Source organism: Thermobia domestica, unplaced genomic scaffold (assembly GCF_964235325.1).
Source record: "Thermobia domestica unplaced genomic scaffold, izTheDome1.hap1.1 HAP1_SCAFFOLD_243, whole genome shotgun sequence".
NCBI lineage: Eukaryota > Metazoa > Arthropoda > Insecta > Zygentoma > Lepismatidae > Thermobia > Thermobia domestica.
The window spans coordinates 195,220-267,308 of record NW_027655962.1 but is presented as its reverse complement, the minus strand read 5'-3'; the positions used below and the strand labels follow the sequence as shown (position 1 = coordinate 267,308).

Here is a 72,089-nt window from a genome sequence, read left to right as displayed (position 1 = left end):
AAGAAAAAAAGTTCTCTTGAACTTTCGGCTATCGGACATAGTTTCAGATCTATAAGGTGCCGAAAGCGTGGGAAAATGACTTTCGGACGCCAATAGTTCGGAAACTATCCAACGTAAAGAGGGCGGGTAAAAAATTCACTGAAGAAGTCATACCTGCTGTATTGAATTTTGCATGTTTCACAATCCTACCATGCACGCGCAAGGGATTCCCCAAAGGAACGTAGGGAGTCCCGGATAATGTGCTAAATGAAAGTTGGTCTAAATGGATATGAATTGATGGGGTTTCTACCAGGTAACAATAATTCGTTTGTATTAAGTCGATATCTGGAACAAATACAAAATGGCGGACACTTTCATGCTCGTTATGTGTGGTTGCATAATCGACAGGTACGGATGCTGGTCAACAATGAAGTTCGGGGTATTAAGTGTTGCGAATTTGTACTCAAATGCTCTAGAAAGACATCTGGAGTGTCGGTAGAGCACAACAGATGGAACAGGGTGATTCACATGTGTGGAACACGTAACGAAAAATGGCCAGAAATGCACTCATACTCAGTAAACGTGAGTTCAAAGCGTCGGAAATGTAAGGATTAGCGTCAAGAACATGAAAACCAATTCACCAATAATATTCCCTCAAACCGACGCAATAAGGATGCAACAACTGAGGCCAAGTTGAAATTGTGCAAGGGGGCTCACTAAGAAACTGGGTAAACTAAATGAATGTCTCTAGTGTGATCGCATGATCAGTATTGAAATGTGGGCAATGTGTGTGTTGATACCGACATGTAGCTAATGGACAAATGTCTACATGTGCCACTACTGCTGGACACTGTCTCACATGCGAAAACTAGGAAAATAACGTTGTACATTCTGCTATTACATCTGGTGCATTTTTTGGTAGAACTAACTAGAACAAGATTGTATCAATTTCCCACTTTGTTTGGGACATTGTCCCACAGTCGACGCATATGGAAAGAAATCTCTTAATCCATGGTTCAAATTGTGATAGAGCGTGAAAATAACAAACTTGTATCATGTCTCACGTCTTCTGGGACATATGACGTACTCGATATCAAAATACCTCCAGAAATATGTATCTTACACACAGTACACATGCCAAGAGAAAGACGAAAATGAACCAATTTGGCACATGTAACACTACAGCTGGAACACCATACACATGGAAAATAAAACGACATGAGAAATAGGAAGAAATGTCTTAAAGCTCTGATTGTTTACAACTGTGCAATAGGAGAAGCAAAATGTAACACACAAGCATGTCGGGAGGCTGTACAAGAGCGCTTACCAAACAAAGTGGGTACTCCTCAAACAAATGTATACAGAGAAAGTCAGGCTCCCTCGAGCCTCAGGGCTAGAGCGCTCGCTTTCGCTAGCGTGGTCGCAGTTTCCAATCCTACTGGGAGCCCACGGCCTCATATTCAAGACCCGAGTAGTTATTTTCCTATTTATCCCACGTGGGACAGTGTCCCAGCAGTAGTGGCACATGTTGACATTTCTCCACTAGCTACATATCGATATCAACACACAAATTGTCCGCATTTCAATATCGATTATGTGATCCCACTAGAGACATTCATTTAGTTTACCCAGTTTCTTAGTGAGTCCAATTGCACAATTTCAAATTATCCTCAGTTGTTGCATCCTTATTGGTATGCAACCGTGCACATCATATTGCGTCGGTTTGAGGGAATATTATTGGTGAACTGACTTTCATGTTCTTGACGCTAATCCTTACATTTCCGACGCTTTGAACTCACGTTTACTGAGTATGAGTGCATTTCTGGCCTTTTTTCGTTACGTGTTCCACACATGTGAATCACCCTGTTCCATCTGTTGTGCTCTACCGACACTCCAGATGTCTTTCTAGAGCATTTGAGTACAAATTCGCAACACTTAATACCCCGAACTTCATTGTTGACCAGCATCCGTACCTGTCGATTATGCAACCACACACAACGAGCATGAAAGTGTCCGCCATTTTGTATTTGTTCCAGATATCGACTTAATACAAACGAATTATTGTTACCTGGTAGAAACCCCATCAATTCATATCCATTTAGACCAACTTTCATTTAGCACATTATCCGGGACTCCCTACGTTTTATTGGGGAATCCCTTGCGCGTGCATGGTAGGATTGTGAAACATGCAAAATTCAATACAGCAGGTATGACTTCTTCAGTGAATTTTTTACCCGCCCTCTTTACGTTGGATAGTTTCCGAACTATTGGCGTCCGAAAGTCATTTTCCCACGCTTTCGGCACCTTATAGATCTGAAACTATGTTCGATAGCCGAAAGTTCAAGAGAACTTTTTTTCTTGTCTCAGTGGCAGGATTCACCTCCCAAGAGTTGTAACACTTATTTTGCAACACCCGATATATATATATACAATAAAATATATATATCAATTTAAAGAAAATTTTCATGCAGAATGCAATGGTAGTTACAGAAGCTACGTATATCTGCAACAATAGGTGATACTTTACAAAGTTCGAATCACAAATCAGCTTTTCCGAATGTTCATGTTTGACTCAGTCTAGCTTACTGTGAAATCCGTGATCGACTGTTTAATCAAACTCTCAACCGTGCAATACCATTTTTCTGTCCATTCTCATAGTGCATGTGTTCAGAATTATCAAGATTGAGTGTTAAGTCGACAAACGTGTAGTGAAACTAGTTTCCAGTTCTGACATTCAACTTTAGACCCTAAAAATTCAACTGTTCTTTCATAAATGCTTGTACTGAGTACATTTTAGAAGACAATTCATCTACATCGGACATAGAATAGGGAAAAGGTGTGACATAACACACAGACAAAAGCCAGTAAAATTCAAAGATTAAGTGGGTGTGGCAAAATCAATTGTGAAATTGCGCGGATTGTAGAAGTGGGTGGGTAGATGGGTAAGATTCGGGAAGTGGACTCCATACCAAGCGGAAGAATTGGCAGATGTGGTCGAAAAGTGAAATCCTCTCCTAGACGGAAAAGTACATTGCTGCGGTTGTGTTTTGCAGACAAATTCCAGTCATAACAAGCTCTTACAGCGAGTTGGCGGGAAATATCTGGTGTAAATGTTTATTCACGTACAGTGAGAAACAAGTTCAAATTCATGGGTTGGCGTTCACACAAGGCTATCAAGAAAACATGCCTTACAAACAATACAATGCATGTGCAGTGGGTCAAGGTTCACAAGGATTGAAATAATGGTGCAAAGTACTGTTCAGTGATAAGACAAAAATAGGACATTTTTGGAAATGATTCACGTGCTATGTTGTATCGCATGTCTGGTGAAGCACTTAGTTCTGAGAGTACTGTTAAAACATCAAAGTCATGATTTAGAGATGTTCTTCTTCCAATGGAGTCGGCAGAATCCATATTTGTGATGGTTGTGTTAATGCACAAACATACAAACTGATTCTTCAGATTAATATGATACCTTCAGGAAAGGATTTATCAAACGGTGAACCCTTTATATTTTCAAGATGATTTCACCCCTTGCCTCCGTGCCAGAGTTATAAAAGGTTATATCCTGTCCTCATGGCCATGCTACATCACTTGCTTGGCCCGGTATTTAGCCAGACTTAAACCGTATTGAAAACTTATGGTGTGATTTGAACAAGAAATCAGTTAATTGAAGCAATTAATGACGTCTGGCAACATTGCATTCAAGTAAGGAGACTGCAATATTTAGTTAACTCCATCCCAAAACGGTGCAATCTAGTTATCAAATCGCGTGGACCTCCAATTAAGTATTAGCAAATCTAAGTCATTTTTGTACAAACTTAATTTCCGTTAACATTCGCTGTCACATTTTGTCAAGTATCACACATTGTTGCAGATATAGGTAACTTCTGTAACTTAATTTGCATTCTGCATATTATTTTCTTTAAGTAGATGTACATTTCATTGTATGTTTATACTTACTTATGTAGAAACGTCTTATTGAATATTGTAAACGCATAAAAGTATATGGCGTTTCTTATAATGTATACCTATTCAATATAAATCGCTTTAATAAATTTATCTCGTTTAACTTTTATTTCTACGTTAATTTAAAATAGAAAAAAGTATCACAGGTTAAACAATTACCTATGCCATTTAGACGTTGTTTTATATATGTTTCGTAAAACCGCTACAGCCACTATAACGGCTTTAGTCGTATATAAAGAAGTACTAAGTTTTCGGCTTAGGCATCGAAACTGAGACTTCCACTGTCCAAATGCTCTTTCTATGATGTTTCTAGTGGATTTATGTTCCTGGTTATACCGTACCTGTGGTAAGGTGGCTGGATTTCGTACCGGGGTAAGGAGACGGGGTTCACATGGATATCCATTATCCCCTAACAGAAAACCTCTCCGTATCTCACCTCTATCTAATCTGGCTTTAATTCTAGATTCACTCCATATGCGAGCATCATGGACACTTCCTTTCCATCGGGCCACAATATCAATTATAGTACAAGCAGCATCACATACAACCTTCAAGGAAACAAAAAAAAAAAAGAAAGAAAGAACGAGATAAAATTTAATTTCACATTATGAAGCTAAGGTAAACTCCCAAAATAAAGAATTCCAATATTCTAACCAGACGTGGTAGACTTATCGATTCTGGTTTCCACACGCAGGCAAGGACGAAATGGAACCTACTCTTGAGATGCTAAATTTATATGAAAAGGTAATTTGCTTACTACCTCTTACAAGTCCTGATCCATGAAAATCCAATATTAAAACAGAAAGGAACATTTCTACAACTTTGATTTCAATAAAGGGATTAGTCTAGATTCAACCTACTCTTGATAAACTAAATCCATGTCTGTCTTACTGTTCTTCTTATATAGGGACCACAATTCACACCGGAAATGGTAGATCATTTCCGGTTGAAACATAAGAATGTAGATTAAATCTATTCTTGGAAAAGAAAATTCGTTTACAAAACAAAGGTTTCTCGCTATTTGTTACGGCTTTTAGTCTTTTAAATTTTTAACATCTCAGTTTATACAACCCAGGCTAACATAGACAGAGATGATGAGATAGATAACAACGGTGGAATCAAGAATGTGGGAAGAAACGGGAGAACCCCGAGGAAACCCACGCGCTTTCCCCTTTTGTTTTGTGACAATAAATATTAAATCAAAGTTGCAGTGGATTTCAAACTTCTAGTTTTATTAGTGGTAAGTGCAGAGAAAGGGGCTTATTCTTGGGATGACGTATCCATATTGAAAAAAGTTTGTCGTCACTTCTAACCGATTCGCGTTTTTTCGTACCGTCTTTACAGTGATACCCAATATAGCTATTCTATAGAATTTCCACAATTTATGCACACCGAATTTTTGTAATACGTGTACTCCATCAGCTTAATGTATACCTAGGGGGAAAAAAACTGCTAATAGGATGCGAGCTCTTAGGCATTCCATTATTTTCTTTCTCTCTCTCTCCATATATATATATATATATATATATATACAGTGAAACTTGTATAAAGCGGAAAGCGACGGGTCCAAATTTTGTTTCCGTTTTGGACAGATTTCCGTTTTATACAAATCTGAAAATAAATGGCTACAAAAATAAGATAGATGGAAATGGTTTTATAGTTTACCTTTATATTAGCTCTGGAACTCCAAAATGCAGTCTTTCATACTCTGCACACACACACACACACACGCGCGCGAAAAATATTCTGTATTTTTGTAGTTTTCAGGACACACAACACTTAGTATTCTCACAGCACTAAAACACTTCAAATGATGTGAACACTTCAAATACAGTAAGTGCAAGAAAATCTACTGAAACTCAAGATGCAGTTTACAAAGTTACACAAAATATTTTTAGTTGCAGTTTACCAACATCATTTTTCCTCCTATGGTTATTCACATTTTTTCCACATTTCTTTCAAGATAAGTTGTTTTGTTCTTTGTGACAAGACTTTTTTTGTAACACTTCCCTGGCAGAATAGAATGGTTCTAGAAGGTCTAAATAATTTGAGTCAGCAGCAAATTCAATAAGGTCTTCAACATAATGAAGAGCTTCTCTTAAAGAACCAATTTTAGGTTCCCTGATTTCTTTAACTTCGGTGACATCGTCGTCTTTTTCTTCTTCAGTGTCAGGTCCATGCAAGAGATCCGCAGCCGATTCAATCGTAGAATAAGTTGCTACATCTTGATCACTTGAAATGTAAGCTGTTCCGTCATCCGGTTGTCCATTTTGTTCACACAAGAATTTAACGGCTTCAGCAGTCTGTGTTATTTCTGGTATGTCAGAACTTTCAGAAGAAGAATTTTCAGTAAACCCAGCTTTTATAAAACATTTAGCTATGGTTTCCTTTCTAATTCTTTCAGCAGAAACAGCAATCCAATTTACAGCATCAAGTACAGACACCGATTTCATTAACTGCCTTGCAGAATTGCTTGATGACATGTAACTTACTAGAGATTCCAGCACCAATCGCCTGTAGTGAATTTTAAGATGAAAATTACACCTTGGTCCATAGGTTGTGACACACTTGTAGTATTCGCAGGAAACCCAGCTATAGTAACGTTGGACAATTTTATATAGGGATGGCATGGGGCATTGTCCAAGAATAACAGAACATTACGATTTTCTTCCTTCATCTTTGCATTGAAAGAATTTAACCATTCTTCCATAATGGCACTTGTCATCCAAGCACTGTTGTTGTTTCGCCACACAACTGGCAGACATTTAACATTTAAATTTTTAAATCAACGAGGTTTTGCAGATTTCCCAATCACAAGAGGTTTTTCCATTTCTCCTGTCATGTTCGCACATAAAAACACAGTGAGTCTTTCTTTCGACATTTTCCCCCCTGTACATTTCTCCCCACGCAATGCCAACGACTTGCTCGGAAGTGCCCGAAAGAATAGACCATTTTCATCACCATTAAAAATGTCTTTTGGTTCATAGTTTTGTGTCAGTTTACGCACCTTGGGGATCCACTCTTCAATTGCTTTCGGATCGACATCTTTGGCTCACCACAAACTTCTCTCCACACAACATTATGCCTAGACTTAAAACTGTCCAACCACCCCGACGATGCTTTAAAATCAAGTTTCCCCAAAGATTTGGCAATTGAAAGAGCTTGAGCTTGTAAGATAGTACCAGAAATTGTCAAGTTTTTCGATCTGGCACTTTCAAACCACTCCCATACCAGTTCGTTTATTTTCTCGTTGCCCGTTACTTTTCCTACCCGCTTCGCGTTGCCATTCCCTTCCATCCAGCACTTCAGAATTTTGTCCTTGTTTTTAAGTGTATCATAAATTTGTGTTTTTCCGCACTTAAAACGGCACATTATTTCTCTCACCGAAATTTTGTCCTTTTCCTTGGATTCAATGATTTGTACTTTTATCATCCAAAGTGAGAGTCACGTGTCTTTTAGCCATTGTGTGTACGGCTAAAATAAAAACACTATAAAAAACAACTTGTTTTAACCATAGAAGAAAAAACACGATACTGAACACAAACTCAGCACACTGTAGAAATGTACTTGTCTCTCGCTCCACTTCCCCTCTAGTTCTGTTTTTGATGACAACTTTCTGTCATTATGCTCGAAATACATTTGCTTAGGGCAAATTTAGTGAACCGTGAACAAAGCACCAGCTGTAAATGAAGATTCTCAGATTTTGGAGAGCCGGTAACACAAAGACTTGTGGACTCCAGCATTATTTTAAGACCAGGTGAAGTTCACAGGTAGAGGATTGAAAGCAAATTCAGATAGAAAAAATGGTACATGAACAATAACCTGTCAATCATCTGCTTCAGTGCTTCCGAATAGCAAAAGATCATCATAGGAAAACGAAGTCAAATCTCTAGTGGTATTTTGTGATGCATTATTTAAAGGCAAGAACTAATGAAGGAGGGTTCTCTTGTTCTATTAAGTGGCATTCCATATTGATCTCTTCATCTCCAAATAAGACACACACAAAAGAGATGAAAGGTAACCTGTTGCAGCCTTCCACTGCAAAAAGAGATTCCGTTTTATGCAAGCTTCAAAGGTTCCCTGGGACTATTTATGCTTTCCGTTTCCGCGTTACGGAAGATTCCGTTTTACAGAAACTATTTGTAAAGGAATTCCCATAAGAGCTGCCGGGACTTTGAAAAATGTCCGCTATAGACAGATTTCCGTCTTATTCAAGTTCCGGTTTAAGCAAGTTTCACTGTATATATATATATATATATATATATATATATATATATATATATATATATATATGTGTGTGTGTGTGTGTGTGTGTGTGTGCGCGCGTACGACTCCTACTCTTTCCACGTCGATGTTCGACGCACTTAAATGACATCGGAGGAATAACTATTCATTTCTGTGGCCTAGAAAACTACGGATTGGACACTGAAATTAACCATCATCAATTTTTACATGCCATCATTCGCAAAAACACTTTCACCCTTTTATTTCCCGTTGTGAAAATGTGATAAAATGAGTTAGGCCAAGAGTCTATTAACGAACCAAAACTCACCGACATCGATGCTGCGATGCAGTCGGAGCTATTCGTGTAATATCGTTACATTCATTTCTAATTAGATACATATATCTAAAGTGGTTACTTTAAACTTCACCTGGACCTATGTCTACTTACAGTATGAAGAATTGTTTCCCCACCATCCTCTCCGCCATAGGGCCAAGTAATTGTTCACAACGCCTTTCTTGCAAACTAGGAGATTCCGTATCTTCGTTATTAGTATTATTGGTAACTTCTATTACAAGAATGGTAACATGACATGTTAGCTATCAACAACGTATCCTTTCCACTATATAAGAAGGAATCAATTATACACATAAAAGAATATAGCGTCTCTACGTATGCATAGTTTTCCATTTTCACGAACACTCATCATCGCAAACATGCTTCTTAATACGGACTTGAGAATTCTCCAGTTTTTCCCTGCTGTAAACCGTACTGCACGTAAAACTAGCTTGTAAGGACTACCCTGTACAAACTGATCCAATGGTCACATCAAATCATGTCAGACATTAACAAACGAGAACTGGTAAAGACAAGTCTACACATTTTTTAAATATCTAACAATTAACTTAAATAAACCTTAAAGAAGCTTACTAATCAATGCAAACCCAACAGAACCTAATCGATTCTAATCTAGTAATTCTAGTACAATTTACGCTTAGGTACGGTATGCTACTTTCACCTAGTATACACGGTGAAACTTTACCCTATTATACGCTGCTTTTCCTTACTCCACTCTAGTGTTTCTAATTCTACCTTATATTAAGCTATTGTATGCTACTATAAACCATATTTTACACTGCCGTATTCTGTTATTCGACTTTATTCTCAACTCCTTATATGCAGCATATAGATACTACTTTTGTGTACACTACACTAATCATTCTTCAATAATCTACTGTACTCTATGCTATTGTCAGCCTATTCTATTGTACGTTACGTCTACTATAAAATTTATAATTGTTCAGGAAAGTCTTTTTAATTCTTAAAAACGTTTCAGACTGCTTAACTACTCTTAATATGCACGCCTTTCAGTACGGTACATAGATAAAGTTACAACATTAAAATTAACTCACGGTTTTCCGTTGAGTTGTCAAAAGAAACCTGATCATTTTGTACAACCTTCCTTTCTATAGGATTACACAATTAAGCTAACGGAGAGGCTAATTTGAAATACATACTTTTAATTCTTATAAACAGGTTTACTTCTCGTTGAAAAGTACCCCTTCGTATATATTCTTCTGTTATTACCGCACTTCCTATTAATATCAAGTAATTAGCGGAATTACAAACCAAAAGTTAAGAGCTATTTTATCATACCCCATATGTATCACTAGTGCACACTATTAATTTCTGCAAACAGTAAGATAGTTCAATACGACCCAAAAAAACTTTACTTTCCTTCTTTAAATAATACCCTATAACATTCTGCATTCTTATTTTCTCGACACATACCCAAAATACTGGGTACAAATTGCAAATATGGTGCAAATTGATGTGCTATAAAATTAATGGCCATGCAAAAAATACACATCACCCTTATTTTTGTTCAGTATATACAAGCAAATTGACTATATGCCTAAGTGTAGACTGATGTTTTAAAACGAATCTGAGCTACATTGCAATATTTATAATTTCTGTGTTTACTTCGCGTCAGAGAGGGTAAGCTGATGGACTATCGCAGATGTATCCGAAAGGGAGCAGACGCGAAGCGACAGTGAGTATACGCAAAAACGATTATTCATTAAGCAAACACCGATTATTCATGCCAAAAATACGCACCAATCAGTGTTAGCTGGCCACTACGACCAGAAGTTCGATCGTGCTTAAACATGTAGACACAGAAAATAAATCTCCTGACAGGAATGTCTGCTGTAAACATTGTAAGTATTGAGAATTATCTACAGTTTTACCATTTCCTATAGCACAACTAATGGATCTATCCCTTCTCTTGCAAACATAAAATAAAGGTTTTCTACACTGTGAAGAAATACTGTGCCGGTGGAAATTAATATCTAATACAATCTTCTTTCAGATGCATTCAATCACTTAAATTGTAGAATTCGGACTATTACAAACCAGCACCCAATGAACTACTTACTGCTTTAAACCTTATACAACAAATTCTTCCTTCCCATGTTAGGATAGATGTAGTAAAATGTAAACAATCACATGGTGATCATCCGTCAAATTTTACTATGCAACACCAAACATTACCGGGAATGAAAACTAGATCTGGTGCAAGGCGTGATAAGATTCTTGAATAGATAAATAACTAAACGTAACATACCCTCTATGAAAAGTTACTCTCAATTTGCATCAAAGTCTAGTTTAGCAACTAAATCGACTGTTGGTTTTCTCAGTAGGGCCTACATGTAAACTGTGACAACTGGATTATTAGTGTTCGAAGAAAGAAAAACGGAAGTGGTAGTCTCGCCTTTCAATCTCATACTTACATGTGCTATGTTTTTCATTGCTTGTATGAAATTTTCTAATATTGACATACTGGATACAGGTATCAGACTGATATTACATACTGGAGCGCGCACGTTAAATATAGACATACCACTCGAAGTAATTGTTGAAACGTTGTAATAATTTCAAACATTTCCTATTATTGTCTTCCATAAGATTTGCGCTGGGCGACATAATATATATCACTTATTAGATGAAGGGGCCGACAGAAGTGACTTAAAACAGTATTTATTCCGAAGTTGGTTGTCCGCACGGTTTTCAACTTGTGTAATAAAAGGTGCGAAAGTTTTAAAATCATCAATTTTTACACTGGACGTATACCTTAAAAACTACAGTAGATAAAACACGAACCAATTTGTGCTAGGCTGTCATTAAAGAGCATAAATGCCATCTAACCGATTCAAGGTAGAAGTGCAGCAGGGGGAGCCGAGTGACAATGAGGAGGTGCGTCCGTAGGGTAGGCATGTTAGCGCCGCTGGGTGGGCACTCCTTCAGAATATAAATGCTCGTTACTTTCGTACAATACAACCATGCCGTTATCTTGAGCCAAGTAGTTCCCTCCGCTTGCTAAATATTTCCATTTCTATAATCACTTATAAGAATAATAAACACAAGTTCCACTCTATATATTATGAAGCACAAACAAATTGTACGTTCCTTCCCGGTAATTTTTTTAGATTTTTGCTAGAAAGCACGACCAACTTTGGAATTTAAACCGTTCAACATTACAATTATTACACGATTTGCATATACAGCTTCCGGACGTAGGCCATAAAAACACTCACGGGTACGGTGATCGTACTACGCTCGCGGAAAAGCGCTGGGGTGCATTTGTGAGGAGGCGCGACAGCGATGGTGGGTATGTGTGCAAGCAACGATAGTGAAAACACCTGGGTTTTCTCAATTCTTGAAATTTCTACGCCACTTCTAATGGTTCAACATAATAACGCTCACTTGCTAAATAAAAATCCGTCTTTTGTATACTGTGCAGAAATACTATACCGTCAGAAAATATCTACTTCAGTTCTTTTTATGTACTTACTTATTATAACCGTCCTATAGCACTTGCGATGATTTTACACCAGTAATGCTACATTTATAATAAATACATAAACTACAGCTGTGTTACTATTTAAATCAGTTGCCTGTAGAAATTGTTACTTAAAACATGTCTTTCCGTTCAGTGTTGAATTTAACACGTAAATTTTGCAAAATGTGGTGTACCTACACATTGGCGTCTCTGGCATGTAAAATTTGGGGGGGGGACATCAAAGGAAATGATCTAACTGCTAGTATCTCAGTGGAATTTTAGATTATGTCACTTCAAAATATTGGGGGGGACACGTCCCCCCCGTCCCCCCCGCCAGAGACGCCCATGTACCTACACCTAATTTCTAAATTTTGCTACATGTGTTGTGCCTAATTTGATCACTACCTACTGGAGTACACTGTCTACCACTCCCAACAACCTCCGCAACTATTTCACAATACGGGCAATTTCACAAACTTACCTGTACATTCAAAGAATGAAATCCTTTCCTGTTAATGTATTGTTCTCCTATTTCACCTCCAGGATTTTTGATAGGGTAATTGTTAAGAACAGCTACTTCTTATCTCCCATGCACGAGGATACTTCTTACTATTGCACTAGCTACAAAATTGATTCTATTTGATGTACAAGTGGTAATGCAACACATAAGAAACCCAAATCATGTTGTATTCACACTCCAATATGAAGTGAGAATGCAACGTGATCTGGGTTTCTTATGTGTTATATTACCACTTGTACATCAAATAAAATCAATTTTATAACTAGTGCAACACTAAGAAGTATCCACGTGCACGAAATATGCGATATGCGTTCAATTGCCCCCACACATACTCATACATTAAGTACAAGGGCACTACACATATATATATTAAGTACAAGGGCACTACACAAACATATATATTAAGTACAAGGGCAACATTTAAAAATGCAACGAAAAGGAGAATAACGACCAGGAAGCATTCATTTTCACACACCTCAAATGGTAAAAGGATTACAAGGGCACTACAGGGATAAACATTTAAGTACAAGGGCCAAATTAAGAAATGCAACGAAAAAGAGAAAAAGTGCAAAGAAGAATTCATTTTCACATACCTCAAATGCTTAAAGGATTATAAGGGCACTACAGGGATACACATATAAGTACAAGGGCCAAATTAAGAATTACAACGAAAAAGAGAAAAAGGGCCACGAAGCATTCATTTTCATATACCTCGTATGGTTCAAGGATACAACCGAGCGAGTTCAAACTATCTTCTTTCCCTTCGAGGTAATTCTTATTTCAACAACATCTACTCAATAATATTCCATGAGTCACACACTCACATAACTATAATCACTGCTAATCACTCCCCCCGACATTTTTTTCTTACCGTGTTCGCAACACATTCCACGTGCACGTCTTCGCCATATTACTCTGCCTCCTCCTCCACTCAGCTGCCGCCTATATCAAACTGCGCAGACGCACTTCCATGATTCAATGACGTCACATACAACATTTGAAAAGCGCAAAACGCCTATGTAAACACAGAACGTTGACAACACAACGAGAGCGGAATACACACACGTCTTCTTTAATTTCAAATCACTCATTAACTAATTAAAATTGGGTATATTACCAACTTTTTAAGTAGGTAGATATTCAATGAATAATTCCTGAAAGTATGGCGTTTCTCGTCCTTCCCTAAATGGGAAGTACGGCTCCTTAACTATAACCTTTGATAGGTATATGCGTACAATCAATAACGCCTATAACAGATGGGAAACCTGAAATTGCCCTGAATTCGTTCATCGTGTTAAGGATTTCTTGGTCTGATTCGGGAAAACGCACATATATATTACGCTTTGCCGCCAGCGCGATTGATACATTTTTAATAATTCTGGAGGCACTGGATTGCGAAAATCCGTGAAAATCTCCTATTTCGCTCTGGTCGGCACATCTTGCATAAAAACGAAGTGCAGCTAGCACTTGCAGTTCTGCCGGGATAGGCTTCCCTCTGTTATTTATGTGCTCTAAGTCTCGCCCTATCATTTCAATTATATCCATGGCTCCTCGTTTTGTGAACCTGTAGTTCATTTTGAAATCCCTGTCATTATACAGCTGAAAGGGATTTCGTCTTACCTCATAAACACGAAGCAATGGATAGTATAATCGTATCTCTTGAGCTTCCGCTATTTCACACAGCACTTCGTAACCCGCCATTTTCGATACAATAAACCACGCTAAACTGTAGCTAAACTAGGGTTCAGGCAGCTCTAAATTAATTAGTCCCAGGTGATTAATTTCGTCTACTACTACGTCCTAATCAGAGACTCTGAATACACTTTTACTATCCACCCTTTAGTCAAACCCGTAGTATGGTCTTAATCAGACGTCAAAACAACTCTGCATAAGGCCCAATGTACCCCTGCTAAACTGTGGCTAGATTAGGGTCCTGGCTGCTCTAAATTAATTAGTAACGAGTGACTAACTGAGTCCTCTACTATGTGCTAATCAGAGACTCTGAATACACTTTTGATTAAAATACCTTAGTCAAACACTTAGTATTGAGCTAATCATTGTTGAAAATGACTCTGCATACGGCCCTCCGTTATTATTGTCTTAATAATCTTGTAGTTGTGTATTTAAAGGTTAACAAAAACTCTTCCGTTACAATGCTAGAAATAAAGTTTAGTTTTATTTCATTTCGACTTATTGCAAAGCATTATGTTTAAAAAGAATACTGGTTGCTGTAGATTTCAATTGAACAAAGTTAACTCCTTTTCATCAAGTTTTACCCCATATGTGAGTATTGGATTTTCATTGCTACTTAGGTTTTTTCTCTTCAGGAAAAATGAATGTGATAATAACCCGAGCAGGGTTACCACAAACCTGAAAAATCTGAAAAAGGCAGTGAATTCAGCTTACTCGCAAAATGTCTGGATGATTACATGCTCGCTATATACGTACACTTGTATAATAGATGGGGCTCCTTGGTCGGGAAGAACGTGGTTATTTTTTTTTACATTATATACAGACTTGTAAATTTGTAAATAGTGACTCGGTAAATTCGGAAAATCAACAAAGTTTTGCTCGCCAAATAAGTGGGAACTCTGAATCGTTGGAGTGGTCTAAGGTTTCAGCCGTGATAGTTGAAGGTCCTGCCTTACTTCCGAAAATCATGATGAGTTGTTTGAGGTTGGAATAGCTTTTAAAGAGTACTCCGACAATTCTTACGGCCTTACTTACCCTTCTGTGGAGCTAGTTAAGACTGTGGGACTTGGAACCGCTACAGTAGAAACTGTCCTTCCAGAAATAAGCAGAGGCGAAGAAACATTACTAATATTATGTAGTAATTCTGTATCTATATACTTAATACCTACGACAGAGTTAGAAATAAGATCGATTAATAAAAAAATGAAGACGAAAAGGTCTTCTGGGCCCAACGATATTCCTTATTAATTGTTTAAAATGTGTGCTGAATATTTTCTTATACAGTTGACAGATATATGCAATTCCTCCCTTGAAACGGGAACATTTCCAGAAGATCTTAAACTTGCAAAAATAAGACCTATACACAAAAAAGGATCAACTACTGACCCAGGAAATTATCGTCCTATCTCTATTCTATCTGTTTTCTCCAAAATTTTAGGAAAATGTATAACAGACTGGTGTCCTTTTTGGAAAAGAACAATATCTTCACGAAGAGCCAATTCGGGTTTAGGAAGTGCAAATCAATTAACAATGCTGTAGTTGCTTTTCTGAGTGATATATATAAAGCGGGAGTGAGAAGAAATAAAATATATGGAATTTTTCTGGATATCACAAAAGATTTTGACCTTGTTAATCACAAAATTTTATTGAATAAATTGCGTAGTTATGGCATTAGAGGTCATGCTAATTTATGGTTCCAATCCTATCCCAGATAGCACGTAAGCTTAAATCAAGGGTCGCTTTACCTTGATTTTGGCTTAGCAATGTACAATTGATGCGACAAGCGACAATCAACGTTTATTTTAGCTTGTTTTTAACTTGAAAAGAAGCTTGAATGCGACAAGAGACAATCAACGTTTATTTTAGCTTGTTTTTAACTTGAAGAGAAGCTTAAATTTATCAACTTTCTACTAAGCCTATTTCAAGCTTGATTCAAAACGCTTGACGTTTGTCGATTGTGTAGAAAATGGAGCCATCTGTAGGATTGGTGAGTAGTCTTAGATACTTGGCGCTTGATTTCTTTCAAAAGGTAAACAAAGGTAAGCTATGAGTATAAAATGTAATAGTAAGCCCTAATTTAGTTTTAGTTACAAAATAAAAAGGTGATTTTTGTTTTAAACTGGCGCGCTGAGCGCTTTTAGGATTTTATACACTAGTGTTACTTCATTACTTTCGAAATATGGATGGAATTTTATGCTTATACTTTTTTTTATCCGTATATGTGTGTATGTGTTCATCCGTATAATGTATACAATTTTTAGCCATTGGATTCTTTAATATCAGTCATGGCTCTTGACAATTAACATCAGCATGGGCGCCCGAAGGGGAGGGCAGGGTAGGACCCGGGCCCCCTTCTGGCTTACAAAAATGTATACGTAATATAGCAAATATAGCATCCATGGAGATGGGCTCCTCCCTAGAAAAAATTTTTCGGGCGCCCCTGAACATCAGTACAAAAATTAGAGGGTTAACTTCAGCAGACGGCTTTACCATATTAAAATTTATAGGTGGAATACTTGATAACATGTTAAGGCATTACTTTAACAGACGGCTCTACCATATTTATATCAATTTCGTGGTCATTTTTCACTAGATTTAGGATAATACTGTTACATATAGATAATTTTGGAACTTGGGGGCCAAAATCACCGAGTTTACAGGAGAAATGAGTTGGTGTTACGTAACTGTAATTACTAACCAAACCTTACCTAAATCATCAAAAACACAGAAAATATAGGAAGAAAGTACGCATTCAGGTAAAATCACCATGTAAAAAGTATTGCGGATATTTTATGTATTTTTTTCACTTTCCTCGTTTATGTGCATATCCTCCGCCGCTGACATGCCTGCTCTCTACGGACGCAGCCCCTCGCTCCGCTCGGGACCCCCTGCTGCGCTCCTGCCCTGATTCGATTAATGACATTCGTGCTTTTTTGTGGCCACCTAGCAAAAGTTGGTTCGTGATTTATTCAATAGCTCCTCATTTAGTGGATATTCCGCAAAAAGAAACCGGAAAATACAATGTGTGAACATTTGGTAGAACCGTCTGCTCGAGTAATGCCCAAGTATCTTAACCCAGCCTAAGCTAAACTAGCCCAAACTAACTTAACCTACCTAAACCAAAAAAAAGTACAGAATATATAGCAAGAAAGTACAACATTTAAGCAAAATATTGCTCCCCCCCCCCAGTTCCAAAAATATGCCGTTACATAACACTTTACGTAGCATAGCTGAGCGAGCGAAGGGGAATAGAAGCCCCGCACGGCTCGTTTTTTCCTACTTTTTAAGTTACACACGTTTGGCATTGCAACCATTGCAGACGGTCATTTTCCAAAGCTTCATATGTACTTACTGCCATCTCATTCCTTGCTTGCATTCATCTGCCTACCGCCTTGTCAATTAGATCCACCAAAACATACTTAATTTCCCATTTCGTAGGATTCTATATAACAGATACAGATTAAAATAAGTTATTTAATTAGGTAGAGCCATCTGCTAAAGTTAACCCCATATTAATAGTGAAGGTAGTTAAATGATAATGTAAGTGTTTTAAACTCAGTAAATTCTATGTGCTAATTAGTATACATGGGAAAGTAAGTATATTATGGTGGAGCTATTTGCCAGGGCGGAAGGCGGTTGAATACAAGTAAGGAACGAAATGCCAGTATTTGTATGCTAATTTTTGGAAAATGACCGTCTACAATGGCTGCAATGCCAATCGTGTGTAACTTAAAAGATAAGGAAAAAATTAGTCCTACGGGGCTTCTAATCCCCTCCGCTCGCTCAGCTGTGGTTCGTAAAGCGTTTGTAAAGTAGTGAAGTCTAGTGAAAAAATCAACAAAATCGATATAAATTTGGAGAGCCGTCTGCTAAAGTAATGAAAATTACGTTTTATCTCTACAATCGAGGAGAAAACTGCTTTGAGTTAGTACATTGCCTAAGCTTGCTTGTTTTAGCTTTCACCGATACACTACAAATTTTAACTGATGTGGCTTCCCCAAGAATCGGTACGGATTATATTTAAATACAGCAAGCCTGGACATTTCACTCATTTTAGAATGCATCATGCCTATTTTCGTTCCTTATGTTCTTCCATATTTATTCGGAGGTTGGTGGCAAAATTGAAATAGTTCTAATGAAGAATATAAATACTTATGTCCGACTTTATTTGGTAACAATTACTTATTCTAAGATATACTTCATCAATCTTAGATTAAATGATATCACTCATTTCATCGCTTTACAATAAGTGCAAGGAAAGGTTCGATCAAGTATGGACTTTTGGGTTTAGGGTAAAAGAACGATGAATTTCGAAAAATTACTTATTAGATATTAACAATAACTCAAAATGGATTATTACGCGAAAATAAGTTGGCATATTAGTTTGAGGTTTGTAAGGTAAGAAGTCGAGGGTGTAAGTTTGAGGAAAACTAGGTTTTCCGTTGCTTACATTTTAATCTTTTTATCCTCTAAAAACAGTAAGTTCTGTCTCTTAATTGATTTTATTGGTTTTGTTTACTTTTTTTCTACCAACTGAAGTCTGAATCTAAAATCTCAGAAAAATATTGGCAATCTGAACGGATGTAATAAAGAAATAATGCTATATTTCAGGATTGGCAAAAACCGTGTTCTTTTTCTTAAAAAAAAAAACTTTTTTTTTTTTACTTAAACCGGAATTTTTGCTTTAAACCACGTTTCTTTTATTTAAATAGGTTTACCTTAGATTAAAATAGAGTAACCGTTGCGCCCCCTTTTTTTAAGGGTAATTTGATGCTGATGATTCGATTGAACACGGTCGCAACCTCGAGAACCCACACAGCAATGAAATATTTTCAAAACGTTTCTAAAACGTGCCATCATTTTCCTTCAGAAAATGTATCCTACTTCCCTTAAGGAAATATATTCCATATGTTTTTGAAAACATTTTCCACATAATACTGAAAACATTCTCTGAATATACTCAAAAACGTTGTAGAAATATTTTATACGCCGTTAGAGAAGATTTCCAAAAAATGTTTCCTGTACGATTTCCAAACATTACTGAAAATGTATTTGAAACGTTTTATACAATGTTAACGGAATGGTTTTTAAAATGTTTCTCATGGAATATTTTAAAATTATTTACCAGTAACACAGACAATATTTTCCTACATATGCCAAAATATATTTAGTGAATATTTTTTGTACATCTCAGAAAATATTTAGAGAATAGTTTCTGTGCATGACAAAATATTTAGGGAATATTTTCTGTACATGACAAAATATTTACAGAATATTTTCTGTACATGATAGAATGCGAAGCCCATAGGCCAATCCGGTTACCATTGCAGATACGGGAACAAGGTAAGATATAGAAGGAAATTTTTAAAATGCAGCAAGTTTTGTATTTATATTAGTATACTGCCCAATAGTAACGAGAAGTACAAAGCTGCCACTGTTGGATAACACTGAATGAAAGAAAGTGTGGTTTGAAATTATTTGGACCAAAGGGAACGGAAAGACACAATGAAAAATATAGTGCAAGACCCAATTTCGCGTCCTTCGTATCTGCTCTTCCTCCCCCCCCCCCAACACCGTGGTTGCTACGCCACTGGCGTAGATATTGCATTTGCATGTTTATTCTTCACTGTGTCTCCTTTCAATTCTTCTCGGTGTAGCTAATTTTAAACCACACATTATTTCATTCGTGTAGCCCAACATGATGTATGGTAACGCATTTTCTTTGTTGAGCGGTACATTAGTACAAAAACAAAAGTGTTGCTGGAATTTAAAAGTGTCCTTACATATCTAACCTTGTTTTCATATCTGCAATAGTAACCGAGTTGGCCTATGGGCTCCAGCCTTTTGCGTCATTGTGTATATATAATGGCTTCTTGCTGTGAACAAATAGTGGGTCGAAAACAAGGCGGCCATACTGTGACATAGCAGCTGGAAGAAAACATAATATTCCTCTGTCCAATTTTACCTGCTTAGACGCCTTTGCCTCACTCTGTCTTCATGACGAAAAACCATTGCGGCCCACAGACTCAGACAAAATTAATAAATAAAAATAAAAAAATATTAATAATAATAATAAAGAGTGTAAATTGTAACTACAATAATGTTAGCTTGTTCTCATAATTTTAAGCATTGTTTTTTCCTCAAAATCTTATTTATACAAATGGTTTCTGGGTGTTCCACTGGTGCTACTGGTATATGGCCACGTCGTGCATATATGTTGAAGTGTCTTATGTGACTTACGAGATTCAAACGATATCACTGTGTTCATAATCGTCGCCTGCCAGTTTTGAAAGCGGCTGTATTGGATCCATAAAAAAAAAAAAGATTGAAGTTTAGACATCCAATTCAAGAAACAATTGTTGGCAAACCTTTTCCTATCTTAAAAATAATAAATTCAATATAGCCGCTTTGAAAACTGGCACGCGATGATTGTGAAGACTAATTTGCAGTCTGAACCTCGCAATATGACATAAGACACCCCAACATACATACACGGCGTGGCCACATACCAGTAGTAGCAGTGGAACACCCAGAAACATTCTGTGCATAAATAAGATTTTGAGGAGAAAAAAAATATGAGAGCAAGCTAATATTATGTAGTTATAATTTACACTGTCCACTATAATAAATATGCATATATATCAGTTTATATCGGTTAGTAGTTAAATAAAAATATAAATGTACACTATTCTGGTTTTATTTATTTAAATTCTCTTCAGCAGAATCTTCATGCTGCTCGTATTATTTGTTTCTATACATTAAGAACAATCTTCTCAAATATCAGAAATTCACATTTTAACTTGTAAAAACTTGTTCCAGGAAATTATGTCACTGACACGCTAATTCAATAAAAATCAACAACAACAATATTTATGGATGTTGCAAAAAATATGTTCCACAAATCTACGGCGCGTCAATAGATCTTTTCACGAAATGTCACTTTTTTGCTATTATCAAGAAATATCACATTGCTGAATAACAAGAAATACTCATTTGCTTCTGCATAATCTCACTTTTGATTACCACAACTAACTCTAATTTCGACGCTGGGAATTGTCACTCCAAGTTCTGTGGAACTGCAGCTGAATTCTTAACTGATTTTCTTGTTCGTCTCTGTATGGCATGTTGAAGCCAAATCCCAATAATCTACGCGATTTCATCGTTAGTTACGTTTCTCTCGTGTTGCAGTTTCTGAAAATAAAAATAATAGGCAAAGTTTAATAACATAATAACAGCAGGGAATGATTAGAGATCAATTATTACATCTTAAACTTACAAAAATATTTAAAATGTTTGTGTAGGACCTACAGCAGGTTGTGAAGACAATAATGTGTTACAAAAGTAACATCCTGAAGAAAGTGTAAAGGGCAAGGAAGACACCAGCTAAAGCTGAAGGTGACATACCTCAGACTGTAGCTTAATTACGGTCGTTTTAACATGTTGAAGTTGTCGCACTTTTATTTTTAAAAAGTATAGCATTTTATAAATATTAAACCTAATATTAAAAATAATAATAATATGAAAACATGTGGCAGCATTTGAGTTGATGAAGAACTAGCGTCTCATTCCGAAGGCTCCGATCTCAAATCTGGGCCCGATCATTCTTTTTCCCTCAGTCGCACAAGATGAATGCCGAGATGGTTACTAAGGCTTTGATGACCGCTACCTTGCTCGATTTCTTTGCCACGGAGCAGGCCATACATATTACTTTGCCTTATACAAATGAATAATTTTGATAATGTAGGAATTAATCATGAAATGCTCAAGAAAACTACCAACATGACAGAACAATTCAGTAAAAAGATGAAATATATTTTATACATATTCAGCTCTCTCTTCCACGGACACTTAAATGTAACGTGTCACTTGAGGACAGGAAAATTGCACATTTTGCTAAAATAAGGATTTCCAAAGCCTTTTAAATGTTATAACAGCGGTTGCAGTATATGCTTTTGGGAAATAAAGTTCACAGGAAGATGGTTCTGAGAATTATTCATGGCACAATAGTAAGTATTTAAAGCGAAGAAAATAAAAAGGGCACAAGAATTATTTTTTATACAATATTTTAAACATAGTGTATCCCTCTTCAAATGACAACTTCTATATTTTGTTTTCCACTCTGAAAATGAGATTAAAAAACAGTAGGGAGAGTTTCTTACCTATTATTGCGTTAGCGATTAACGAGAAAAGCTCTTTCCTTTTGCACCATGCCAACTAAATTGCTCAGCTATTGCGCTTGTCTTTTTCATGATGTTTCTTGTGATGGCTTCTAAGCTGTGGCCTCCCAGTTTTTCATTTCTTAGACCTGTAATGAAATACACATTAAGCATTCAAGTAATAGTAATGGAAATTTAGAGCATACAACTGATGCCCTTAAACAAATTACATTGATTTTAGACGACAGTCTCACCGAGTCAGTTGCAATTGGCGCATCCTCAAAAATTAATATTTGCACTGACGTTTTATTTTTCCAATAAAAGAAAAATTACATACTAATTTTCAAGCAGTTGTACAGGTTTGGCAAAAACCATGGTTTTTATTTTTTAAAAAAAAGTTTTTTTTTGTTTAAATAATTTACTCTATGTATTTATATTAGATATGGACAGAAATTAATTTGTTTCGTCTTGGTGTTATTATGCAACAACAAGGTTATCCTGAAAGGGAATCCAAACCGCTTCTCGGCTTACATCCAAGAGAAATTGTCCACTCACTCACGAAGGACTCCTGATAAAAATACGTTATACTGATCTTTACATAGGCCTAGTTGTTAATATAATTGTCATGAGTCATTTCGGAAGGACAAAAAGATAAGTAGTTACAGAAGTAAAAACATTATACAGAATTACATATAAATCAAGAAACTCCCGCCTTAGCCATTGGGAAAATCCTATTATTAGTTTAAATGTATTTGTATGTAAAATTTTAAGTTCGACGTATCATATTAAATGACAAATTTATTATGTAGATAACATTCAACAAAATTAAAACAAAGTCGAATCCAAGCTGATGTTGGAAGCTACGTAGGCAGTTGATACATTTTGCCAATTTCTATCAATATATTTAAGCAACCTTGGCTTCTTTATAAAACAACAGGCATTCAGGCAAATAGAAATATACAATTTGGTTTCGTTTCGTATGTTTAGCCTTAACATCCTTATGAAATACAAAAGTTATCACGAAGAAGACTTTCGCTTAAAGGGACACCTAATCGCTACTTGGTTTACACTTGAAAGATGGGTTGTGGTTCGACCGAGAATTGAACACGGGACCCCTTGATTAAAAGATGAAAAGTAGATAAACATAATGCAGATGGTGTGATATGTGGAAACGTCACCATGAAGTTCACACGATTTAAAGCATTTTTCGTTTGGTTTAAACCTGTTGGGTTTTTTGAAAAAAAAAAACAGCTGTTTAAACCAGCCAACCCTGCCGTTGTAAATTAGAAATTGATGAAAGCAACGTTTCTATAAAAAATATTACGAAATCTACAGGAAGACGAGGAATAATTTAACAGTTTTAGAATATACACGGTGGTTGTAAAGTCAATACCTATTTTTAATCTAGATTATCCTAGAAACTAGCATCAGCTTAGCTGGCCAGTTAACATTTTAGAAGTTGTGGAAAATGCGGGTGCATACGTTGCAATGTAACTTAATAACCAAATGGTGCACTCTAATAATGTATTCGATGAAAATAAAACTGTGATAAGTTGTTTAGTTTTAGAAATATTCATTGTTACAAATAAGAACTGACTTTACACCCACGCTGTATTCAGGGAGTAGTAATGCAGAAAACAAACTATTCGCGAACATGGATGAGAGATACTTTCTAGCATGCATTGTTTAACAAGTCACGTATTTCCAAACTACTTCCAAAGCAAAGCCTACACGAAGTTGTTCCATCAGAATTCATAAATATCAAATTCTGCGGAGAATTGTAGGTACTATAACGTCAGCAACCTATATTAATACACTAGTTTAGCACAGATTGAAAATATTATGTATAACTCAAGAAGCAGGTATTGTACATGGAAATTAAGATGAAATGAAACATTTAGTTTAACGTCCGACGTTTATGCATCCAGGGTGAGACGCTGATGATGAGAAATGAATGAAATAGTGGAATAAACTAAGTGGGAGGAAACGGGACAGCCCCGAGAAAACACACGCACACGGTTTGTCTACCACAAAGACCGCTTGGCGCTAGCTGGGATCGAACCAAGGACCCCATGCAGCAGAGATGAACTACGTACTTTCTAAACGTTTCAACTAGTTCTAAACGTACTCGCTTCACTGTCAGACCAACAATTGAGCCTCTTTCACTCTAATATACGGAATTTTCAAAAACTCCGGTCCGATACAGTTTAAAGTGTATATATATTTTTGCATATGTATAATGTAATGCTTTATTAACTGTTATATTGTTTCATATCGTTGTATGGAAATTAGAATAATGAAAAATTGTACCTCTCTTACTTAAATTGACGCTATTTTACTATCGGATGTAGATTTAAATGTATAAATATGTACACATTCAATGTTCTTGTGACGTGTCCAACTCATACGTTCATGTTGTGAACAATTTGTATGAAAACGTGTGAAAATAAATACAATACAATCAGTGTTTGAAAAACCCGGACTTTTTTGAAAAAGCCCAACACACCTGGACCCATATGGGGTTTTTCGGGATTAATTGTTTTTTCTTCGGGTTTGAGTTTTTTTTTTTAATATTCCAATGCCTTTAGGGTAAAAGTGTTAAAATGTGATTTATATTTCAAGATTATGATTGTCACAACTTGCAACAATTTCACTGCTGTTTTGAAAAATGACTGTCATTTTGAAATTTTACGTTGGATCGCCGCCAAAATATATACAGTTAATTTAGAGTGTCTTGTGCTTCTACTCTGAAAATTTCAACTTGAAAAACTGAAAATTGCGGCGTGGATACCCGCTATTTTGAAATTTTAGGTTGGTATGCCGCCAAAATCTGAACATGAGAAATTTAGTTTGTCTCGTACTTGTACCCTGAAAATTTAAACTTAAAAGACGGAAAGTGGTACCCTGTTGTACGCGTGGTACAGGCAGACGAACGAACAAATATAGAACGAATCAGCCTAATACCTTCACTGACATTCGCCAAATATATTAATTGAGAACAAATATATTAATTTAATTTAAACAAATCAATCTGTAACTCATGTTTTATAAAATAAAAGTTTCAAAATGTCTTAAATAAAATTAAATATTTTTTAGCGTAAAATAAATGGTTCTATTGTTGAAGTTCACTTCCGATACTTTGTGCGTTGAATTACGGGAATTTCCCGAGCACTTGTTGCAAGACCGTTCTCCCAGAAAATTAATTTAAAACAATTAACATATATGTAGGGTGTTTCAAAACAACACCGACACCGGTTTGGGAGGTGATACCTGACACCAACGTAAGACAAAAAGTATAGATCAACCTAGGTGAACAAATGCTTCCTTTCGGAGTTTTAAGCTGCCGAAAACATGAACAAGAGGTAGTTGGCCAGTACTCCAAATTATATGCCAGTAGCAAGGCTAGCCCTATAAAAATTGTTGCGTGAGTACCGCAGATTCTGAAACGCGTATTTTTGGAGAGTGCACATCTCAGTTTTTAAGTGAAGTCTCGACACGACTACGGTAGGTACCACAGTTTTGGCGCTATAGACCTTTAAAGTTTATCTTTTCATATTTTCGGCAGCCTACAAGTCCGAAAGGAAGCAATTGTGCACCCAGGTTGGTCTATATTTTTGTCTTATTTTGCTGTCAGGAATCATCTCAAAAACGTTGTCGATGTTGTTTTGAAACACCCTGTATAATTCAATTTCATAAAATAAATGTTTCAATATGTCTTAAATGAAACTAAATATCTTACAGCGTAAAATAAACAGTTTTATTAGGGACGCGGTAGCTCAGTGATAGAGCATTCACCTCCGGTGCTTGGGGTCCCTGGTTCGATGCCAGCTCGCGCCGTGTCGACTTCTTGGTGAATAAACACCGTGCTCGTGAGTTTTCTCGGGTTCTTCCGTTTCCTCTCACTTGGTTCATTCCACCATATCATTCATTTCTCATAATCACGGTCTTTTATAGCCTAACAGGCATAACCGTGGGACGTAAAACTGAAAGATTTCATTTCATTTTTTTCAAATAGTTTTATTGTTCAAGTATTCAGTTCCAATGCTTTGTGCGTTTAATTGCTGAAAATTCCCGAGCACTTCTTTCGCGACGAAGGTTTATTATTATTTTCCGAAAATGCAAGCTTTCTATACTGTACATCGAAACTTCCACTAGTACAAAGTTTGAATTCAGGACTTGAAATAGTAAGCGTTACGCACCCTTCGAAACTCCGAGAACTAAGATTCTTAAATTTGACACGAATTTTTACGCTATTGCTGCTGTTGATTCTACAGAAAGCTAGTTGAAAAGTAGCAACAAATAACTAAACTAAACTATTGTTGGAAAACCAAACTCTACTGAAGAATACCAGTGTTACAATCAAAGATAATAAAAAATAATACTAACATTTTTATTAATACACTACATATTTACTAGTACTACCAGCACCTATGGCACTAAACCCATCAGATGTATGAGGGATAATGTCCTTCGGCGTCGCTAAGTAAGCGAGCACACTATTCACGGAAAGTATTTTCTAAAATATAAAATTGCATATTTTACTTGAAATAGGATATAAGCACATTTCATAAATTAATTTGTTCTATAATTATCTCAATCTAAGGTACGGCTTTTTAAAATGCATTCAGTGCATTAAGAACTTTATAAAGGCCTCACTTTGGATGTTGTATACCTTAACGTGAAAGCACCTAATTTGCCCAAGGAAAGTCCAAAATCTGATAGGAATCACTTCCAATGTGATCACGTTAATTGCACCAATAATATACTAACGAAAATCTCAAAAACCCAGGTGGGTCGAACCCGAAAAAAACCGGTGTTTTTTTCCGGGCTGGACCCACTTGGGCAAACCCTGAATACAATACAATACAATACAAGAATAATTGTAATTTTTCGGCAAATCTAGTCTGATGGCCCCCTTGAATTTTATATATGCTAGGTGAAATATTTACATTCGCCTGCCGCAAATCACTTAAGAGACAATAACAAAATTAGCGAAAGAATTATAATTTTTCAACTAATATTTCGAGCGGCACGCCAATAGTAAACCTGCACACAGAATTAGGCAATACTCTAGCAGGCTGTTGTACCAAATTTTGACGCATTTCTTGCATCTTCCAGTTTCTTTTTGCAGAACATGCACTAAATGAAAAATCCTTAAGTTTCACGTCCCACGCCTATGCCGCTTAGGCTAAAGAAGACGGTGATAATGAGAAATGAGTGAAATGAAGAAAGTGGGGGGAAACGGGAGAACCCCGAGAAAACCCACGAGCACGACGTTTGTTCACCACAAAGTCGACACGGCGCGAGCTGGCATCGAACCAGGAACCCCAAGAACCGGAGGTGAACGCTCTAGCACTAAGCAACCGCGCCTCCCTATGCACTAAATGAGGAGCTCTAAAAGAAAAGGCGAAACAACTTGTGCTAGGTGGCCAGTAAAAAAACAAGAACGCTATTTAACCGAGTCAGGGCAGAAGCACAGCAGGGGGGCCCGAGCGACAGCGTAGGGAGCAGGAACATCAGCGACAGGGGGTGGGGGGTACGCATAAAAGAGGATGGTCATTCACAATATTTGTAATTATTCTTATCTTCAAAAACACTTAATTTCGATCCTTAAAAAAAAACTCCTTTCACAGCTAATACACGTGTGTTACACCCCCTTTCTTTCTCACCTTTACGAGTGAAAATAGTGTATGCAGGGCTATTGCCTCTGTCCTGAATTTTTCTTCGTGAATACATCTTTTCCACACTTTGCGCAGTTGATTTTACGCGCTTCACCATACCATGACTCTGCATAAACTTTATAATCCTTCTCTCGGTAAGTCTTTACTTTGACTCCAACTGTGACTTTAATCGGTTCTTATAGGTTCAGTTACTTCCTGGAACTGTTTGTGCGTGAATCACTTGTTAGAATGTTGTGTGCCTTTGGTGACGTCTTAGTTCATATTTTTCCCACTAGGTGTCTGTGTAGTCATATGGTAGTTGGTTAGTAGTCACATGTTCTGTGTGCATGTATGTGTGTGCTGCTGTTTGTGGCATGCGAGAAGCGCGTAATTGAATTGGTTGAATTGAGTTAGAGAAAACCTATCATAGTTGTGGTCTAAAGTGAAGATATTTTCGACGTATTGTAAAAGTGGACGTTTATTGGTTTCTTGTTTGTAATAATAGCAAGTGTGCTCGGTTTAATAAAACGACGTGTGTGCGGAAAGGAACATTTTTCAGTAATGTTGAGTATTGTGCATGTGTTCTTGGTATCTTATTTTTTCGTGTGTGGAATCAGCAGTTATGAGTTCATTATTTATGAGTGTTCTGCTATGGCGAAATGGTGAGTGTTTTCTTTTTTTAATTCATATTATTTTTATTCTTGATTTGTTTTGCATTTGAGTATTAGGCAAAGTATTTGGTTTGCTGCTGCTTGTCCTATTGTCTTGTTGAGATGTAATTTTTTTTTGTCATGCACTGATTTATGATTAGAGACGAGTGTTTTTTTTTTTAAATTTTTCCCTAATTATCTTAGCTTTATAGTAGTGGTGTGATTATTTTGGATGTTTTTATGGTACTTGAGCGGGGGGTTTGGGGGGCGGTAGCCCCCCATTTAGATCTCAAAATTCACAGTCACCGCTTCACCTGAATTGATGTTTAGTAACATTGTGGGCCTTGTACTTATAGTATAATTCTTAACTTTGTATAGTAACATTGTGGCCCTTGTACTTATCCGGTCAGTTGTAAATTGCTCCGGGAACCGGATCACATGAATCGGTTGAAGTCACAGTTGGAGTCAAAGTAAAAATTTGCCCTTCTCTCTTTACTACACAATTCTTTAAAAAAAATCACATTACGGCCATCGCAGATGTTCACAACTGACGTATGAACCGGAAATTCCCGTCGCTTACTCTTACCCTATTTGCATTCAAAATCCATTTCAATAAGCTGTGCAATGACAGAAATAACTTACATTCACACTCTTATTCCTTCACGAAAAATACTTCACATTTTACCTATAAATTTTGCTCTCGGTGTAAACGTCTGCTCGAATGAACCCCACAATTATTATAACCCAGTGGTGTATTTAAGGGGGGCTTCCGGGTTTAAGCCCATTGAAATTGTACTTACTATATTAAAGTAAATAAATTATCTTTCAGAATTTTTTCATCTCCACGAACAAAGTTAGCCAAGTGTCTGTCCCCTAAAAAAAATCGTGAATACGTCATTAAAATGGTAATATAGGCGCCATTATCCCTTGATCAAAATAGAAGAGTACGTGCCTGCTCCCTTCGGAAGCACCCCCTTGGGCCCCCGCCTTCACCCTCCATGACTATTTTAGATGGTATTCGTGCTTTTTAGTAGCCCCCTAACACAGATTGATTTCTATTTTTTGTACTGTACTTCTTATCGACACATCAGGACTCAGTATAAATACGCAAATCGTAAAAGAATTGTAACTTTTCGACAATTAATTCTGACGGTCTCCTTGAATTTTATCTATGCCAAGTGAAAAATTTATACTTCGCTTGGCGAAAATCATTGAATACACAACAAGAAAGAAAGTGGCGAAAAAATTATATCTCAGTAAGTATTTCGAGCAGTGTTTCTTCCAGACCTGTTTTTGGGAGGGCAGTGCCTCCCGGAGCATCCAAAACAATACGTTTACAATAATAACTAGAATAGTATTTGCAATGCCCCCGGAACATTACTTCTGAAAGAAACAGAGATTTCGAGTGGCACGCCAGAAGTAAACCTACACGCAGAATTATTATAACCTGTCATTAAAATGGTAATATACGCCTGGTAACTCTTTACTTTGGGCAAGGTAGTAATATTATAAAATACAAATCGCCGAGCGAGCGTTAGCGATTGAAGGCGGATTAGAGCCCCGTAGGGCACGTTATCTTATGTTTTTCCTTCTTGAGAACTGTAACTAACTGCAGGAACAGGTTCAGATGAATGGTTTATTGCCACTGCCTTGCCTAAAGTAAAGACTTGCCCACAACTTTTCCCTTTGGAAAGCATCTACTCGCTCCTGTTGTCCTCCACCTTCGCCCTGTTCTGATTCAGATAGTATTGTTGCGGGAAGTTTCTAGAACACAGGTCCCCATATAGGTTAACAGATTTCTTTCTCTGTACCAAAGTAAAGTATTTATTTCACATAGTATTGCCGAGCGAGCGTTAGCAAATGAAAGCGGGTTAGAGCCCCGCAGGGCACGTTGATTTCTGTTTATATTACATATAAATGGGAAGGGAGACCTGTGTTCTAGAGCCCTGCTTATTGGTGCTTTTTAGTGGCCACGTAGGCTGATTTGTATTTTTTGCACTGTAGTTTTTACGTGATACATCCGGCCCCGTATATATATACGCAAATCATAAAATAATAACTGTAATTTTTCGACAATTACTTCTGACGCTCCCTTAGAATCTCATCTATGCCATGTGACGTATTTCAAATCGCCTATCGAAAATCACTTAGGAGACAATAAAAAGAAAGTTATTAAAATAATTCATTTTTCAGCAATTATTTCGAATGGTGAGCCAAAAGAAACCTGCACGGTATTTTATGTATAATCATAAACAATGGAAATCTAGCCTCCCACATGAATTTATTACAGACAATAAAGCTAAATTTTACAGACAATAAAGCTAAATTATTTTATGTAATCGTTCTACTTACCGACTTTTGTTGTAAGCTTCATTTCATTTCATTTCGGCCTCCAATTGGACACCTTCTTCATAGGCACGACCGTTCAGATCCAGATGCCTTCTTTCTATTTATATAATAAATATAACTGTAAAATGGTAAGATTCGAATTAGTGTTTCACATGAATCTTTGATCTTTAGAATTGCCGGGATTCTGTCACAACTTCACAGGAACAGATCAACATTCAAATTCAACATATCGCGCAAGGAATGCTGGTACTTTTGAGAAACAAATGACGGTTGATATAGCGATGCTATTTTGCGATCTGAAATAAATGCCTGTGCGATGTCACCAAGATATTATAAATTTCAAATTTTTAACAAATATATTTTTTTGATGCTGCTATAATTAGTATAATGATTGGTAATAATGCTACTACGATACTCTTGTGAGAGAACTGATTCAACATTCGATAAAATATTCTGGAAATAATTCTAAAATATTGCATGAAAATATTTCATTTAAGTTACAGGACAAGGTAACAAAAACATTTCCATACAAAATTAATAGGCGTTTTAAAAATATTTCTGAAAAATATTTCTCATATTACGAACGAATTTATTTTTAAAATATTCGAAATATTTTAAAAATTATATTTCATATGTTTTCTTGTAAGAATAGAAAAGATTGCATATGACATGTTCTAAAACATTTTATTCTGTTCACAGGCCTATTCTGTTTTCTTTATCATGTAGGCCCTATGTAAAACATTTTTAGTGTTACTTCGAAAACATTTTCTCTTTCAACTAGAGGTAAAAAGTGCGGGGGGATGCCGCCCCCACCTGGAAAAAATATGTACGGCGTCTCCCCAGTTCCTAAAAAAAATGCAATGGTCAAAGATAGTCAGGGGCAATGGCGTGACGTCATCCGCTACTTACCGTCCCCCCGCCTTTTCAAATCCACTTTTACCCCTGCTCTCAACATTGAAAACATATTACATTACATTCAACACAATATTTCTATTACAATTTGTGAAACTTTTCCTTACATTATTTTCTACTAACGTTCTAAAAATGCGCATCCTGTCAGTGGCGTATTTACGATTTTGTTTCGTAGAGGGAATTTTTGCTAACTTTATTCCTGGACATGTGAAAATTGTGCAGGATATTTTATTTACTTTAATATAGTAAAACAAATTTTGGTGGGACTTAAGCCCGGAAAGCTTATTTAACGCCACTGCTTCCTGTACTTCATTAAATGTTCTCCAAACACATTTTAAAAAATATTTCCGGCAAATATTTGGGATACTTCTCAGATCTAACAAGGAATATGTTTTCTCTAATAACGGAAGAGTATATTCTGAAAACAATGTAAAAATGTTTCTATAATAGACCTATATCAGAAAATGTTGTTCACTAAAGACACAAAATATTTTCCAAAACAGAATGGAAAACATTTTTCTATTCATTTTTAATGTTTTCTTTTATCTGCTTTAAAGTTTTATATTCAAAATTTGATAAAATATTCTGGAAATAATACTAAAATATCATACGAAAATATTTAATTTAAGTTATAGAAGAAGATTACCAAAATACTTTTGTGAAAATTAAGTAAACCTTTTAAAAACATTTCTGAAAAATATTTCTTATATTACGAAATATTTTTTTAAATATTCTAAATGTTTTTATAATATATATTTAATACGTTTTCTCGTAAAAATAGAAAATATTGCAAATAACGTATTAGAAAACATTTTTTAAATATGTGGAGTATATTTCGTTTAATTGTTTTCCGTATGACATATGGAAAACATTTTTAGTATCATTTCAAAAATATTTCCCTTCTCAACAGTGAAAATATATTAAATTAGATCCAAAACAATATTTCTAATATATTTTGTGAATATTTTCCTGGATTTACTTTCCGGCAAGCATTCTCAAAATGTACTCCAGGTAATTTCTGAAATCTTTTACAAACATTTTTGGGAAAATATTTTCGGGAAATATTTGGAATACATTGGGGAAACCAGCATGGAAATGTACAGAGAAGGAAAATCTTTTGGAAACCAAGGAAAATATTTTCTTTTGATTGAGGAAATATTCCTTGCTGTGTGGGAAATGACCTCAACCCGCTCAAAATAGAGGTCATAGGTCAACTAGTTCTGCAAACGATTTACCAGTACATCACAAATTATTCAGCAGTCTACTCCTTCAGCATTGGTTAAGCTTGAATTTTCCTTGTCGGAGGCATGATCGTCCACAAGTTGAGTGGGGGTGGGATTCGTGAAAATACTTTTTAAACTTGTCTCTGTAATTGTGATTTTATTTTATCAAGTTTGGAGTTCCCGCCGAACTGCCTCTAGTGTCTGTCACACTAGCGGACGGTCAACAAAATTTTTCCACAGAAGCTGATCAAGTGTCTAAATTTATAACATTGGAAAGTAGATCGACGAAACAGAGATTTCTGTTAGGTTTGACTGGTTTGTTAATAATAATAATAATAAAAAAGGTTTTATTTAGAAAGATAGTATGAATGGTCCAGAACTATTAGTCACTTTTGGTATTGATTAGCAAATTAAATTAAGCCTATATTTCTGACTTTGACTAAATTAGATCTTCTGTACTATGTAGTCTTTTAAAATTGTCCATTGATTTAATGTGTATAACTGTAGAGTGATTCCACTTTGCAGTTCTTTCCCTTTTGGTTCTTAAGTGGCTCCTAAAATATTCACAAGTATGCAAGATCACTGCAACGTATTTCTATCAGTTGACCTCCGTGGGTGATGAGTCTGTGGATTTATCACCTTTGTTATCAAGGGATTCTGGTTTCGAGTTCAAATGAATAACAATATCTATCGAGTGCAAATTGAGTAGTGGTTCGGATCTCACTTTAAGCTGTAGGTCCCGTTCTTCATAACCCCGCTGTTATGTCCTTAACCATAGAAAGACGAAGGTTGATCAAATTTACCCCCACTTTCTTTTTCTCTTTGCCCGAACAAATGAATTTTACAACGTTTGAATTTTTTTGTATTTTCTTCTGTAATCTAAACTTAAATTTAGTTTTATTAGAAAACACATTATTGTGGTAGTTTTTTTTTTAATGGCGCAGGTGACTAAATACATCTTTTTTAGCAACTTAGAAGTGTTAAGAGAAGTACAGTTTTACTTTAAAAGGATCATTGTAAACTTATCTATTCTTTGAATGGATGACTAAATTAACATAATCTACTTTTATCCATTGAGCAAACTTAAAACTCTCAGGTTTAGTATAGTAACTTGTCTACACAGGCTAATGTATTTCAAGCTACTTCATGTCTGCTAACCAAATGCGGTAGTAGTCTGTACTGGGACTTATATTTGTAATATTTCCTATGAAAATAAAATTTCACAAGTCTTAAAATAATTTTACAGCTCACATTTATTAGTAGCAGCCATTAAATAACTTTAAAATACATTAGTAGGGTTAAAATTGGAATTTACAACCGCGAGCAAAATTGCCCACCTTAGTCTTTCACGTGACCAATTACAGTTTAGTCTTCCTAGGGTTAATGTTAAGATACACGGATGACTAATGATAGTGAATGATTATGAAGGATTTAGTGGCATGAGAACGGGAAAACCCTCACGAATATGATATTGTCCATCATAAACTCATGAGGCCGGAGATTGAACCAAAGATCCGTCGCACCAAAAGGCTACGTTCTACCTCTGAGCAATCAACCCTTTGCTTCCGCAGTGCTGATGAATGACGTCATACTCTAATGACCTGGTCATACTTCTCCAACGTAGTGGTCTTCTACACACATCTTCCTAATTGTTCCCCACTTCCCCCCTCCCAAGATTTCTGATTAAATGAACAGCGAAATCGTATTAAAATAAAATCTTTGAGTTTTGTCCCACGGTTATGCGGGCAGCCTAAAGGAGACGGTGATGATGAGAATGAATTAAATAATGGAGTGAAGAAAGTGGAGGGGAACGATAGAACCCTGAGAAAACCCACGCACACGGTGTTTGTCCACCACAAACGTACACTCATGTCCAAAATTATTGTCGCATGTCTATAAATATGTTGTTTTACGAATAAAATTTGATAACGAATTCGCCCTGTATTTCTTATAATGTTGGTATGTGCATAATCGGCAAAGACATGTATGTGGCAAATTTCATGTCAAAAGAGTAGTAAATAAGAATAATAAAACGAAAATAAAACTTTCTTGTCCATTTGTTTTACTCATTCTAATTTACGTGCTTATAATTCTTTCCCTATAAAATTTTCTACAAATATACATTTCTCGATTATACACATAGTATCGGTATTAAAAGTATCCTGTAAAATCATTATCAAATTATATTCTTACAAGAAGGCAGTTATAGATATGCGACAATCATTTTGGACATGAATGTACATTTTATTGTTTCAATGATTTGTGAAATAGTATATTTTCTAGTTATATTAACACCTTCAAAACAATATTTCCTAAAATTTATTGCAGATATCAGAATGGTATTTGGCCAAATGCAATCTACTTTAGCTGACCTTAGTGAAGGAGTATCTCCCGTCGAGAAGAAAGTCGACACACTTCTAAGTAATGATGTGAGTGTGAAAGCAGAGTCCATAAACGAAGAATCCGAACATCTTGGTCTTCTGCTTCTGCGAACGTTGGATGATTTTCATACATTTGAGAGAAAGCTTGAAGATCCTAACTTTGGAAAGAAATATGTAAGTGTCCTATCAAAACTGTACAAGTTATGAAGCAGGTTTCAAATTTTTGTTATATCTTTTAATTTACGTCTTTGTGGAACATCTCTTTTTTGATTAAATGTTAGCATCAACTCCATTTTGGCCAATTTAGCCATTATCATGTGCATTAGCTATGGACTATAATTTTGGCAGTAGCGGCTCGTAGTCTGTACAAGCACCGGTTGCAATGTTGCAATATCAAAGGTATGTAGGTACGCGCAAGTGTCCCCCCCCAAAAAAAATATTCAGGAAATATGAAGAGGAAAATCTTTTAAGCTCTATTTATATATTATTGATTAAATTGTTTCTCTAATACTGATTTAATATATAAGCTATTTCCTTTTTTTTCAAACAACCACTGTCAATGTACGTTTATACGTTATTTATATACAAAACCTCTACACTCATGTTATTGAACACGAGATAAATCGAATATATAGTATGTGCTGTAAGCCATGAATGATGGCGTTAATCCGAAAAGAAGAAAAAAAAAGCAAGAAAATTGCATGCACGCAGTTAAACAAAATTATTTAATTATATAATCTATGCATTATTTTAGAATGGAAGGTCTTTCTTCGATCTTTTAGGCTTCAAATTTTCTATGACTTTATTGAAATCTGAAATGCTGCTCGCCAAATTTCTCTGAATAGAAAGCATCGCTACCGCAAATATTTTCCGCTTTATTTTCTTTAGGGTCCAGAAACACCTCTCTCCTCCGACAATATGCATTTTGTTAGCATTTCTTTGTATAAATGTACGGTACGAAAAGTCCATTTTCAGAAACCACGTACTTTTGTCTGTAAAGAAGCATGAAATCTAAGATGTTTTCCTTCCAAAATGAAAAAAAAAATAGTTTAACATTCCAGCAAATTAAGCTAAAGAAGACAGATGAGTATTGGAAATGAATGATTTGATATTAATTTATGCTCTCCGCCGGAAATCGAACACCGAATCATGTGCACGAAAGACACAGAGCTAGGAATTTGACCAGTAGTAAGACATTTTCTTCTTCGAGACTCGATCGATCCCCCCCCAGAATTGGGTCTTTTTTTTAAAATAAATCTTATCCTAAGAATTTTCACTTTTGTATTATAAATGTTAAATAAAATCTATTGACTTCGAACGACCGCCCCCCCCCAAACTTTCAGCTTGGATTCGTCCCTGCTACCACCAGACTTATATTTGCTCTTTGCGAGTTTTTGTGAATAACTTCTTTTTTTCAAGCGTCTGTATCTTCCTCACCCTATGAATTCAGTCAAGCGCTGCTAAGCGGAGGAATTTGTAACTATTACAGAAGCTGACCAGTTGCAGAAGATAGGCAACCGCAAGAAAGCTATAGGGGAAGATAGGAGCGATGCAAGAATAAATCCACTTCCCCATGTTAACAGATAGGAGATTGCTGCCATATGCTCGATATTACTACTTCCAGTGGCACCGGAAATGTAAATCTCTCTCTTTCTTTCCGTTTTTTAATTTACTTTTTTCAGAAATGCATCAATACTGTTTTTGCGCTCAAGAGCAGAGGTTTATTTTTTACTGATACACTACATTAATACTTAAAAATAGTTTTAGTATTAAAAAAATATCCGGTTGCACAACCATGCAACATATAATACCAGCCGCCGCTGAATTTTGGTCAACTTGCCATTCATACTTGCTAATATAGTCATTTAGGCGGCAATAAATCTTTTGCAATTTTTTTTAGAACATATGAGAAACCTAAAAAAAGTAGTTTATCTTGGTATTTTTCTAATTCTTCTGTTTACAACAGCACTTATATTGTCACAGTAGATTAGATATCTTTTATCAGTCTCACGTATCCGTCACGGTAAATTGGGATTCCTGAATCTGGTTTCTCCATAGTCAGTTGTTTGATTAGTTTCTAGTGTATTTTTAGTTTGGGTTGGGTTTTTCTTGTTAAGATGCGTGCATGTGTATGTATATATTTTTGTGATAGATCAATAGTGTTATCAAGACATACCCAGCATTTGAAGTTGAAAATAATTAAAGAGATTTTATTACTTCTAGTCAATGAAAGAACAAATTATATTGTGAAACTGTTTGATTTGAGGATATCAAAAGATAAATAATATTAGAACATCTTTGTAAACTAGTAGACAAAAAGTACCAAATTTTTACTTTCTTTGTTTCTAAATTCTGTTACCTATAATTTAAGGTAAGTTGAACCATTTTTAGCTAGTTTCTGTGCGTCATTTAGCTATTTTCTGACACTACTTGTTGGCAGCACTGATTAACCCACTGTTTCTTGTTACTTTTGGAAGTGTATGTAATTTCCATATACATACACGCACACGCACGCACGCACACACACACACACACACACACACACACACACACACATATATATATATATATATATATATATATATATATATATATATATATATATATACATCTATATATATATATATATATATATATATATATATATATATATATATAGTATTTTTTCTAATTCAAACGGACAATGGTCCTTTTAAATAACAGCAATTCCGATATAAAGCTGAAAGTTACCAAATAAATCCCAGGCAAACAGTTTTTGTTAGTCACGTAGCCCATTTGATACGGCCTTCCATGAAACTCTGAACTCCACGCCCTTTTTTTTCACACTTCACATTACGGTATTTAAAAATTAATCTAGTTTCATTCATGCTTCGTTATTTTTTTCTCCACTGGTAGAAAAACAACAATACGGACCCTTATATATATTGCTCTTCTTTTCGATTTCAGCATGCATTAGATCTAAATAATTTCCCTTTTTTCAGGTAAAAGTGTTACTGTCAATTGGTGGTAAGGATTTAAAAGGTTTCGCTCACAATGCAATAAGAAGAACTTTGTGCGACAAGCTCGCAATGGAATTCTCCTACTCTGGCAGGAAACCAAGGATTATGAAGCAAAAAAGCACAACTTTGGGTCCACCCAAATGTGTAAAAAAGATTCACAGTAAGTTGATTTGAAAAGTTGTACTGAAATATTTAACTTCATTTATTTATTTATGCTAGTAGCCATAAAAAATTCCAGTTTGCTAATTACTAAGTCTTACTTCTCTCGTACTGGACGTGTGTTCTCATATTAGTATGTCCCAAGCAATCAGAAGTAATTCTTCATGAATAAAGTATGCTTTGAGTATTTTAGGATGCTTTTACTGTCAAGTAGTATAATATGTAAATGTGTTCACCCTTACTGGGTGAATATAAAATGTGTGTAGAATATATAGGAAATTCAATAACTAATCCAACACTCTATGTTGTAAACAAAGCTTTACTGGCAAAGTACACATTTAAACAAATCTTTGCTTGAAAAAGCATTCAAAAACAATTTGTAAGGTGTACGGAAAACCTAAAACCAAATAAAATTCCAAGGTAAGAATGATTCCAGCGCTAAATAAAGTCAATAGTGTCAACGAATTTAAATTGAAGTACAGTGTAGGAATCACTATGTGAAGTATAATTTTGCACCAGACTTTTCGTGTAAACCTGTAAATTTGATACTGTCTACCACACGAATGTAACTTTCAAAGAATATAACTTTGTTGGGTTAGCAACACTGTTAGTCTGGTAGTATTACATAGTATGCCAAACTGTGTCCCCTGTCGATATTTTAAAGGTGCAAAATTTTAGAGCTCTTTGTCTAACACTAGAACGCAGATAAAACACTAGAAGAATATAGCTTTCGAAGTCACCATAATTTCAGTATAAAAAGAGAAAAGTTGAAGGATTTCAAGACCACGAATAGTCAAACTTTCGTCTTTCTGTCGTCTTCGTCTTTCAATTTTTCGTGACAACGAAGTTAGCCAAAACCTAATGTTTTTTTTTGTAGTGTTATTTAAGGTGACTTGAAACGTTGACTCAAAACCATATCACCACTAAGGGCACCGGAAGAAAGTCTTGTTACACTTGTATAGAAAAATGTAACTTTTCCATTATATAATATACCAAAAGTGTGGTGAAAGATAACTTTCTATAGTACCCTTACATAAAAATCACAAAATAGGGGCCTAGCTTAAGTGACTTAAAAAATAATATAGGAATTAGTTTCAGCTCTAGGTATCCACGTTTACAAACCATACCATAATTCCGTAAAGCTATTTAAGAGGGAAATTTATTTCAAATGACTTTTTTTTTTAAAGAATAAAAATCGCTAGTATTTGCTTGAAATTATATCTTTCTTTTCAGCTGCTGTTCGTAAGATGTACACCGACGCAACAGAAGAAACGGTGAAGGAAGTATTGGGTCTTTGGCTGCAGCAGGTAAGTATAGTTTTACCTATTTTCCTTACAATCACGATAGAGATCGGAAAGTTCTTACCATCACTAAATAAGCTAGGGATCTGCAACTTCGTGAAATGAGATAAAATGTTTACCTTGTATGTACTTATTATTTTATTATCCCTTATAATTTAGCAACTTGCCTGTTACTTTCCTCGGAGGGTAGAAATTTGAACTAAAATCGAGATTCATTACTGTTTACATTTTTATTTTCTTGTCTTCTGGAAGAAAGTACCTCTGTTAGTTTAATTTTATTTTTTGATTACTCTTATCTGCTGATGAATTTTTTTAAGACTAACGTTTATTCCTTGATTAATTTTGGTGTTGGCTAATACTGAAGGAAATTTCATTTTTTGAAAACTGCGATGTCACAGTAATAAAGAGATAGGCACTTTCTGTTATGTTTGCCTTCTAAAAACATTTCCTACCTGCTACATAAAAAACAGAAAGCAACTAACCTCTTTTTGTCTTGACTAATTTTAGTGTTATTTTACATCTTTTCTATCTACTGAACGAACTCATCTCTTGAGAGAAAAACTACAATACCACCCTCTTTCTTGATTGATTAGAGTTAATTACTTCTTTTCTATACTAAATGAAACCATCTTACATTCTGGAAAACTCTGCAATGCCATTGTAATAGAGCAATATGCAATTGCAGAATCTTTCAGACGATAAGATTATTTCGTTTAGTATAGAAACAAGCAATAAAGCACTATAATTAATTCAGATACAGAATGGTATTGTAGTTTTGTTTTCCTTCTCAAAAGATAAGGTTTCATTCAGGAGATACAAAAGAAGTAAAATGACATTAAAACTAATCAAGAAACAGTTTTTTTTCCTAGAAGATAAAGACTTCAGCAGTTAGAAAATTTTGTTAAAAGACAATATAACAGTAAATGCACATTTCTCTCTTACAAAGACATTCCCGAGTTTCCCGGAAGATAAGACTTCATTCAGTATGAAAAAGAAGTAATCAATACCATAATTGAACAAGAAACAAAGGTTAATGTTTTATCCACAAGATAAAGACTTCGTTCAGCAGTGGCAGTAATAAAAATAAATTTAAAAAAAAAGTAAGAGTAGTTTTTTCCCCAAAGACAAAAAGATTTCAATAGGATGGAGCACGCCAAAGTATGCGTATGCGTAAACACTCAACAACAAATTACCAGGAAAATAAATAGGTAGACATAGGTCTTAAAATGCATTCAGAATTTGACTGGATTGAAGTAAATGAAGTGATTTGCTTGCTTTGTGCCATGTACACTGAGAAATGTTTCTGCTTTCAAAGATGGGATATAAAGAACTAGGTCGATAGGTCGCAGGGGTATTTATTACGTCTCTATAATGAATTGTGAAACGACGCTAATGATTCAGACACGACGTTCCATGAATATGGGTCAAATAAACTTAGTGTTACAGTTACGGTAATGAGTCATCCCTTCTTCATTTGATACGTATGATGAAGGCAATATGCATGTCTTCTTATCAGTGATTCTTGTGTTTCGAAAGAATGAAACGTTGCAAAGATGTATTCCTCCGCTGTAAGGCTCAGGATTGAAATTCGTTTGTTTTACTGTCACAAATAAATCCAGAGAATTGTTGCTCAACACCTCCTTACGTATTAATCACCAGTAACTTTTTTTTATATTTTTAAAGAGAAATATTTCATTGAACCTCTAAGATATGTTCCAAACTCGTTGCAAAATGGTACGAAGTTGTCCGTGTACACGGTACCTATTTTAGTAAATTCTTACGCTTTTCCTGTAAATTGCGAACTACACTTTCCCATGCGCTCTGCTGTACATTACGCAGGATAACGCCTTGTAGGTCATCATCTATCATTTGTGTTGCTCCGTGAAGAATACAAGGTACATAGGTTCACACACTTATGGCCTATCTTTCCTGTGAATCGTGAGATCAGATTGCATTTCATACAAAGCATGGAGAGAAAATTAAAGAAATAAGTAAATATTTGTTCTTCCATCCCTCAGTGATTTCTTATATCAGTGATCACTTCGTTTGTTTTTCGTAATGCCGTACTTATACAACAGTACCGAGTGAGTCAATATGACATTTTCTGGATTTATCTCAATTGATGCTCTCACAGAACAATGCACGTTTTCAGCTAGGAAAAAACTTCTACTGAAAATTTACTGGCACTAGAATATTGAAATGGGTAAATTGAATAAATACCATGCAGTGGTACCAGTGATGAAACGGGTCACATACTTCGTGACTCGTGATCACGATGTAATCAGATCCCTGACCCTGTATGACCCAGACATATCCGTGCGATCCCGAGACGACTAAATATCAGACTATGGGTGAGTATGTTGTAATTGTAACAAACGCGATTCTTTCCTTTCAAGTGTTTCTTATGAGTGATCGTCAAAATTTAATCGAATAAGGCTGTAAAACAAAGTGTAGAATATAAGGGATTCCGCTGAACCGAAATAGTGTTTGCGTAATGTTTGTGTATAGTAGTGTTTAAAATTATTTTATTAATTTTCAGTATGGGAAGATGAATTATATTTTATTTAACAGTCAAGACACTTTGAATAAGAAGTGTCACACTGCAAATCTAACATCTGAATAGGTGAGCTCGATTAGGGAATATTAATTCACTATAAAAATTCTACCGTAATGCTATAGAGATCATATTTGGAGTGCTTCCAAGCCATGGATCACCAGATCTGAGAAACGAGTGCCAGGCTCTGTTGCCTTGTGTGGCACTTACTTCAAAGAATAATAATGTATTTTAATGAAAGCGTATTTATATGGTAAACAATATGAATGTTTTCTTTTAACTGTACAATCAATTACATGTTTCTCAGTACGTATTTATGATCGTTATTTTGCAGAGAACGAAGAAATTCAAAACCTGTAGTGGAAGGTGACACCGTTGAAGTTGAGGAAACCAATTAAGGAAATAAGTTAGAAATAATACAAAAATGTAAATAAGATCAATAAATAACATTGTAATACAAGCTGATTGTTTTCATGAAACCATATATCAGTTATTGTGTAGAATGTAGGGATACTTTATTTCAATTATGTAGCAGCAGGATGCGAAATAATAACAGTTATGATCGGGAGAGAGAGGAGTAGATAAATAAGTAAAAAAAATGCACTGGAAAGTTTTGAAATGAAGATTTCATATATTGAACATCCAAAATTATTGAACTATGTAAGGTCAGGGATAATGCTTAACCACTAGGTTGTCCACTAACTGCACAGATTTACTGTAAATAGTTTGTATACTTCTAACAGTGTCAGTGTCACCATATCTCGCCAGTAAATTATTGAGGATGAATTTTGTTCCAAAATTTTCAAGTGTGGGAATGGCCATCCTCAGTATTTCGCACCCTGTGTAGCAGTGGTTCTAGGATTTAATTTATATTTCTTTCCTGAAATCTGATAATTTAAAAGTTTGCTTAGCCCTTGACGTTTGTCTAGTGGTGTACGTCTTTGCTGCGCCTAGGGTCGTGGTTGGTTCTCAGTGGAAGACCTTACAAACACTGAACGCATTACTGCGGATTCTACAGGTCAGTGTCTCATATAAAGCTTCGTGCTGAAACGGGACGCTCAACTTCAGCATCAAACTGTGGTTAATGGTAAACTAATTGGATGCTGATCTGCCAGGTCGCATAGTATATTCACCAAGGAACTCAGGAAAAGTGTTACTTTCTATGTTGAGATAAGATACTAATCTCAATAGACTGGAGTATGGGGTATATATTCAACACCAATGTTGTGTGAGACATGGATTTATAATTTAACATGATATCTCAATAATGTTACTCAACAGAAATAAACCTCGTGCTGCAAAGACGCATAATGGACGAAGGAAAGAAGCATAATACAGATTGTGAAAGTATACATATTTTGCTTTCATTTTGACCGAACACAACTATTCTTTTTCAGAACATTGCTTATGTAGGTTTAACAGTTCTTTCGTCCTCACCTTTACGTTTATTTTTGCAGAATTGTTGTCTATATGAGCTTGATTTCATTTTGTATAAGGTTTGAAGTGAGGTCTAGTAGTGTCAATCTTGATACAGATTTATTTCTGCACGTGAGAAAATGATTCATCTGGTTGGCGTCATGTATAATGTTTGATGTGAAGATTAGTATAATGTTCAGTGTGTAAGTTACATAAATGATGGTGTGTGTTGTTTTGCCATCTGAGGTTGTTTGGATATTGCCACCACTTTATTAGCATTCTTTTAAAAATATTGCAGAAACCATAGCCTACTAGTATGTTTACTATTAATAGTAAGTATGGTATGGTTTCCCCTATATATATTTAAAAGAATGCCAATAAAGTGATGGCAATATCCAAACACCCTCAGATGACAAAAGAATACACACCATCATTTATGTAACTTACACATTGAACATTATACTAACCTACACATCAAACATTATACATGTCGCCAAGCAGATGAATCATTTTCTCACGTGCAGAAATAAATTTGTATCAAGCTTTACTGAGAAGCTTGCAATAAACGAGACATATTAAGCATGTGCTAAACTTGAAGTGAACAGCTTGAAATAAGCTTGAGGTGACAAGCCTATAGCAAGCATTATGTACCAAGTTTGAAATAGACTTGAGGTAACAAGCCTGGAGCAAGCATTATGTACCAAGTTTGAAATTAACTTGAGGTAACAAGCCTGTAGCAAGCATTATGTCCCAAGTTTGAAATAGACTTGAGGTAACCAGCCTATAGCATGCTTTATGTAACAAGTTTGCAATAAGCTTGAACTGGCAAGCTTGAAACAATCTTGCAGTACAAGCCTACAATATGCTTGTCGCCTGTCAACTTCGTCGCTTGAATCAGCCTTGATATACGCTTACAGACTTGTCGTAACAAGCTTGGGACAAGCTTATATCCTTGTCACGACAAGCTTATATCATGCTTGTGGCAAGCTGTTTCTGCTATCTGGGATTTGACTAACCGCATGCAATATGTAGAAATAGGTCCAACCAAGTCAGAGGTAAGACACATTAGGCACGGAGTTCCACAAGGATCAATATTAGGTCCTATACTTTTTCTTATATACATTAACGATCTTCCCGATTATATAGTTCCAAACAAAACCGTAGTTTTTGCGGATGATACAAACATTTTTGTTGACATTCCAAATAACATTTGCTGCGAGGAATTCATATTTAAGAAGACGACAGATAAAATTGCAGAATGGCTAAAAGCAAACCAACTTAACTTAAATACAGCGAAAACAACTATAATGAGTTTCAATGAAGGAAAACTGAACTTTCTAAATATACATCAAATACGTATAGACGAAGAACTCATGCAGATATCTGACACTTTTAAATTTTTAGGGTTAAAATTAGACTCTAAGTTAACACCGGATGATCACGTGAATGATTTGTTGAGAAAACTAAGCGCGAATATATATCTTATACGTGAGGTTAGTAAGATTCTAACTACAGAAACATTGAAAACAATTTATTTCGGCTTGATCCAGTCAATTCTATCGTATGGAATCATTTCCTGGGGTAATACCTGTTATGCGAAGGAAGTATTTACAATGCAGAAGAGAATGTTACAAATATTGTTATCAGTTCCGTTTCATACACCAAGTAGACCACTGTTTCAGAAACTTAAAATATTACCATTGCCGTGTATATACATTCTCGAAACAACACCATTCATACATATGAATAAAAGAAACTTTCAACTCAATTCGGACCTACACCAATACAACACAAGAACAACGAATCATATTCATATACAAAATTTCAGTCTAACAAGAACTCAAAATTCGTTACACCACATAGGAATAAAACTTTATAATAAATTACCAGATCGTATCAAACGAATGCCAAGCTTGCAGTTTAAAAGACACCTCAAGTTGCTGTTACATAAACATCTTTTCTATGGTTTAGATCAATATCTTCAGTGTGATATTTCTTTGTAATATAAATTTTACGGTTTACTTGAATTTTGAAATATATAAAATAAGGTACAATTTATATTTTCTCTAAAAATGCAGTTTTAGTTTTATTGTTACGTATATATTTTGTATTATTATTATATATATTGTATTATTATATAATATTTTTTTAAATAACTGTATTATTAATTGTAGCGTTTATCTTGTAATTATTATTATTATTAATTGTAACCGTAACTGTATCTCTTGACGAAGCCATGAACGCTAAGTTCTTACGGCGGAAAATGAAATAAATAAATAAATAAATGAGTCCAGAAGATAGAAACTTCTATTTCTTCCAAGTGAGGATCCAAATAAAAACAGCAGAAAATTTCAACATGACCTAAGGGCAAGTTACCTCTCACACGATCGTTAAGTAAGGTCGTGAGTTTTAGATCGTGAAATGCAGTTTTACTTCAGTCCCATCTGAGACAGGCATTAGGTTTTCTTTTCTCGACGTCATTACAGTCATAATCAATGCACTTTATATTTAGTGTTGGCTCATCGTTGTACTATTTAAACTTTTGATGCGCTAAGCATTGTAATTGAGTGCATTACGTATGTAACATAGTTCACTATATGTAACTAGTATGTAACACTGTTGTTCGTCTAAGTCTTTGATTTAGACACTGCGTGGTTACATGCTATTATCACGCCAGAAACAATCGTCAGACTGACTTGTTTTTTCCCCTCCTCACCGTGCTTCTACCCAACGGAGAGGCTCACAATGAAACCTGTTGGTTAAAGAGACGTTCATCTGAACGATTCGTTTATAAGTGGCGTGTCCTTAACGGTGACGGAACTGTTGGTAACAAATGTCGGTCTAACAGCAAAATGTTTTTCTTTTTGATCCCAAACAGTTAATTTACTTTCGCCGATTATAGCGCCATATTATGCATTGACGGAAAAGTGTTGATGAAACCTTACATAGTTTGGGCCGTAGAATCCAAATCGGCAATCAAAAATTGGAGTTTCCATTTGAATTTCAAAGTTGACCCCACCCCAGCTCCCAGGGGGTGGGTCTAGAGAGGCGAGTTTGGTTTCTTCAGATTTTTTTAAATATTACTAAACGAGTGTTTTTTTTGTTTTTCGATTCGAGGTTAAGTTCTCGAGTTATTCCACCGTTTCTAGACTTTTGATTCACTCTGTATATATATATACACTAACAGCGTTTTAAGTTGAAGTACTCTGAAAATAACCAATAAAACACAGTTCTGACTAGAGCAGAATGAAATTATTGAAAACTATACTTACAATGTGTTACAGTTTCAAGGACCTAACGCCCTCTTCATCAGGCATCAGGCATCTTCTTCTGTATTTGGTGAAGAGGACGTTAGGTCCTTGAAACTGTAGCACATTGTAAGTATAGTTTTCAATATATTTCAGTCTGCTCTGGTCAGAACTGTGTTTTATTTGTTACTCTACTTATCCAGAGCCATGCAGTTTGTTTATTACTCTGAAAATATTGAATTCTTTTAGGGACTACCCCAATTGTCTCGTTCCTGTAGACCCTAGAGAGGAATGGGACAGACTGAAATGATATTCAGAAATAAAGCAAAGCGGCGAGAAATACAGTATATTATATTGTTATACTGAAAGTGATTAAACAACATTGTGCACTACGCTATCATCCTTCTAAATATTTCAGTTTGACAATAAGAATAATAGTTCTGCCAATAAAGGTAAGCAGGCATCTTACCACTTTCCTGTGTGACAATAATTTTGCTTTTTTTTTATTAAATCCAAAAATAGGGTTAAAGCCGAAAATTAGAATTAAAAAGAAAAGAAAATACGCCAACAAAGCAATGCACACGTTATTGTAGTCGAGTTCGACTTTTCTGGGACAGTATACAGCGAATATGAAAATAAATTGAATTACAAGAAGACAAGAATCTCTATTCTAGAGATTACTGTTTAATGGATGTTATATGCAGAGAGGTTAAGGCAAAACGAATACGAAGACTGCACACGTACTGTTACCTTACCCATGACAGGATAAGTTAATTTCAGAACTATATTTTGAAGGTCAACCGAACTAGTATCTTGTTGTTTACGAGAAACAAATTTAGAACATCCGACTCTGTTACGCATCCTTTTCACTTCGCATCCACTGCTCTAAACATTTTATACAATTCCTACATAATACACTACACACTTTTTGATGTAAAATTTAAGAAATATAATATTACAGTTTTCAACATTCACATTAATGTTTTCCCATCCTATTTCTTTCATTGATAGATCTACATCACTAACAGAATTACTAAAGGATATATCAACACAGTGTTCTCGAGAGAAAATACTGTCTTCGATTGAGGACTCTGAATTTGTATCAACCTTCATATTACTTGTTGTAAATGAATTCTAATACCGACATCTCTTTCGCTTTAGCTTTGCAAAGCCTTCTTGTTTGGTTTCATCTCTTCTGCAGTTGCTGTTAGTATTCTTGTTCGACCACTACTATTTATCCCACGGTTGGTTTTATTAAGGGGGGTAGGCAGCCTTCGGATAGGGACGGATATTCTGAGTGGTTACTAACGTAGTGGAAGATATTGCTCCAAAATATAACAAATGTAGTTTTTTGGATAGCTAATGTAAGCGAGCTTTCAGGCAGAAGCTCTGATGAACCATAGTCCATACCCTTAGATGTGCCAGCAACATTCCGTGCGGTAAGGTTGTCTATAATTTTCGTTGGTGAGATGGTGCGTTTCTGTGCAACGACGGATTTGGACGGTCATTTACTGAAGATATCAGGTATTAGTCTTCTATAAAAGGAACACTGTTGAAAGGGTATTTTACAGCCTTTTTAAATTCAGATACGATATTCTATTGTGTCGTAGCACAGGGGTATACCCGTTCTATAAACTCATCAATAGAATGAGGAGAAATAGTTTTTTTCTGGATTATTAATCAGCCAGTCATTGCACACACGATTGTAATGGGTCTTCAGAGGTCCACAAACCGAAACTTCCAACAGTTGCAGTTTGTGACTGCAATTCGGAGAAAATGTTCATAACACACCATTTTGGTAAGCATTCTCTACTTCAATGATGTTCACGTGGTTTCGTGGTTTTAGAGGAGCAATATGATTGGATTTTCTTTCGAATATTTTGAAATTTGGTTAATGTGTTCTAAACAAACACCAAATATCTCAGCAATCATCCATCCAGTGATCCTTGTTATGAGGTGGTGTTTTCTTCAGGAAGAAATCCTTGTACCCTACTCTCGAATATAGAAAAACTGGAGGATTGCTATTCCTAACGGCATTGAAGGTACATAGGACTGTCACTTGTAGAGCACGTTTCGCTCAAGTTACCTGTCCGACTTCTTTCTGTCCTCGTGAAGCTATCACACGTAGTGTTATGTGTACGGTACTAAATCCAGTTTGATCAGAGTTAAAAGTATACTTCAGAGTGATGTTACATTTCTTATATGCTAACTTCAAATTGTTCAAAAAGTCGTCCACGTTTTGCTTATTGAAACTGGTACTTTTTGATAAGCTTTTGATTCCAGAGATCGCAGTGATAACTGAGGGGGTGCTCCATAAAACCATTAAGCCAGCCATATTCGCACTTTTGTGCACAGTTTAAGATTCCGGCATATTCTTCTTCAAGGCATTTTCGTATGCGTAAGTCAAAGTTCGTCCGCCCCTCGTTCTAAGCACATAGTTCATCTTACTTGCACTAAGGAGAGTTTCCCACAAAATAGATTTTCTTGAAATATTACAGAATCTCTATTTGTGTCTTCCTTGTACTTTTTAATATGTCTAGCAAAGGCTGATTTCGATATGTTGTGTTCTCTTGCTACCTCTTGTATACTTTTCTTTTTCTCTATTACTATCTTTACATCTTGCAGAATATCACTGTTTGGTGATTGTATATAGTCTAGGTTTATCTTCTGCCACTTGCGTGGCATTTTCCTGAAACAGATGTGAGAAATACTAAATAAATATAGCGTTAGCCAAGCGGAAACACATTAATTATAATAAAGCTACCTAATGTTTTCACACTTGTGAGTAGAAAGGAGTGGGACAGTATCCCAATCCTCCTCAATTCATCATGCCATAATCTCCCTGTATACCCACTTTTACTACTGTCACTATAAAGCCACGAACTCTGGTATTAGAATGATACAAAAATATTCTAAATATACTTTCAATACCTAACTCTCTACTCTTATATTAAATTCTCTACTACCTCTTCATATTCTCAAATATTTTTATAATATACATCTCACATAATAGTTATCAGTGGTGAAGGAAAATTTGACTTTGCTTCTAAAACCTTGTGCACGTTCAGCACCTGGTAGCAATGCTCTTTAAATGTTGCCACCAGATCTGCTAGCAACCACTATGACTTAACACAAATCACCAGATATATCACTGTCCCACATCTCCAACTTTCCCAAACCTCATACTTTTCCCCTATATTTTTGTTGCCTCCCTGATACGGAATTTTATAAAAAAAATGATTATTTGAAAGTGCCAACAGGGTATATATTTGAGCAAAATTTTACTTCCGGCGTTGATGGAATCGGAGAGGAATGGATGATGAGAACTGAGCATTCCAGACGTATTTGAGGCAAAGTTTTTCTACATGGAACCAAATGTATGGAAAAGTCACGCGAGCATAGAGCTCTGGAGCAGAGCTCGGGAGTTTGATGTGGTATAGAATTCTGTGTGTGTGATGTTCGAGAACCTTAAGTTTTTGATAAAAGCGGGTAGCTGACGAAACCTAACGGTATGGCCGTAACTAAGCACAGGTCGAAGAATGACTATATAAGTGCTTAAGAGTAGCTTTGCAGAAATGCTCCAGGTTCTGCGAGTAAGTCGTTTTAATAGATTGAGTCGATTATATGCCTTTTTGTTGATGTCCTGGACATAGTCTTCCATCTGAGGTATCTATCTATGGTGAGTCTTAAGTATTAACGGTTTTGGAGATTCTAAGACGGTTGTCGTTAAGAGTGATCGAAGTAAGTGTGAATTATTGTGAAATCTGGAGAGTTTCTTAGGAGGCAGAAATACTGTAGTTTGGGTTTAAGCAGCATTGGATTTCAGTCGCCGTTTATTACACCACAGAACAAAAGTGTGTATTATTGGTTGTAAGGAGTTGTTTATTTAGTGAATAATACGGCAAATTGCAAGAAAATTTGTATCATCAGCGTATGGAAATAACTGAATATTTTGTGGAGGAAGAGGCATATCAACAACATAAAGTAGATATAAAAAGGGTGAAAGTAAAGAGCCTTAGATATGCCTGAGTGCATAAGATATGACTGTTGATTAATGTATTCGTAAGTACAGTGGCCAAATAAGAAATTGTAAATATAACGGATATATGCGATAAGAAGGCGAAAATGTAGCAGTTTTGAAAGCAAATCCTAAGGCTAGTTTTAGACGGAAGCATTTATCGTAGCATTTCTCGTAGCAAAAATCCTATCATCGATACCCTACCGTGTAAAGTAGCAAATGCTATAGCATTTCCCATGCCATGGCATATCCTATGGCATTTCTTGCCGATAGAACGTGCTCTATTTTGTAGCATTTTCGCCAGCATTTCAGCTCCGATTGCAGCGCCGTGGTGTGTTAAAAGGAAGCGATATATTTTTGATTTTATGTCAAATATCCATGCTCTTTGTTTTGTGTGGGAAATTGAATTGTACCGGTAGTAAAGAAAAATGAGCTGGAGTAGGGATACTATTATTGTGTTGATTAAAAAATATGAGGAACATCCTATTTTGTTCAAAGTTAAAAGCGTGCAGTTTCACTTTACGGATCCACACAGAAATTCATTAAAAAAAAGCATTATCGTTTCATTTATTGTACCTTCAGCAATCATTTCTGAGGTGTGCTCTTGCATTCTCCTGTGCAGGTTCACTTTAACAGGTGGCAACGTGTAGTTTTACTATACGGATCCATAGTATAAGTACTAGTAGTGGTAGTAGTAGGAGGAGGAGGAGGAGTTGAGTTGAGTTGATTTTGAGTTTAACGTCCCGTTCAGCAACGAGGCTATATGAGACGTGGACCTACTGATTAACGTGGAATCCGAACCACATGAGCTCCCGCCGGGAATCGAACCCGGGACTCCCACACCACAGGCGCGTACGCTAACCGCTTAGCCACGGAGGAGCTCTAGGAGGAGGAGGAGTAAGTAGTAGTAGGTGTATTAGTAGTTGCTGGAGTAAGTAATAGTAGTAGTAGTAGTAGTAGTAGTAGTGGGACAGGTTAGAAGCCCCGAAGGGGTTTGTTGGGTTCTGTTCTCGATACAAAATGGGGAAATTACAGACTTTCCAAAATTTTATGGCAGCTTATTGAAGATTACGTGCATTTCAGGTTCGACTTTAATTTCTATATTTCCACGTAAATACGCATCTCAGATGTAAGTGCACACCATATTTCCATTACTTATACACTACTCTATTAAAATATTAGAAATTTCTTCTGTAAATTTTAAAATCTATGGATCTGTATAGTATAACTGCACCATTAAAAGTCCTTTGTATCATAATAAGCTTATGCGGAAAAGGGCTTTAGAAGAAATAGTGACTGAAATATCTGTTTTTAGTTTTGGAGCCATAATTGCACTGTTCTCCAATGATTTGTTTGCTACGTCACAAGAAAATGCTTATCAAAATGCTACTATGTAAAACCACAATATACTTTTGATGCCATAGAACATTATACGAGATTTTTGGCAGCACATCTGCTACGAGAAATGCTACGATAAATGCTTTCGTCTAAAACTGGCCTAACGCTACACGTCAATAAATGCCTTCTCTAAATTAAAGATTACCAGACAGGATGGCTTGGTGGTATTATACTGCTTATGGATGCAGTTGAGGAGACGCAGAAACTGATCGTTGATGCTAATTTGTGGGCGGGAACCTGCTTGATGGTGTGGTAAAAATGGTAATGACAAAGATGAACATGAAGTCATTTGAGGATATTTTTTCCTAGGATTTTGGTGAAGATTCTGTTGAGCTGTACCGGACGGTATTCTTGATTTTAAAAAAGAAGAGAAATTTGGATGATTTCTAAGATTGAGCAGTATTGGTATACTTTGTCTTACACATCGATAGATGTTATTGATTTCAGAGTCATTATAAAATTATGATAGATGACATTAGTGATTTGCGTGGTAGAAATGAAGGTAGTGATTTCTTTGTGAGTAGATATGTTGGGTTGAAGATGAATATGTGGTGAATTGAAGTTGAAATGGTCTACAGCATGATAATAAAAATGCTAAGTGAATGATAGAGGTGTGAAAATCTCCTATAATTAGGAAGCAAAGGTTTTAGCTTCTTCTTGGTCTCTGTGCAATTCCTGATCGTGATGTAAGAGAGGATAAGAGGTTTGGGTAAATTTACCAGCTAATGCGTTGAAACGCATCTAATATTGCGAAGGGTGTGATATGGCAGAAATTGTGTTTCAAATTTTAATCCATTGTCGTAATTTATATACGTTAAGATAATTAAACACATTTCGGTGGAGGGCTCTATAATGCTAAAGAGCTTCGTGGTTTCCAGTGCAAACATATTCTGTATAGATTTGATGTGAGTGTTTAACTAGACGAAAGTAGCGTGGAGGAATTTTAGGATGGTGAGGTGATATATATGCGGTTTGAGAGATAAACTGCTCAATTGCGAGTTGAATGATTGGTGGTAAAGATTAGAGTGAGGAACCCTTAGAATACCAAGCTTACAATGTTAGGTAAAGTGAGTTATTTTGACCCATTCCTGCTTCTTGTAAAAATATATATATCAAGTTTCATTCAGGGAGTTAAAATTTCTAACGTACAATGAAAAGGGCAATGTACCTGATCGTTCTTTATATTACAGTACATATTATACGCAGTATACACTGTCAGTGGCGGCTGGTGATTCTTTCAAACAATACTTGAATTATAGTACGGTAACATTAGAAATTTATACATAGAAATACGCTGTCTTTGTTAGGAATAAATTCTGTCACACATTGTATTTTGATTACACCTGACAGTCCTTGCCAGTGTTGGGAAAATTTCAATTGAATTAACAATTAACAATTAATCTGTAAATTAATTGTTAATTGCAATTGACAATTGAAGTAAGTAGATAATGGTTAATTGTTAATTGCAGTTGGCCATTAATAATGGAGAATCAATTGCAATTAATCAATTGATTGAAAGTAATTGCAGTGGAAAGTAATTGCAATTGAATTCAGTCATTCAATTGCAATTGAAATCAATTGGCAATAATTCAATTGCAATTGATTTCCACAGCAATTACTTTCAATTGATTGATCAATTGCAATTGATTTTCACTGATTAATTTTCAACACTGTAGTTCAGAGAGGGCGTGGGACAATGAAAACTTTGGCCACGACCAATTGACTCACTACCCATCGTGACCCATGACCCACCGTGACCCACTCTGACCCACCACCCACCATGAACCACTCTCACCCACTGTGACCCACAGACCCACCAAAACCTATTGTCATCAACTCTGACCCATGATTCACACCCTCTTCTCTACTGACTAAAGAGTTTAAACTTGTAATAAAACAAGCCTATGAAATTATCACTCATCAGAGTTTGAATTTCTACAATCAGTCGCTCAAGTACCGCTCTATTACAATAACGGCGGATCTGACCTTTCTAATATAAATAAAGAATGATTTTGTTTGCGTCTGTCTGTCTATCTTTGTGTGGCCTGTGGACCAAATGAGTGGACCGAATCTTTTCAAAATTTGGTCACGGATAGCTTGGTCTAGGGCCCAGATCAAGACGGAGAGTTTTTTTTTTAAATTTCGAACTAAGGGGGTCTCAGGGGGACGTTTTACGGGAACGGACTAGGGACCAGACACGTTGACCGAGAGTAACCAAATTTTGGTCACGGGTACCTTGGTCCAGGTCCCATACCAAGGAAAAGCGTTTTTGACAAAATTCGAACCAGGGGGTATCAGGGGGGCGTTTAGAGAGACATGTAAAAGTAGTAGAAAATGACCGATATTAGTGTCGATTTTATAGTTTTCGCAGTCGCTGAAATCAATGGTGAAACTCCGATCGCATTAACTTCCAAATTCACCCTATTCGGCTGCGGGCCGGGGGTCAACGGGGATGGGGGAGGGATACCGAAACGTAAAAGTAATCCAAAAATTACCGATATTAGTGTCAAATCTATAGTTTTCACGGTCGCTGAGATCAATGGTGACACTACCATTAGCGATGACTTTCAAATTCTTCCACCGTTGTATGCGGGCCTTAGGTCACCAGAGGGGGGAATTCCGAGACATGTAAAAATAATCGAAAATGACCGATATTAATGTCAAATTCATAGTTTTCACTGTCGCTGAGATGAATGGTGATACTTCCACAGGCATTGACTTCTAAATGCAGCCCCATCGGCTGCGGGCCAAAGGCGTTGTTTTTTGAAAATTGGAACCAGAGGATCATAGGGGCTTTTACCGGGATATGTAAAAAGTAGTAGAAAATGACAGATGTTAGTGTCACATTCATAGTTTTCGCGGTATCGGCTGGGGGCCAGAGGAGATTTTTTTCACAATTTGAACCAAGGGGGTCTGAGGGGGCGCTCACCGGGACATGTAAAAGTCGTAGAAAATGACCAATATTTGTGTCGAATACATATTTATCGGGGTTGCTCAGATGTATAGTGATACCCCCGATAGTGTTTACGTTCAAATTCAGCCCCCATCGGCCTTCCCAATGAAAACACATGTACGTTGGTGGATATATATTCACACAAAATATATCCAATTTTAGAAAAGTTTTTTAATTGTTCTCCCGTTGTTCAGTTTGTTTGCATTGATATTTTATCTGATCCGTGCGAAGAACGGGCATAACAGCTAGTGCGAAATGGTAAATGTTTGTCATGGACCAAATTACAATGAATTCAATTATATAGGTAATTATTATAATTATCATTGGTAATTATTATAATTATCATTGATAATTATTTCCTCGCTACCGTTTTCTAAGGCTATTTCCACGTTTTGTGAATCAATGGTAGTGGGTCAAAATAGGCATTCAATGTGGGAAGAAAAATGACCCACTATTCCACCAGTATCCCACAGTCGCTTTTTCGCATTGTTTAGTGCATGTTTTGTACCATTTCTGCGCATATTTTCACGTTTTGTACGCCACCGAAAGTGGGTCAAAGAGGACCTACAAATATGGCAGAAAAAGACATATTCATCCCACATTCAAGGACCATTTTGACCCAGTTCCATTGATGCACAATGCAACACAAATCATGCATAAAAATTGTGAAGGAAACGACATCTACATTCGATGGTGAGGGAACAGTATTAAGTTATTCCGCTATACTTGTAGGCCATTTTGACCCATTTTTCTTGTCGCACTAAAGTGGAAATAGGAGCACAAAACGGCACAAAACAGGCACTGTACGATGCGAAAGAAACAACCTTTAAATTCGATAGTGACGGAACAATGGCTCTTTTTCCTCACACTTTGATGGACCACTTTGACGCATTTCTGGTGATGCTCAAAACATGGAAGTAGGCGAACGGAACGGTACAAAATACACACTAAACGATGTGAAGGAATTGTCCTCCAAATTCGTTGGTGGCGGAACAGCATTAACCTGTTTCGTTATATTCATAGATCCATTTTGACCCACTTCCGGTGACACACAAAACGTACAAAACAGGCACTAAACGATGCGAAAGAAACGACCCCGAAATTCGATAGTGGCGGAACAGTGAGCCATTTAACTCCCACTTTAAAGGCCCGTTTAACTCACCTCAGGTGATGCAGAAGACGAGAAACAGATGCAGATTTTTTTTTAAAAAAAAGATACTAAGCGATGCGAAAGAAACGATCTAGAAATTCGATAGTGTCGGAACAGTAGGTAATTTTCGTCACACCTTCGAGGCTAATCTTGACACACATCTGGTGACGCACAAAACGTGGAAATGGGGCACAAAATGGCACAAAACAGGCATAAGTCAATGCGAAAGAAGGACCTCGAAATTCGGTAGTGGTGGAGCAGTGAGTCATTTAACTCCCACTTTGAAGGCCCGTTTAACTCACTTCCGGTGACTCACAAGACGAGGAAGTAGGCACAGAAAACTTTTTTAAAATAATCACTAAACGATACGAAAGAAACGACCTAGGAATTCGGTAGTGGCGGAACAGTGGGCCATTTTCTTCACACTTTGGAGGCCCATTTTGACACCCTTCTGGTGACGCACAAAACGTGGAAACAGAGACACGAAACGGCATGAAACATTCACTAATCGATGCAAAAAGAAGGACCTCGAAATTAGGTAGTGGCGGAGCAGTGGGTTATTTTCGTCCCATCTTCGAGGCCCATTTTGACCCTCTTCCAGTGAAGCACAAAACGTCGAAATAGGCGCACAAAAGAGAATGCGATGTGGAAATTAACGACCTCGAAATTCGATAGTGGCGGAACTCTTAGTCATTTTCATCCCATCTTGGAAGCCCATTTTGACCCACTTCCTGTGACGCACAAAACGTGGAAATAGGGGCACGAAACGGCACGAAAATTCACTAGTCAATGAGAAAGGAAGGACTTCGAAATTCGGTAGTGGCGATGCAGTGGTCATTTTCATCCCACCTTCGAGGTCCATTTTGACCCTCTTCAAGTGACGCATAAAACGTCGAAATAGGCGCACAAAAGGGTACGCGATGTGAAATTAACGACCTCGAAATTCGATAGTAACGGAACTCTCGGTCATTTTCGTCCTATCTTGGAAGCCCATTTTGACCCACTTCCGGTAACGCACAAAACGGGAAAATACGCGCTCAAAACGGCAGGAAACTGGCACTAAACGATGCGAAAGAAGCAACCTTGAAATTCGTTAGTGACGAAACAGTGATTCATTTTCGTCCCAGCTTGGGGACCCATTATAACCCACTTCCCATGACGCATAAAACGTTGAAGTAGACACACAAAACGGCACAAAACGAAGTAAAGGCAACGACCTCGAAATTCATTGGTGGCGGAACAGCAATAACTTGTTCCGCCATATTGATAGGCCCATTTTGACCCACTTCCGGTGACGCACAAAATGTAGGAATAGGGTCACAAAGCGACACAAACACGCACAAAAGATGCGAAACAAAATACCTCGAAATTCGTTGGTGGCGGGACAAGTTAATTACGCCGTGAGCACCAATATAAGTATACCATCAAGGCTGAGAACTGCACGGTTAATTTTTTTTAGCCAAAGTAGAAGCCCAACCGGGATAGTGATGTCCGGCTCGACTCGGTTCAACTGAGCGAACAGCTTGAGCTGGCTTGTTTGAGATGACCCATCGACTGGGCTCTATTGAGCTAATGGCTTGAGCCGGCTCGGTAGGGACGAGTCATCGACTCTGCTCGATTGGAGCCGATGGCTCGAACCAGCTCCGTTGAAACGAGTCCATAGACTGGGTTCGAATCAGCTCAACTGAGCCGATGGCCCAAACCGGCTCGGTTGGGGTAAGCAATCAGGTTGGTTCGGTTCAGCACGTGTGAGCAACCGGCTCGAGCTGGCTCGGTTGGATGAGCTGTTGGTTCGGCTCACTTCTCTGTTCGGCTCGATAAGTTAATGAGCTGTGAGAGAGCCGCTTGAGTCGTTAACAACCCTAAACCCGGGTCGAGCAGTTTTGAACATGTTTGCCTGGAGTCCTATAACTTTTAACAATTTTTGGCTCGAGCCCGAGTACTTGCTCCTCCTGAACTCAAACCTAGAACCTCGTGACCGATGTTCTTGCCTCCTGAAGATTTCTTGACGACCGAGATCGACAGTCAACTAATTTTTATATTCAGTTACAAACCGCCTATATTCCATGTTCATACACGGTGTTATAATAATAATTAGTTATAGTAGTAGTAGTAGTATCATGGATAATTATATTGTCTATGTAGGATACTTGAAGAGAGTAGTACTTGGAACTACACAAAGGATTTAGCTCGAATTGGCTCGTTTTGGCTCGACTCGACTGGAAACTCGATCCGAATTGAGTCGAGTTGGGGGAAATTTTTCGAGCCGAGTTCTCGAGTCGAACTCAAAGATGTCTGCTTCGAGTCGAGTCGAGTTTTAAAGAAAACTCGCTCGAACTCGCTTGTGCTCATCCCTATTGTATACATGACGGGCAAATAGAGTTCTTTCGAGGGTGATAGAATCATAAACATAATATATTTAAAAAATGCTTAGTTTTACGTCTTTCTTCCCAGGAGGGACGAAGGGATGGTAGTTATCCAGCATTTCTTATAAGTACCTTTTTTAAATATATGTAAAACAGTAACAAGTGGACAACACAATATACACATATCTTCTTATTTTCAATTTTAATTGCTGATTTCAATTGCAATTAACAATTACAATTAACAATTACAAGTTTCAATTGTCAATTGCAATTAACAATTAAATGTTTCAATTGCACTCTTTCCGATTGACAATTAACAATTAAAAGTTTCAATTGCCTGGTGACCAATTAACAATTAACAATTGACGAAAAATTAATTGCAAATTTTATCATTGAATTCAATTGCAATTGAAATTAATTATCAATTACAAATTGATATCAATTGCAATTGAAATCAATTGCAATTGATTTTCAGAGCAATTACTTTCAATTGATTGATCATTGCAATTGATTTCAATTGATTTTGCCCAACACTGGTCCTTGCAGAGCGGTTTGCTGGTGCAGTGCGCTTTGAAAGCAAGCATGTGACAGATTACATATCTTTGAGGAGTAAAGAATCACGTGGCTTGCGGAATGGTTAATGGAGGAATACCTAAAACATTAGCCCACTACCTCTCTTTGATATTGTAGCATTTCTTTATAAAACATCATCTGGGCCAAATTGATCCATTCTTGGTATTCGAAGGGTTAAATTCATTTTCAGTAAAAGGAGGATAGGTCGCTGACATTGTATGAGTTTAGTAAGTTTAGTAGCGATCTACATTCCAGAGGATCTAGCATGTAGATGAAAATACTGTGGGCGAGAAATCATGTGATCACTATGTCAGGAGTAGTGTTAGATCAGGAACGGATTGGTTTTGGTAATGGGTGAATGAAGCCTGTAGTGGAGGCAGTGATAAAATTGTTAAAAGCAATTTCTGTCTGAGCGGCTATGGATGTTAATATTGGAAGAGATCAGGTAATGTCGGAAATTATTAGAAATATATTGGAATGGGAGGGGAATAGGACGACCTGGTAGAACATAAATGAATGTCATTGTGACACATAAAGATTTGTAATAAATAGTTATGATTAGATGTTCTGGAATATTAGATGGAGAGTCAATACTATACCATGTGTATACCAGTTAAAAAGTGACATTAGTGATAGTTTGTTGATATTTACTATGGATATAGTTATGAAGAGACTGGAAGTGTGGGAAGAGAAATTTAATATGAAAGTGAAGAAAAGATTAATTTAAAAGGGAAGGCGGTTAGGGTGGAAGTCAAATCAGGAGGAGGACATTGACAAAAAGGTGGTAGTAATAGGTGATGTGATGTTGTCGGATGATGAGAAGAAAGTGTTAAGTTTAGGCTATAAGTTTAAAGTGAAAGAACAAAGATTGGACGCAGAAGAGGTTATATACCCGGTAGAGCAAGCCATAGTTCAAGTTCAGGACAAGGAGATAAGGGATAAGGAGAAACGCTAAGGTGATTGTGGAAAGGAACATAAAGAAGCCAAATGGGCACCTTTCAAAACACGAGTACAGTGTGTTGAAGGATATAAAGAAGCGAAAAGACATATGTGTGCAATAAGCGGACAAAGGTGGTGCCATTGTGGTGATGGAAAAACAATGATACAAAGAAACATTGAATGATATCTGTGATGATACTTACGAGGTGATAGGTGAAAGATCTGTGTGTGAGGAAATTAAAGAAAAAGTTTAATCACTAACAAAAGCAGGTTTTGAAAGAGGTCTTAATAAAGAAGGTAGGATACCGGTAATGAAAGATTTTCCAAAAGTTCATAAGTAGGAGGTAAAACTGAGACCAGTATTAGATTGCCGAGGAAATATATTTGAACCATTGGAGGAGGAGTTAAAAAAGGTTGTGGAAATGTTAAGGAGGCAACAAGACAGTAGCAGTGTGAAAAACTCGGTTGAGTTAAGAAGAAGGTTGGAGGAAGTAGGACAGAGCAAAGCTAAAAATATCATTTTCAGTGTCGATGTGAAGGCTATGTTTTCAAGTCTAAGAAGAAACAACATTGTTAAAGTCATCACTAAATTGATGAAGGATAAGGAAGATCAATGGTTGGAGTGGAGAAGGACTGAAGGAGGCCCTGAAGACTATATGGAATAACAGTTATTGTGTTATAGGTGATAATTTATTGAAAATCAATGAAGGACTAAGCATAGGTTCCAGGTTGAGTCCAGTGCTAGCAGAAATTACTATGAACGACTGGGAGAAGAAAGTAAGGATGAAAGGAAATGACAGATTAGTGTTTTTTGCTAGATATGTTGACGATTGCTTGGGGATTTGGAAAGGAACTGTAAGGCAATTGGAAAAGTTTGTAAAACAAATTGAGGATATAGAGAAGGGCATACAACTGGAGCTAGAGGTAGAAAAGGAAGAGGACATACTTTTCCTGCATATGAGAATAAGGAGGAAACAAGGAGTGATATACACAGAATGGTATCAAGAAAGTTGCGCGTCGGGAAAATATTGCCACGCCCGAAGTAATGTAGATTACTCGACCAAGAGGAATTTCATCATTAACATGGAGAATAGAATTAAACAAATAACCAGTGAAGGATACAAGGCGGAACAGAGTATACAGTCATTCCATAAGCAGGTGGAGAATAATGGATACGATAGAAAGAGGCTAAAATACAGGAGGAGATGGGAGAAGATAAACGAAGAAAAAGAAATAAGCCGAGAAGGAGAGCAAAGTGAAGGAGGAATGGAAGAAAGAAGAAAAATGTGGTGGGGGATAGAAAGTTTGGGAGAAGAAACAGAAATCATTAAAAAAATGCTTAAGAAGATGGGGACATCTCAACTTACAGAAAAGGGAGTAAGAGGCTTCTGGATGTAATAAGGGAAAAAAGAAGGAAGAGGACAGAAGAAGAACAAGGGGTAATGATGGAGAAAAAAGGACTGATTTTTAAAATTCAGTGCGGCGAGTGTGATATGTGTTATATTGGGGAAACTGGAAAGAAACTAAGATAGCGAATAAGACAACATAAGGATGACGTTAGGCTAGAAAGGAACAAAAATGCGGTCTACAAACACGTAAAGGCACGGGACATTCAGTTAATTGGAATGAAGTAAAATTTTAGGACAGGAAGAAAGAAGCATAGTTAGGAAATGGAAGAAGGCACGGTTTATCGACCAACAGTGGAATAGGTTGCTGAAAAAACTTAAAGTATAAGATATGAATACATATATCTATTATAATGTGGTATATATATTGATTGTCTCACACGTGTTTATGTATTTATTAGTCCATATTAGTTATCTCTATATACGTGTGTGTATATATGTATATATGTTATAGTATATATATTTATATATAGATATATATGTGGTTGTATAGTATACGAGTATATACAAGGGATAGGCAAAACCGATTTTTATAAAAACCGGAAACCGGCTTCTAAAAAACAGAAATTCGAAAAACCGACATTTCGGTTTTTCACCGGAACCGGTTTCGTTTCTTTCCAAAACCGACATTTCGGTTTTTAACCGAAACCGGTTCGTTTTTTCGCCGAAACCAGTTTCGGTTTTCTTCAAAAACCCGGTTAGGTTTTCACCGGAACAGGTTCGTTTTTTTGCCAAAACCGGTTCGGTGTTTTGCCGAAACCGGTTTCGGTTTTTTTAGGAATCTGTTTCGTTTTTTTTTTCAAAAACCGGTTCGGTTTTTTTCTCCAAGCCCGGTTTCTGTTTTCTCCAAAAGCGGTTCGGATTTCTAAAAAAAACGGTTCGGATTTAAGCGAAACTGGTCTCAAGTTTCTTCAAACCCAGTTTCGTTTCTCACCAGAGTGGAGTTTCGTTGTTCTCCGTAAACCGGATCCGTTTACAACAAAAGCAGTTTTTTTTAAATATATTGGTTTTTAAGCTTTTTCTGTGTTCTTCAAGTTATGTTAAAAAGCCATGCCTCAAAAAGGCATGAAGTTTGAAATCAGTGTTACTACGAGTAGAATCCAACCTGCGGCTACAGATAGATGTTATGTATGCTAGCTTTAGCCTTCAGTTTACTGATCAGGAATATTAATTGCACTACCTAAAATAAATATACAATTAATATTATATATATATATATATAAATTAATTTATTAGACAGTACATACATGAATATGTTACTTCAAGTTATCGGGTAAAGAGAAAGATAAATTTCAGTATATGTTGGTTTGAGTTGGCTTCCGCCAAGTAAATCATTTGAAAAAAAAATACAAGAATGTTTTGCACTAAGAGTTGAAATGACAGAGGCAAGTACAGTTTGAAGGAAGTTTGACAGAGATATTTCCTTTCACCAACTTCTACAGGGTTTTCAAACCAACACCGACAACGTTTGGGAGATGACTCCTGACACCAAGATGAGACGAATAGTAGACCAACCTGGGTGCACAAATGCTTCCTTTCGGAGTTATGGGCTGCCGAAAACATGAAAAAATGAATTTTAAAGGTCCATAGCTCCTAAACTATGGGACGTCCTGTAGTCGGGTCAAGACTTCACTTAGGAACTAATATGTGGCCTATCCAAATATCCATGTTTCAGAATTCTGGGGCATTTCCGCAACAATTTTAATAGAGGTAATTGGTGAGTACTTGAACTTATATGCCTGTAGCCAAACTCCCTCTATAAAAATTATTGGTTGAGTACCTTAGGATTCTGAAACGTTCATTTTTGCATAGGACACATATTAGTGCCTAAGTAAAGTCTTGACCCGACAACGGTACGTCTCATAGTTTAGGACCTATGGACCTTTAAAGTTCATTTTTTCATGTTTTCGGTAGCCTATAACTCCGAAAGGAAGCATTTGTGCACCCAGGTTGATCTATACTTTTCGTCTCATCTTTGTGTCAGGAATCACCTCCCAAACGTTATTGATGTTGTTTTGAAACACCCTATATATTTAGAAGAAACACCAAAAAAGTATTTCACCAAAGATGACATTTTCGTAGTATCTAGTAGGCAGGTAACTTAATTATATTCGCTTTGCAGATGCTATGGCAAATAAAGAAGTGATGGTACCGAGACCAAGACTTTTATATACCTAGACGAGACAGAGACCGAGATAGACCTCTGTAAATCGAGACGAGACTTAGGTCAGTCTCGGAAAATCGGTCTCGTCTCGAATATTGATAGCTATTAAAATTGCTTTTACTCAAAATTTGTTTCGTTGAAGCTAGATAATATGGGAACAGTTGACTCATGTACAGTAGCGTATTTAGGAGTGGTTATCGGACTCAACCCCCTCCCGAAAAAAATTTGTGATAATTTCTTCGCATTACACTTACAACACAAATATTTTTACCCGTTCCTCAAGCCTCTCTCGAAACAAAATCCACTGTTGATGTAAATAGCCTTTTCTCTCTCTCTCTCTCTCTCTCTGTATATATATATATATATATATATATATATATATATATATATATATACGTCAATACCGTGACCACCGCCTTTACTTGTTTCCGCACATTCTTTCCTAATGCAAGCGTTGCTTGCATTGTTTGTCATCAACATTTCTACTGGAATGAGATGTTTCATTTTGGCAAGTCCATCGCTTTTTCTTGGAAATTTGTTGCCGAAGACTGACGCATGGTTGAGTGCTGGGAGAGGGATGAATTCTTACCTTTCGCTGTTGTTCTATCAACACTACGAGGATTTCACTCACAGAGCATACGAATAAATGGAGGGAGAGGAGGGAAGGTCACCTATGAGATGATCACTAATACTAGAGTTTGGGACTGTGTTTGTTGTTCGTCTGGCAAGTCGGCAGCTGTACATTCAGAAAAGTTCGCTTTCTCCTAAGGAGACACCTATTTCTTGAATTCTGCCCCAGGCGACACATTTGAGCTTGTTCTTTGCACAGCACCATCTGGAAGGCAGAATTGAGGGGGGAAGGGGTTGTTTCGTTATTTCCCAGTTCTTCCAAAGTGATCTTTTATCATTAACATATAGATATTTGAAATTAAGTTAGCAACTTTTCCATCCTTATGTTCTTCTTGCATGTAGGGGCGGGTCGCGGACATAACCTCACCGAACATAAGTTCACCTATATTAATGCAAAAGCGGACAAAAGTTAACCGGACATAAGCTCACTGTAAATATTCCGGTACATCATCTCTATATTGATTTTAGAAAGGCTTACGACCCGGTTAGAAGAGAAGCATTGAACGACATTCTTACATCATTCGAAATACCGAAGAAGCTAATTAGATTAATTAAATTAGATTATGTTTAAATGAATAACAAAGTAAAGTCCGGGTAGGAAAATTTATATCCATGAGCTTTCACGTCGAGAATGGCCTGAAACAAGGAGATGCGTTGTCGTCATTATTATTCAACTTTGCAAGATAGCAACCAGGGCATAGAGTTAAATGGAATTCACCAGGTTATGGCGTATGATGATGTAAATTTAATAGGGGATGATAGGAAAACAGTAGAAGGAAATGCAGCGGTCTTATTAAACGCTTACAGGGTCATAGGTTTAGAAGTAAATGCTGAGAAAACTAAATACATGGAAATTGGTCAGGATCGTAATACTGCAACTTATGGATGCGTAAAAATATGGAATAATACTTTTGATAAAGTGAATACTTTCAAATATCTGGGATCAATATTAACAGACGAAAACCATATTCACGAATAAATTAAATGGCGATTAAAAGCAGGGAATTCGTGTTATTATTCAGATCAATATCTCTTGTCGTCGCGAATTCTGTATATATTACTTTGGGTAATGGGCAAATAGAGCCGCGAAAATTGAATTTGGAATAAACCTTATCGTTTACGGGAAAAGTACGCAAATATGCAAAAATTTACTTTAAAAAAAACACGATGTTTGAGTTTTTATTATATTTTTCAATAGTATTTAGTAAGACCTTTAAAAGAAGCCTATACTCGCCTTGTGGAAATATACCATTAGCGAACTACGGGTAATCAAATTTGGACCAAGTTGATATTTTAAATATAAAAGCCTAATAAGAGGCTGCTTATCACATAAGACAGATGATCGAGTGGTAAACGCAGTTGTACTGCATGCCAAAGGTCTTGGGATCGAACTCTATTCCCCCTTACGAATTGCTTGTAAAGATAAATAAACCCAATCGTTTAGAGGTTCTAGTAAAAGCTGAAAACTTGACTAGACAATCACGACACCTCGTCAAACTGAACGAAACGCAGTCTTGAGAATTTGTACTGTTAAGTCCAAACGATGTGAAGCGCTTAGATGGGAATTACAAACTACTAGTAGGAAAGTCCTACTACGTTGAACATCGGTTCAATGGAAAATACGAATTCTTCATTGCTCAAGAAACCAACGATGCAAATTATGGTGATTATAACCAGAAAATAAAACAGATGTAGGTTTATTTGCAAACAAAAACTTAAAATATTGTATTGTGCAAGTTCCGTCAACGATCCAGGTAAACCTCACCAATAAATAAATAAATAAATAAATAAATAAAATAAAAAATACGGTGAGTTTCGCAAAATGTGAGGTAAACTTTTAAGGTTACACACATGTAATTTGAACCTCTAATTTAAAATAAACGAATACGTATTTCAGCGTTCTTTGATTTTAGCTACATAGAAGGGATCAAAAAAATGTCAGAATGGTTCGCTAATATCCTCCATACGTATTGTCGTGGAGCCATTTGCTGGTACCTTAATCCTTCTTTATGCGTTTAAATTTGCTGCTCATATTATCTCTTAACCTACATGCTCTTAAACAAGTAGAAAGAAAGTACGAAATAAATTACAAAACTATTTAGAAGCTTCAAAACCGGTTTTATTTGTCTGCAAATTGTGGAGTTTTGTGTTGAAAGATACAAGAGTTCTATTATTTTGTTTTTAAATGTTTATATATACTGTTGGTACACTTTAGAAGTTTATTAGGAAGATACATACGTAATAGATATATACTTCAATTCAAACTTTCTACATCTAGAATCAAAGCAAGATAAAAGAACCTCTCACGCGTTGACATTTACAAAATTTGTGAACTCGAAATACATCAAGTTTCTAGAACTCGAAATAAATCAAGTTTCTTCATTACAAAGAAATGAAGTTGGTATTTCATTTTATGAAAAAGTTTCTTTCTAAATATTAATGCTGTACTATGTAATTACTTATTTTATTTTCAAAAATACTTCACACAGAAAAAATACACTACAAGAAATTGATAATTATACACAAGTAGTGTCCAGCAACCAGATTTCTTAATAAATTTTACAATCACTCACGAAGATACAATATGAAGCTCTGAAAGTCATTTTTAGACAACTGAACTTTTGTCCTAAAAATGCACTGCTAATGAAAACAAGAACTGCTTCTTTACATATACAAATGTTTTTGTTTGCATGCAAATTTATGATCACAAGCCTGGGAATGTCATTAATTGAAATAATTTATAAATTACATAAACTTGCCAAAATTCACCGAAAGAGAAAACTGAAATACATCTCACAGATTCATGGATATATCATACCTTTATTCTTCTTAACGACATTAGATCAAAAATAACAAAAGCGCCTCTCCTCTGTTACAAGTTTCAATAACAATGTAACATTACTAATATTACTTTTATCTTACTTCATTATCCACTAACGTACCGTATATGCGGCGAAATAATAAAGCCCTGTGCAAATATTTCACATGCATCACATACATCAATAGAACCAAGGACTACACTTCTGTTTACTTACGCAGCGAGAAAAAAAGGTGCTGCAGTTTTCACCCTGAGCTTAAACCAAAGTTTGAGATATAAGCTCCCTAAACTTATATTAATATCTGCAGCTGAAGCAGTTGCCATCCACCAATACTAGTCAAACAAAAACAAATACAAACTGCACGTATATGCATTGATTCATTGAGATTGAAAGCGTTAGAAACAGTTAATTGAAATAAGTAAACGTTATGGATGGATATTATTATTTATTATGGGTTTAATTTGTACTTTATGAAAATTACCGTATTCATTCTGTATTTTATACATACTTTGTCCCATGTCAACTTAAAATTCAATGCAGAAATCGACGAAATTTCTCGACCTGCGACACTGCTTACGTAGCATTAATCAAACTACTGCTTCAAATTTCCATATTTTGCGAAAGTTATAAGTTAACGGACAGTTGTAGTTTTTTTTTAATGAAGCAAGTTCAAATATCTTCAGTAACATTCAATTGGAAAATAATAGAATGTTATTAAAAACTAAAGAAAGATATCAAATAATTATATTCATTCACCTAAAATTGAATACTTTACTTACGCCAGTAACTAAACCTACATAAAATAAACCCTAAGGACAACGACTTTTATTAGATAAACACTAGTGAATTCTGTCAATTCAAAACAAGAAAAGAAACATAAGAAAATATGCCGAAAGAAAACAAAATGGTATTGATTGATATAGCTTAAGAAAAACTATCAAACTTTCACTAAACATAAATTTTACGAGTTGAGTTTGATTGTGAAATCGTGTTTGCATATTGCATTTTAATCGTTTTTTAATTTAAAATTTAATTCACCAGTGCAACTTGTGCCAACCTATTGCGGTTTGCAAGCGATAGTTTTTAGATTTTTGTTCAAAAATATTAATATATCTGCATTTTCAGGGAGAAGTCTAGATCTACTGGCAGTAACGATATTAGCAGCAAGTGAATATACTCGTTCAGATTCGACTGAAGTTGCTGGAATCACCATGAATTTTTTTTAGCAAGACATGCTAATTTTTGAAGCCGATGCTCGTTAAGTTTCCACCATTCAAGGCTGTTGCAACTTTGCGAAAGACACTGATCTGATTTATAAAGAGTAAGCTCATCCGTTACATTAGGACTTTTTGAACACGATGGAAATATTCCAAGCAAATAGTCTAATGCTGATGACCCACCGGACGATTGCTGTGATAAATCATCTTCTTATTCTTCAGATTCTACGCAAATATCATGAACCCATCTATGGATATTTGTTTGCATTTTAAAATTCAGAAATGGTAATGATTTGTACTTTGGGTCCAAGAATGTTGCTAAGAGGTAACTCTTCAGAACACTATTTGACAAAAAGTCTGATGATTCAGAATCGGATAATGCATCGAGCTAAAGACGCTTTCCTAAGTCAACTGATATTGAAGATTTCAAGTTCTTAACAATTTCAGAATCTGAAGGACATTCCTTCAGGTGGTTAGAAATAGGACCATAGCCTAATGGTAAAGCAAAAGAAATGGAACACTTTTGATCACACATAACTGTTGTAGCCATTTGTAGTGGCTTCAGTACTCGAATGATATCTTCCATGATTTGCCACTTGTCTTCAGTTATCCTTGCATCCAGAGGTTTAGTTACATTTCTATCAGAGAACACTGCAATTATTGCTTCTCTTTGTTCCAGCAACCGTTCGATCGTCGAATATACACTGTTCCAGCGAGTCTTTGTATATTGAATAAGGCGATGCTTTGGTAACTTGAGAAATTTTTGTTTCTTTTCAAGCGCGACTGAAGCAGTGGTGCTATGTTTGAAGTGCCCTACCACTTTGCTACAGATTGAAATTATATTTGTTACCCCGCTTTTCTCTAAACTGGTCAGTATGGATCGCTGCAATGTATGTGTCAAACATGATACATTGTAAACCGGCAACAAACGTCCAGCATTAATCATATTCGATGCATTGTCGTGAACTAATGCAACTACTTTGTCTTTGATGCACCATTCCTCCATACACAGTTTAATAGCATTAGCTACATTTTCAGCTGTATGTCGTTCTTCTAGTTCAATTGTCTTCAGAACAAAATCTTATGTACACAAGTTCTTATACCGAGCATGACATGTCACTGTAATGTAAGAATCTGTTGCTCGAGACGTCCACATATCTGTCGTTAAAGCAACTACTTCTGCTTTTTGTAGCCTCTGTTGTACTTGCTTTTTCAGTTCAGAATAAAAAAGCTGCAAGGGTCTCCATAGTGTTCGCCTAGACGGTACGCTATAATTTGGTTCAAGAAAGGACATTAACTCCCGAAACCCTTTCCCTCCAATAAATGAAATTGGGAGTAGATCTGTTACTATCATGTTTGCAATCCTTTTCACAATCTGTTCTTCATGTTCTGGTGTGCACGGCCGGCTATTTTTAAGATACTTTACTATTGATCTTTGTTCATACGTTCGCTTTTTATTGTGTGTTTGAGGAACTCTAATTACATCATCACGCGTTTCGTCATTGGTGACAGTTTCACAGGAAACTTTCACAGTAGTATCTTCTGACATATTTGTGGCCTCAACACAGTCTGATGGTCCAGGAGAATCTTCAGAACTATCCGAATAGGAAGCTTCCACAAAGGTACTGTTGAAAAGGAAATTGGCACAATATTATGTTTAAGAAAAATCTCAATGTAATTCTATGAACAAATTAAATATAAACTTGTTTTAAAGACAAAAGCAAAGAAATTATGAATATAAGCATTGAAACTTGTTTCAGTGTATTACTATTTGAATCATCAAGCCACTAAGTGGGTATGCATGCAACAGTTGTTCTGACAAATTTGCCTCAGGAGATTTGTTCGTACTTCCGCTGTCTTGAAATTAGGGTGGTGGGAAACTGGATGGCGTTCTGGTCACCCGCATCCTTGTAGTAAGTTATCAGAGAAGGAAAATATCTTCCATAGAAAAAGAGATTCCATTCCACCTCGCCTAACGATTTATCAGTCACTGATATCTCCAAGAGAAGAATGTCAGCTATTTTAGGTGAGATGGGAATTCACATCTTGCCTAATCCCTTCTCGCCTAAAATGCGATAAGATACAAGGAGGGAATTTCTGCACTAAAGAGAGAATTCCTCTACTAGCATTTTAACCAGATATTTAATCAATATTTTCAATTTCTGTCAACTACAATATAAATATTTAATAAGTACTACACAACAAGAAAGCATAGGGGAGGGGGACGATTAAGTGGATGTAGTTCACTTTTGGTTTGTTTTGGGAAAACTGGAACGTGCTTAGCAGACAGGAGCTAATCAGAAACAGGATAGAAATATACAGGATAGTAATATACAGTGTTTGAAAACAACACTGACAACGTTTGGGAGCAGATTCCTGACACCAAGATAAGACAAAAAATATAGACCAACCTGGGTGTACAAATACTTCCTTTCGGTACTATGACCAGCCAAAAATCTGTCGGAAGATGCAAAAAAAAAAGCCATAACTCGAGAACAAAATGTCGGATCGAAGTTGGGGGAAAGGGAATGTTTATTATTTTTAGCCGTAGTTTCCATTAATACACAACTCGATGTGGTACAGAGCGGGGGCAAGGGTCACCACAAAGAAATTGAAGAAATCCTGTGATATTTTATTAAACGTTGAGTATTATGACATACGATTAAACTAACTAAAACTAAAGACGATGTTTCAACTAACAAAAGTATTAGGACGTGGTCCAAGTTATAAGAACCTCGTTAGAATTCGAAAAAGGAAAGATTAGTATATTTGATTGATCTACTTTGTCTCAGTACAGAATTGGCTATCGAGGAAGAACTGAAATTATATGAAATCCAAAACGTTTAAATATTATGCCTTCTAGGCTAATGAAGACAGATAAATCACTCACGGCTATGTGGGTAGCATACGGGACTTTGGCATAGGAGACCTGGCTCTGATTCCCGGCAGGAACGCAAGCGGTTTGAATCTCACGTTAATTCGTAGCTCCATGGCTCATATAACTTTGCTACCGAAGGAATGCTAAACTCAAATCCGATCCAATAATACAGACAGGTAATAGATGGAAGCTAATTATTGGAAAATAATTCGTAAAATGAGAATATAAGTGAATTCAGATAATACCGAGAAGACTCATTGGTACGATGGTATCCACCACGAACTTTTATAACCTGGGATCGAACGAGGTCCATCTTGCACCAGAAGTAAGCGCTCTATCACTAAGCC

General features: G+C 36.2%; 2 long non-coding RNA genes across 2 annotated transcripts; one reads left to right on the top strand and one right to left on the bottom strand.

Moving 5' to 3' along the window:
* Window positions 1–20,768: 20,768 nt before the first annotated feature.
* LOC145676609 (uncharacterized) lies at window positions 20,769–31,250 on the bottom strand. Its single transcript, XR_014129415.1, has 3 exons — window positions 31,042–31,250; window positions 22,383–22,528; window positions 20,769–21,414 (listed from the first exon to the last, which is right to left on the bottom strand). It is a non-coding gene; the product is annotated as an uncharacterized LOC145676609 (long non-coding RNA).
* A 7,291-nt stretch (window positions 31,251–38,541) lies between these two features.
* On the top strand, window positions 38,542–40,676 carry LOC145676610 (uncharacterized). The gene is made up of 2 exons (XR_014129416.1): window positions 38,542–38,713; window positions 39,946–40,676. It is a non-coding gene; the product is annotated as an uncharacterized LOC145676610 (long non-coding RNA).
* Window positions 40,677–72,089: the final 31,413 nt, after the last annotated feature.